The sequence below is a fragment of the Ctenopharyngodon idella genome, chromosome 2 (assembly GCF_019924925.1).
Source record: "Ctenopharyngodon idella isolate HZGC_01 chromosome 2, HZGC01, whole genome shotgun sequence".
NCBI lineage: Eukaryota > Metazoa > Chordata > Actinopteri > Cypriniformes > Xenocyprididae > Ctenopharyngodon > Ctenopharyngodon idella.
This window is the reverse complement of record NC_067221.1, coordinates 8,767,942-8,840,030: the sequence shown is the minus strand read 5'-3', so window position 1 is coordinate 8,840,030 and position 72,089 is coordinate 8,767,942. Positions and strand designations below refer to the sequence as shown.

Genomic DNA, 72,089 nt, shown 5'->3' with positions numbered 1-72,089 from the left:
ACTGTATGACTAATTCATACACACAATCGCTCTTTCATTAATGCATTCAAATAAATGTACTGGTACTGTGCTAATTTATCAGTATCTGATTTTTTTCTGATATGATATTTACAACGAGCAGAAATCTAGGAATCATGGATAAAATAACTGCTGAAAGTGAGCTGCACTGTAAAGAGTAATACACTATATCTACTTAATTATTAATTAAATTCAACAAATAGAATTGAGTTAGAGTTAATCAAATTAATTCCTTAAATGTCAACCATTTAAAACGAGTAAAATTTAAGTAAAATTTAAACAAAATATCTGAATAACAGACGGATGTCAAAGATGAATTAAGAACTCTTGCCAATGCCAACATTGAAGCCACCTGATGATAACAAGCAGAATCACTGAAGGAAAGAGAACCACAAGAATTAACAGAAGTTTAGATGTTGATGTTGATTTTATTGAAAATGTTTGGTCATCATTATGGTGATCGGTGTTTTATTTAGTTTGGCAGTTTGACTCTTTGCTTTTTTATGTCAGTTTGTGGTTTTTGTAATGGTATTTGCTAATTTTACACATTTTAAATGCTTGACTTTTAAGGAATTAATTTGATTAATTCTAACTCAATTCTTATATGTTGAATTTAATTAATAATATTGCTTGTAATCTGTTGCCACAATTTTAGTGAGTAGCTAGAGCGTATTACTTTTTACAGATATGTCAGAGCACACTTTCATTAGGAAAAAATATCCCACCTTTAATAGTCAAGCATATTTACAGTACAAACCTTATCAGTGAACTATGAGGGCAAAAAAAACAAACAAACAAAACAAAAAAAAAAATAATCATTCATTAATTGTAATCAAGGTAAAATGTTCAATTAATCGAGATTTTGATTTTAGGTCATATCGTCCAGCCCTAGTGACTCTTATATACACAGAAAGAGAAAAAGTATGAATTTACTGTCTTTACAAACACTTGAATGTGCAACTAATATGAAGTGTTTTTTGCTGAGCTAAGCTCAGGAAAACACAAAATTTGAAGCAGTGTTATTTTAGTATTATAATAGTATTATAATATTTATAAATAGTTTGAATTAACTTATTTTATTTAAGTTAGTTCCCAAGGTAACATTTTTTTTTTATCTATACGTTTTTTATCTAATATTTATATTTTGTTTCACCTTTATTTCAGTTAACAAAAACAGTGTTTAATAGTTTTACTTTTAGTTAACAAAAAACTGACATGATGAACATTCCCAAACAATTCCCAAAACCTCAAACCCTGTTTACATCAAAATCTACTGTGACTGTATACAATAGATAGCCGTGTAATCTAGCATGATATATTTTAAGCATTATTTACAGCTACTTCTTCATTTGCTGTTTTGATTATAGCTAGGTTACAGGAGTTTATGAATTTATTTAAAGTAAATTATCCAGTTGAAGTATTTGTAAATATATTATATATAGATGAAAACTGCCTTTATAAGGGCAAAATAAATAAATAAATAAATGGTCTCTTAATTATAAAATAATTTCTGGCACTTCTGGTACAGTAGTCGTAGTAGTACATGGACAGATACAGGACTTGTATTTTAAAAAGCCTATTTCCGGTCCTTGTCAGGAAACTCATCGGGAAAATAAAAAATAAAAGTGGATGGTGTCCCGTAAACCGAGCGGTTGTCTTGATATTATCTGGCTAAATCTCGACGACTTAAAATTCAATCTGGACCGATTTAATGGACAAATAAGGTGAGGGAACAACGTCTCTTTTGATACAGTCCATACAATGAGTACCGCCACCTTTGAAAACTGCTAAAACAGTACAAACCCAGCACTTAGATAAAGCTAAGCTAGAGCTAACTGACACTCAGCCAGTGTGTAAACACTGAGTCTCGCTCTCAGATATACTCAAAACTTTGACGTTATGTTTATTAAAGCTGTACAATTATTGTCTTAGTTCTGACTAAAGAGATTGCATTTGCTAGTGCGCAAGGTTTGCATTAGGAATACTCTGGGCCCTGTCATATTGGTCAACATTCACAAGAACAATATTCCATACTTTTAAAATGTCATTCCAACTTACATAAAATCGAGTTAGTTTGTGTATATATTTGCCTAATTTTGCTACATTGTCTTAATTCAGCGTTTCATTCTTCAGAGCAACTCATATGAGTAGAAGTTATATTATGATTAAAAGCACTGCAGTTAAATGTCAATAAATAATATGACTACATGTATTTTATTGTTAAAGAATGTTCATTCAGTCAGTGAATTCATTTGTGATGTTTACTATGGGCGTGTGCTGCTGTCAAAATTGCTAGCCATGCTGTTTTCAAACTTGTTTGCATAGAGTTCAAACTGCTTGATCTCTAGATAATAATTTTTAAGGTAACTCAACATTTTTGACTCAACATTCAGATGGCTCATGCATGCATAGAGGCACTTGCAATCATGTTGTTATGCTTTAAAAGTATTTTAAGTATGTCTTTTAATCTGTTAATGACTTATCTGTATTAGGGAAGTATTTAAAGTCACCATGAAATAAAAATTGACACTTCTTATTTTTTATGGAATATTGCAGTATTTATTATAAGTGATTTATCCACGCACAACTGTACATATTTTTAAAATTAATTTGCCCTCTTAAGCTTTTATCAAAACTTCCCCTCCCTCTTGCAATGACATTTCTTCTCTGATAATGTGTTTACTGGCGTGAGGACGGGACAAACTGTCACTCACATGAGATCACTGCAATAGCAAACCACAACTATCCAACAATCCAGTCAATTCCCGATGGACAAAATCAAGTCCTGCCTTACATTTTTTCTCTGGTTTGGGAAACATTTTCATTTGGATGTACATCACAATGGTTTGTTTTCATGTTGCAGATACTTCAGTTTAACTTCTTGACTTCTCACAGCCTGTCAGAATCAAACCGGCATAAACTAAAACACATTTTTTTCTGTTTGTTCCTCAGGGGTACCAGTGCACGCCCAGATACCACAGGAATGGATATCACAAGTCGTTGCACCCTGGGAGACCCCAACAAGCTCCCAGAGGGAGTGCCTCAGCCTGCCAGGATGCCCTACATCTCGGACAAGCACCCTCGGCAGACCCTGGAGGTCATCAACCTGCTCCGCAAGCATCGAGAGCTGTGTGATGTGGTTTTGGTGGTGGGAGCCAAGAAGATTTATGCACACCGTGTGATCCTGTCTGCCTGCAGCCCCTATTTCAGAGCCATGTTCACTGGGGAACTGGCCGAGAGCCGACAGACGGAAGTCGTCATCCGGGATATTGATGAACGAGCCATGGAGCTGCTAATCGATTTTGCCTATACCTCGCAGGTATGCATTTCTATTGCTGTGTGTCCAATATTAAAGCTGCATTAATTTATCAACTACTGTCATTTTTTATATAAAGCTCCAATGCTTTTATTGTAGTTTAATATTAAACTTTAAACCAGCTGACGTACGTTGTGTGGTGGCCTGCAGGTGACTGTGGAGGAGGGAAATGTGCAGACTTTGCTGCCCGCTGCCTGCTTGTTACAGCTGGCAGAGATTCAGGAAGCCTGCTGTGAATTCCTCAAGCGTCAACTAGACCCCTCCAACTGCCTGGGCATCAGGGCCTTCGCCGACACTCACTCCTGCAGAGAGCTGCTGCGTATTGCTGATAAGTTCACCCAGCATAACTTTCAGGAGGTAATGGCTGCCCTCCACACACCCTCAATTGTGTTGACACTGAATGTACCATGACTTTGAACTTGAACTGTTTTGTTTTCTTTTCTCATTTGTTTTTGCTGTCTTTGGTTGTGGCACACAGGTCTAAATGTCCTCTTTCTATTAATCATAAATGAAATTACAATGTACTAGGTAACACTTTACAGTAAAGTTCAATGAGTTAATTTTAGTTAATACATTAAGTATCTGAACAACAGTTTTATCATTTAATCAAGCATTTATTCATTTTGGTTAGTATTCATTTATAAATCTAATGTTTATTGCTAATTCTTTTTGTTCATAATATGCTAATGTTCATTTATACAATATAAAATATTACTGATCATTAAGATTTTTTAAAAGAAATGTATACTTTTATTCAGCAAAGATGCCTGATAAAAAGTGATGGTTAAAGACATTTATAATGTTACAAAAAATATATTTCAAATAAATGCTGGTCATTTGAACTTTCTATTCTACGGAGCCCCGGACATGACATGCAGGAAAAAAATAGTAGGCTAAATCTTGCGCACGATTTACTATTTCGTTCCCTCGATTTATAAATTGTGCGCACGATTTACTATTTCGTTCCCTCGATTTATAAATCATGCGCACGATTTAGTAAATCGAGGGAACGAATTAGTAAATCGTGCGCACGATTTAATTTTTTTCTTTCATGTCATGTGGGGGGCTCCGTACTATTTATCAAAGAATCATGAAAAAAAGAAAGAAAATGAATTTGAATTACGTTTTAACATATTAAAGGCACAATATGTAAGATTTTTGGATTCCAAAAACCACTAGAACAATGTTATATATTTTGTTTACTTGTGTACTTGCATTATCCAAAAAGTTTTTAAGAATGTTTAAATCCAGAGAAATAAGCAATTTTAACCAGGACACGGACTTTGTCCGTGCGTCGCCAATCAATGACATCATACCCTCGGTTTCCGGTTTTATTTTGTAAAAACCATGGAAACACCAACGACGCTTTAATATATTGTGTTTTATTAGACAGGTGAGCAACTGTTTGGATACATTCATCGACAGAAAACTAATCATGTTATATAGCTCAACACAGTAAGTCTTATTGTTTAAATCTCGTTTTCTTGATTTACCATGTTTTACCATGCCTAATACCGATCTAGCTTACTGCAGTGTGCAACAAGTGTCTCATAGCAGCCGCCAAGCGAACACAGAGTAGCATTATAACAACTTTCAACACACAAATGTATCTAATATGATAAAACAGTGCTGCTTTAGCCCACATACGCTTGAACTGAAGAAGTGGAAGCGGTGACTGTGGCATAATAAAAGCTGCTCTCGAGCCGTCACTGTCTCTCATTAGCAATCGCTCCAGCGGCCTCGTTTCAGCTCGCACAGCACTCGGCCCTGCTCTGCTTCATACTACTGTAACGTTAATAATCTCATCCATTAACATGATTTCTGCCCGAGTCCCATCCCGATTCTTTTCCACCGGCTGTAGTCGTGAAGACAGCTCCTCCCACGATTTCTGCGAAATAAAGGCGTCATCAAGCTACGCCTTTGTTTTGAATAAGCGGCCTCTAGTGGCGAAAATTTACATAGTGTGCCTTTAATATAGAAAACGGTTATTTTAAATTGAAAAAAATGTTCACAATATTGCTGTATTTTTGATAAAATGCAGCGTTGGTGAGCATTAGAGGCTTCTTTAAAAAACATTTTAAAAAATCTTACTAACCTCAAACATTTGAAGTTGGATATGTTGAGTATATTGACATTAACATTAACATTGATTAATGAGTGTTGTGTAAGTATGTTCCTTGTTCATGATACCTAGTGTTTGAACTGATGTTAAAGTAACATTGTACATTGATCTTGCGTGGTTTTGTTTAAAAAAGAAAGCTAGATTCGATTAGTAGTTCTGGACGTAATTATCATAAGCAGGATTGTCACATTCCTGGAAAACCTGTACATTTCAGACAATTTAAAAAAGTTGATTTTAAGGCTTGGATAAGGCATTGGAATGTCTATTGTCAATATAAAAGTTTCTAATAATGCTAATTGAAATATTTCTTCTGTTAGAAATTACACTGGTCAGAAAGTGTGGGAACCCTGTATGAGACTTTAGTGTGACTTCCCTGTTTCTAATTTTAGCCGTGGACTCAACTTTTCCATCAACTAGTTTAGGGTTTCCCTGATGGCCGTGTACCCCTGTTATTTTTTGAGTCATGGGAAGAACCCCCATTGCTGGTATCAAATGAACACCTCCTTGTTTCTTTATTTAGTTTAAAAGGGTCATATGTACTGCCAAAGTCATAGGTTAGATTCCCAGGGAATGTATAAACTATTTATGTGTGAATGTGTTTTTACAAATAATTGTGATCTGGTTTTTGACAGGAATTGATACCTGTCAAATGGCCCATTCATCTTTTTTATTTATTTATTTTTTATTATCATTTCTGCCTTTTAGGTGATGGAGAGTGAAGAGTTCATGCTGCTGCCAGCCAACCAGCTGATAGACATCATCTCCAGTGATGAGCTCAATGTTCGGAGTGAGGAGCAGGTGTTTAATGCTGTAATGGCCTGGGTTAAATACAGCATTCAGGAACGCAGGCCTCAGCTGCCGCAGGTCAGATATAAGCATATTAAATTACTATAGACATACTGCTTCTGGCAGATGCTCATAATTTGGAAGAAAAATAAAACTCAAGTAGTTTTGCATATGTAGTGTAAATCAACTTTTGTCCCTCTAGTGGTTAAAAAACAAAACTGCATGCATTTTTTTGGAAGAACATTGTTTTGGTTGTGCTTCGGCTCTGCATGTGCGGATGAATATGGTTCTTTCTCACAACAACAACAACAACAACAAAAATTCACTGCTAGGCTTAAGAGATATAACCAGTTTAGATGGAAAGGATTTCAAGCTGAATAGCTGAAGATGTTGCTATAGCTCATTATTCACTACTCATTAATAGACACGGTACTTCCTTGAGAATAAATTCCGGCACAGCGCTACAACAACCATAAGGAAATGACCCTTCATAATAGATAATGCTGTACAGTGAATTCTGTTAGAGAGCTCCATATGGCAATTTATCTGTTCAATAAAATACCTTTACTCACCTGTTGAGTAATAAAAATGTCATCTATGGCACTTTTACAACTTTTTGAATCCCTCAATCTTGCCATCTCTGAAAAGCCAAGCCAATGTTGTTTCATGTTTTATTACAAGCTCTTTTTGCCAGCAGAATCTCCTTTGTTCAGCGTTTTTTTTTTTTTTTTTTTTTTAAATAAAAAAAATTATTATATATATATTATTATTTAAATTTTGTTAATTTTGAACAAAAATGTTATTATTTAGACTTGCATAAAAGAGATGAATGAGGTGAGTAATTCATGAGACATGTCATCTGGTTTTGTCATGGCAACAGGTTCTCCAACATGTGCGTCTTCCCCTCTTGAGCCCGAAGTTTCTGGTTGGGACGGTGGGTTCAGATCCTCTGATCAAGAGTGATGAGGAGTGTAGGTATGTGTGAACAAAAGTGCTATAAATTACTTAAGTAATTATAATATTGTAGTATTAACAATATTTCACTTTTGCCAATAAGTGTCCAATATCCAATAAAAAGCCTATTTGAATGAACTGTGATGGTTTTAAAGGGTTAGTTCACCCCAAAATTAAAATTATCCCATAATTTGCGCACCCTCAAGTCATCTTAGGTGTATATGACTATCGTCTTTTGAAGTGAAGCAATGTGTTTTTGTAAGAAAAACATCCATATTTAAAACTTCAAATAACTAGCTTCCGGCGGACGACCGTATGCATACTGCACAAGTCGACTTACGCCAAATGAGTAACCCCTTTTACTTGTCTCTCGCCATGAATATAGCCATAATAGCTGGCATGGTGCTCAATTATAAACAAACAAACAAGCAATACTATATTTTGGGGAATTTGTACTTTAATCACATACTATTCAAACTGAATATTGAATTCAATAAATATTATATAAAACCTTTTCAGGCCCTTGCAAAGATCATATTTTATAGGTCATCTTGACGTAAATCGTTCCTATTAAAAAAAAAAAAAAAAATTGTGTCTGTCGTACTGAGCTAACAGCCATTTGCAATCAGTCTGAACCATTAAAATATATTTTTAAAAAATTATCTATTAAAATTTAAATGTAAAATTTCCATTCCAGGTTCTATATTGTGACAGCACAGATTAATCAACACTTTTTGTCCCTATAGGGACTTGGTCGATGAAGCCAAGAACTACCTCCTGCTACCCCAAGAGCGCCCCCTAATGCAGGGACCTAGAACCCGGCCTAGAAAGCCTATTCGTTGTGGAGAAGTACTGTTTGCTGGTGAGTGTTTTAGCAAACAGATCTTAGTTCTTATTCCACTGATTTTCCTCTGCCACATCTGATTTCAGCAGTCGTTGTTGTGAGTTTTGTTTGTGTGACTGTTGTCCTGTCTGTCAGTGGGAGGTTGGTGCAGTGGTGACGCCATCTCAAGCGTTGAGCGCTACGACCCCCAGACCAACGAGTGGAGGATGGTGGCATCCATGAGCAAACGGCGCTGTGGAGTTGGCGTCAGTGTTCTGGATGATCTGTTGTATGCTGTTGGCGGACATGACGGCTCGTCTTATCTCAATAGTGTGGAGAGGTGCTGCTTGAAAAATACAAATTAATCCGTATTTATCACACTTCTAGAGTCTAATGAATAAATCCTCACAGAATTATTATGGATAAAAAAAAAATGAAACTGTACATTTCCGCCCTCTGCTGGCTCTGTCAGGTATGACCCTAAGACTAACCAGTGGAGCAGTGACGTCGCCCCTACTAGCACCTGCAGGACCAGTGTGGGTGTTGCTGTATTAGGGGGGTACCTGTATGCTGTGGGAGGTCAGGATGGCGTTTCCTGTCTCAACATTGTAGAAAGGTTAGTAGTAAAATAATTAGATGATTATCATCGAAATATCTCCATTGGCATGATATGCGTTTTCCTTTGGGAGGGGGTATAATGAGATATGTACCGTTTTTTTTTTTTTTTTTTTTTTTTTCAGGTATGATCCGAAAGAGAATAAGTGGACTCGTGTTGCCTCAATGAGTACCAGGCGGTTAGGTGTGGCTGTAGCCGTGTTAGGAGGTTTTCTTTATGCAGTAGGTGGCTCAGATGGCACATCCCCACTAAATACAGGTAAATACAGGAAGATGGAGAGGCAAAACTCAGTAATATTGGAGTCAGACCAAAGTGATCAGATATTGCTTTGCTTGCAATATTAATATTTGATGTGTCTTCTGTACTTTTAAGAATAAATGCAGCTGAGGAGATTTTGACAGTTTCATGTTGGCAGTATTAGATGTAATCCAATAAAAGACAATTACTAAATTTGAACTTGTCAGTTCAGGTAAATGTTATTGTTCAAAGTTTCAGTAGTTGTCTAGATTGTACCAGTACCAAATTGATTAAAGGTTGCAATTTTTGTGAAATTTCTCATTATCACAGACAAATTAATAAGCTGTTGAATGCAGTCTCTTTTTAAGTTAAATATGAATATAAATATTTATTAAAATTAAAACAAAGGCATATATTCTTTACAAGAATTGCTCAATTAAGTAAACATTGCTTCAAGATTTTTCAAATAATTAAACTGTTATTAATAAAATAAGTAGCAAATTAATGAATTATGAGAGGTAAATAGTTTTCCCCTTTTGTCAATATTGCTCAATTAATATTAACATAGTAATGGACAGATTCATAACTGGCTGTAATTACATTTTAAAGTGATAGTTCACCCAAAAATGAAAATTCTGTCATCATTTACTCACCCTCAAGTTGTTCCAAACCTGTATTAATTTCGTTCTTCTGCTAAACACAAAAGAAAATATTTTGAAAAATATGAGTAATCTTCCTTTCAAAAGGCACAATATGTAAGATTTTTTGGATTAAAATATCCAAAAATTACTAGAACAGTGTTATATATTTTGTTGATCTCTGTACTTGCATTATCCCAGATGTTTCCAAGAATGTTTAAATCCAGAGAAATAAGCAATTTTAACTAGTGGCCCCCTTGTCATTGCGTCGCCTATCGGTGACGTCATACCCTCGACTTCCGGTTTTATTTTGTAGAAACCATGGAAACACCAAAGATATTTGAATATATTATGTGTTTTATTAGACAAGGGAATAACTGATTGGATACATTCATAGACAGATGACTAATCATTGTTATATAACTCAACACGTTTAGTCTTATTGTTCAAATCTTGTTTTCATGCCAATATTTTGCCAAGTAGCCAACATAGCATAATCAGATGCAGCTTTATTTTTAGTAACCGTAATACAGCATTTTCTCCATCATACAGTATGTTTTAAAATTAATTGCATTTATCAACACAAGCCATCCAGCATTTATTAATATGATATTCTAAAATCGATCTAGCTTACTGCAGTATGTAACAAGTGTCTCAGCAGCCGCTGAGCAAACACACAGAGTAACGTTATAACATAATTTTCAACACACTTAAATGTATCTAATATGATAAACAGTGCTGCGTTACACCACATACACTTGATCGGAAGAAGTAGAAGCGGTCGTCTGCGGCATAATAAAAGTTCCGCTGCTCTCGAGGTGTGTGCCGCGCTCGTCTCTCATTAGCAATCGCTCCAGCAGCCTCGTTTCTGCTCACACAGCGCTTGGCCCTGCTCTGCTTCATACTACAGTAATGTTAATAATCTAATCAATGAACATGATCCGAGTCCCGTCGGATTCTATTCCACTTCCTGTGAGGTGACTACAACTCCCATGATTCCACACTCAATCTCGGCATCATCAAGCTACGACTTGAATAGGTGACCTCTAGCGGCGAAAAATTACATATTGTGCCTTTAAAAAAATCTTACTCTCCCCAAACATTTGAACAGTAGTGCTGTTTACTGAACTTCAGGTATTTTAAAGGAAATTCAGGATGTTTATTAACAGCTATTTTGTTGACAGTGGAAAGGTATAACCCGCAAGAGAACCGATGGCATACGGTGGCACCAATGGGGACCCGTCGGAAACACCTAGGCTGTGCCGTGTACCAGGACATGATCTACTCTGTGGGTGGCAGAGACGATACCACAGAACTGAGCAGCGCTGAGCGATACAATCCCAGAACCAATCAGTGGTCCCCTGTGGTCGCCATGACATCCAGAAGGAGCGGGGTATGAGATTCTTAGATCTCGTGTCAGCCTCTTATAAAAGAATTGCCCAACAAACAAACTCTCTCTTTTGTTCTAGGTTGGTTTAGCAGTAGTAAATGGCCAGTTGATGGCAGTTGGAGGCTTTGACGGTACCACGTACCTGAAAACTATAGAAGTCTATGACCCCGATGCCAACACGTGGAGGTAAATATGCACACTGCCTTCTGTTCTTAATGTATTTTTGATGAAACATATGCAGCCTTGGTGAGCAGAAGAGACTTCTTTCAAAAACATTAAAAAGAACCCAAAATGTTTAAACCTGAATCACATTATATGTCATTTGCCAGTCACTAATTGTTTTTTTCCCACTCCCTCAAGGCTCTATGGTGGAATGAACTACAGGAGGTTGGGAGGTGGTGTTGGTGTAATAAAAATGACTCACTGTGAATCACATATATGGTAACACCTACAGCATCCATCTCACAGATGCCTCACCATAGCTCGTGCCTCATAGAGACATTGTGCATCATGCAAGTGGAAATCCTGGTTATAAACTGAGTATCGTCTCCAGTTACTGAGATGGCAAAGGTATACTATCTCTGGAAGCTGCTCAAAGGAGACTCACCTGTACGGCCATAGAGCATGACTCCATTTTGTTTTTACATTTGGTTTCTCTTTCATACTTGAGCATAGCCAAAGGCAGCGATTTGAAGAGAGAAACAGCAGCCGGAAAAGCATCAGCCAGAGCATTTGTTTTTCTGGAAGGAACTATCTGTTTGACTGCATTGAAGAATTACAGTAACCTGAAACACATCACTGGGGATTGGTGTGAATGACGCTCGTGTTTCCCTGATTGATGTTCTGGTCTGAATTGGATGCACTGTGATTTCTTTACCATTTCTTTAACTTGAGTTTTTTTTATGAGTTGTACACTAAGCATGATCTGTTCCTCTGCATTCTTACCAGATGTAAGCAGATTAGTTGAGTTTCTATCTTTGGTGTACTGAAAATGCAGTTCCTCCCTGAAACTTTTGCAATCTAACGAAGGCTGTTGCAGAAGAAAATAAGTTATTTTTGAAGCAGTCAAAAACAGGTTTGACGTATTATCAATTTGTTTACTTTTATACAACCGAATGCATCAATGAGTCAGTCCATGCACTTTAATCCACTAAGATTTTTTCTATTAAAGTCTGTATTTTTTTTTTTTTTATAAATATTGTTGGATGTATAGTTTTATGCAAGTTTAAGGTTTTTTTCTGAAATTTCAGAACAGGTTTGTAGTAGTAGCAGCCTGCACGTATGGTCGGAAATGTAATGTTAAGCTTGTTACTGAATATGAGATGAAACTGCCCTTTCATTTTTTTTTAATTTTTTTTTAATGAACACTCATTTTCCCACAGGACAGTAATGTGTCCTAATCTTGGTGTTGAAAAATGGTTACATACAGTATATCTTCCATGATCTTACCTTATTTAATTTTAAAGCTGTTCAACTGTCTATACATTTCAAAACTTTGAAAGTTGAAATAAAACAGAAAAAAATAATCCAAATGCTTTGTTAATTCTGAAATTGTATTGATAAGTGATCAACCTTTTAAATAAGGTTTAGTTCAGTGGTTCTCAACCTTATTGACCCCATTGTTCCAGACAATATTCGGAGACCCCCCCTACATATTTTCTCTGGTACTTTTGCTGTAATGATGTTTGTCATGTTTTAAAACATATTACCGAAACTAGGAGTGGTAATATGTTAAAATAATATAATAAAAAAGTCAATATGTATTGATCTCAGTTTACAAGTAAGACACTTAACATGATTTATAGTGATTTTTAGCATTTAACTTCTTAATTTAAGTCAACTTTTAGGTTGATAACCACTGGTTTAGATCCCTCAAATCTAGAAACATGTTCAGTTAAAGCGGCAACTTTTGGCGCTCTAGCGGTTTATAACCAGAACTGCATGCGTCTTGCGGAAGAACATTGTAGCCGGAACTACTTCTCTCTGTTTACGTCTATGACGAGTCACACAGGTACTGTGCTATTCCGCATCGCTGACCCGACCGGTCTAAAATAGTCCCAATATAAACCCTTATTAGGTGTACCGTAGTGATTCAGCATAAGACAAAACACGGTTTGGAAAATGAATTCATGATGTACTCGCTCATTATATAAATTTTGAACACAAAAGAAGTTACGGACTGCAGATTTAACCAAAAATGGCTGTTTCTCCTCATATGAATTGGGGATATAAATAAAAGAAATCAACTTAGATTTGTGCTTTATTGAGAGACAAAAGGTTGCTCAATTCAAAAACATTTTATCCACATCTTAGGTCCTTTACTTATCTAAATGTTTAAATGAAGTGTCTTGAGTGCGGATGAATCAAAGTAATATCAACACAAAAAGTCCACCAAAATCAATTTCAAAATAAGAAACCAATCTTTTAAAATCAAAAATAACTAACTATCCTTCCAACAAAACTATCTGCTTGCAAGTTCCACCTACATAGTAAAACATTATACATTTCGACTGTTAGATGCTGACATTGTTAACACTGCAAGCAAAACTTAATATGACAATTTCAGAGACCCTGAACACTGTCAAAACATAAACATCCAAAATCAAGCCAGCCGCCATTCATTACGCAAGGATGACAACTGTCCCTAAGTGATTTACATACTTTCAAGGGTACAAAATGTTTGTATAAAATATCAACATATGTTACAATATACTAATTACAGATATTAACACATATTTGTATGAACTATTTATAAGCACCTATACATATAGTAGTGATACATTTACATAGCTGACAAATTTATTTGTGATTATTAAGTATCACAATCATATAAGCCTTATGGACTGATGTTATTTGTCTTGATAAAACTCTGCTTAGTCTTAGAAAAGAAAACGGATCAAAAAGCAGAATAAAAACAAGCTCAATTTTAAAAGCTGGAAAACAGACATAGACATATTTTACAGCACAAAAAAATAAATACGAGACAATAAGCCTTAAAAGAATTAAAAGTTAAATGTCATAGAAAAAAACAACAACAAAAAATATATTTACAAATCTAAAATAGAAAGCAGATTTTAAGTTAGCATTTTCAGAAGGGCACATTCTGTCAGCATGGTAAGTAAGGTGGTGATGTAGTCACTGTTTCCGATCTGAAAAAGAGTAAAAAAAAAATCATAACATACTGTAAAGATGCAACACATTCTAAATATGCAATGAATAGATACGACCCTATAGCAATTACCTTGATTTTCCCATCAAGCTGTGCTGATCCCAGAGCGGTAGATACTTTTACGAGCATACCAGCAGACAGGTAGATCTTAAAGTGTCTGAAAAAATGAGTCTCCAGCCCGTTCATGAAAGACTGGACCTCTTTAATATCGATCCGGCCATCTGTACTCTCCTCTGGGTGAATACTGTTCCACAGCTCCCACGCATCCTGTGGGTTCACTGTGTACGAGACATCCAGTGGTGGCTGTGACGGAAGGCTCCAGGCTAGTTTCAGATACCTGATATTGCAGGTGGGATGGCAGCCAGTCCACAAAGCAGCCAGCCAATTGAGAGTGGTGGAGTTTAAAGCCAAAGAACCAAAGTTGCAATCAAAAGCCCTCTCGAACCAGGATTTAACAAGTGCCGTAAGAGACTCCGGTCCACTTGTGCAAAACAAAGGCAAGCTGACAAAATCAGGAGGCAGCGCCCTCAGGTACTCTGGATCACCGTTGACGCATGTGAGCCAACCGCGCCAGACAACTTTCGGTGCATCTGCTGCTGCGGCAAACACCGGTTTGGATTGGATCTGAGGGAATAAGAGAAGGAAAAAAAAACAGCATGAATGCGGTACATTTATACGATACTGTTCAAGAGTTTGTTGTTGGCTTTTGAAAGAGGTCTATTATATTAATCTAGGATACATTTCTTTGATCAAAAATACAGTAAACAGTAATATTGTGAAATATTATTACACTTTAAAATAATTGTTTCCTAAAATGTAATTTTTATTCCTGAGATGATAAGGCTGAATTTTTAGCAACCATTATAAGCCGATTTGTTGCTTAAGAAATTTTTTTTTATTATTATTATTAATGTTAAAAATATTTTTTGTGGAAATCAATGCATTTTTTCAGGATTCTTTAATGAATAGAAAGCTCAAAAGAATGGCATTTATTTGAAATGTAACTCTTCTATAACGGATAAAAATGTCTTTATTGTCAGTTTAAAGGGATAGTTCACCCAAAAAGGAAAATTCTGTCATCATTTACTCACCCTCATTTCGGTCCAAACCCGTAAGACTTTCATTTATCTTCAGAAAACAGATGAAGATATTTTATTGAAATCAGAGATTTCTGTCCCTCCATAGACAGCTATGCAACTAACACTTTGACACCTCAAAAAGTTTATAAAGAGATCTTAAAACTAATCCATATGAATTGAGCGGTTTAATCCACATTTTCTAAAGAGACTCGATTGCTTTATATGATGAACAGATTGAAATTAGGCTTTTATTCATTCAACATTCATCAACTCACACATCAGCTGTGGTAAAGGGAAGCTCAAGCATGTTTGCTTGACGTGTGAGAACCAATGAGGTTCATTCTTTTGTGTTACGCAGCATGTTTGGGCTTCTGTTTATGTTCACTGTTCAATGTCTATATGTGAATAAAATTCAATCTGTTCATCCTCAGAAAATTTGGACTAAACTGCTCAATTCATATGGATTAGTTTTACGATCTCTTTATGAACTTTTTGAAGTGTCAACGTGTCAGTTGTGTAGCTGTCTATGGAGGTACAGAAAGCTCTCAGATTTCATTAAAAAATATGATATCTTCATTTGTGTTACGAAGATGAACGAAAGTCTTACAGGTTTGGAACGACATGAGGGTGAGTAATTAATGACAGAATTTTCATTTTTGGGTGAACTAACCCTTTAAGTATTAATTTCTTTAAAAAAATCATAGGCTTACCTGAATGAAAACAGTCTCAGCATCCTCACTGGTCTCAGCTAGTCCAAGAACTGCAGTAAATGTGACCTTGAATCCTGCCTCTAAACCGACTTCAACTGCAACTCCTTGCTGTTTCTCTGCTATGATGAAGGCTGAGAGATGCTTGGAATATGATTTCAGCTCTGTATGTCTGAAGCGATACAAAGGAGTGACGTAGGACAGCTTCCACTCATTTTTCACCAGAAGAGCAATATGCTCAGGGTCAACCTTATTCTGTAGAAAGAAAAAAAGATATTTGTCACTCATAGCTACTCTATGTCAGAAACAGCATTTTGAGTCATTTCCATGGTCTCTTACAGTGATGATTTGTGATTTGGCAGCCTCTCTACTGGTTGGGATCTTCAAGACTGTTAAATGTCCTGGTGTTTGCCAGAAATATGAGGGTGCTTCCACACAGCTCCGGCCATAGCTTTTGCTTCTACGAGTTACAGGTCTGCTGGTGGCAGGAGTATTGACGGCACTGCATGGGTAAAAGAAGCAGAAGAGAAGTTCAATACATTCAGTGTTATTTAATAAAATGTTACATGTCGTAACTATGCGTTTAAAATATACTTCAACTGTTATTTTGAGGCTTAAAGCATTTAATCAAACACAACTTGATCAGAAAAAAAACAACAGTTCCGACAACCGCTATTAGCAGTTCGCTTAAAACATTGCATGATCCATTTTCATCGTACTTAGTAAAATGCTAATACGTGTTGTGTTTTAAATAATTAATTCTGCGTGGCAAAATTTATTTTTAAGAAAAGCTAAAAACACATATCAGTCGTACCTGCCTCTCCCCTCCATGATGAACAAAAACACACCGAGCCAAAAAAAAAAAATCAGGAAGAGGATTTGAAACATCCCGCTTTCCCATCATGCAACGGGGCGGAGCAGGCACAATAATCGATTGCGGCTACCAAGAGAGAATTGTATTATATATTTCTTCATTTAGTTGACTCTAGGTCATATTTACCAAAATGAATAAATGGCGGCGACCAATATACAATGATGGCACATAAATGTAATATAAGTAATTAATTACCATGTCACAATCGATTATATCTAGTTTGATTAGTCGTGTCAAAGTATTCCATGCGCCGGACTGTATGTAGCACTTCACAACTGTCACGATTCAGAATGTCATTGAAGATTTAACTGGATTAAGATTTATTTTGATTCACTTATTGTTATACGCCATATGTGCCTACTATTATATGTTTTTGTATTTTGTAGATTGACGTATGTACTCGATTAACGAAATAATAATGTTTCCGTCAGTGTTACAATGATGTAACTGGACTTATAGAAAGAACTGCGTACACAAAGAAGACATGTACAAAACACGTACACAGTGAAAAAAGTGTCTTTTCATTTGTTAAAGAGAACAAAGATTAAATGAAGCCAGAGACACCAAGACCTCGCATACCGGACAATGGCAGACAAATACAGATTATTTTTTCTCAGATCAGCCCAGCAGGTGTTGAGGTGTGTGTACAGCAGGAGATCAGTACCTTCTGTCAATCAAATTTACTCCACAAAACCCTCTCTACCTCCAAACTCGTTAGCATGGGCTTATAAGTTCTCCAGAACCTGCTCTACTTACACTTCAGGTAACTTAATGTGACCTTGAACAAGTTTTTTGTATTTGCAATTGTCTTTTTTAATCTCATTTTCTTTCTTTCTTGTAGGTCAAAGCAGCTTTTCACAGAGAAGCCACACATGTGGAGAACTGTGCTCCAGTCATGTAGACAAAGAAGTTACTTTATGTGGCTGGATTCAGTACTTGAGGTTTGTATGGAAGCTTGTTTCCACCACAGAATAAAAAACAAAGGTAATTGTGACTTTTTATCTCACAATTCTCACATTTTTTTTCTCACAATTGCGAGTTTAAAGCTCAATTTAGACATTTTGTCTCTCAGAATTTTTAGAAAAATGTTTAGATATAAACTCACAATTGTGACAAAAAAGTGAGAATTGTGAGATGTGAACTCAGAATTTGTAAACTCTCAATTGCAAATTTATAACTCGCAATTCTGAGGTAAAAAAGTCAAAATCGTGTGACAAACTCGCAATTGTGAGGAAAAAGTCAGAATTGTGAGATAAAAATTAAAAATTACCTTTTTATTTATTTATTTTTTTTTCTGTGGCAGAAATGTGCTTCCTTAGGTTTAAGACCCAATGTTTATTCTTTGCAAATATCACTGAGCCACATCACTATAACATATTCTCTGTTCTTGACACATTAGGCAAGATCTTTTTGTGATCTTGAGAGACTTCAGTGGATTGGTGCAAATTCTTATCCCACAGGATGAGGTAGAAACACAGCTCTCTTTCTTGTATTGTTTGATAAATTAAAATTTTGATTTTCACCAAAAATAACAATTTTCTTTGACACTTTAATCCGACACTTTAGTCCAAATCTGAATTGAAGAATGCCTTTTTTGGCCTCACGGTGGAGTCAGTCATCATGGTGAAAGGCCGGGTCAGGCATAGACCAGAGGGACAGGAGAATAAGGTTGTTGTGCCTGTTCATATATGCACATAAAGTGAAAAGTCTGGTACTGTACTGTTCAGTGTGAAATGTATGTAAAATTGTCATTTTTATTCAATATTAGAAAATGTCCACAGGAGAAATTGAGGTCTGTGCTGAGAGCATGAAAGTGCTGAATACCTGCCGAAAACTGCCGTTTGAGATTAAAGAATTTGTTAAAGTAAGTAAATATCATTTTTTTAAAGAAGTGTTGCATGCATTACTTTTTGAAATTAATTTTGAAGTATTTCTAATTTTGTCTGCAATAGTTCTAGGGTGAATCTCACAAAGAACATCTGAAGGAAAAAAAATATGTGCATCACTGTTCAAAACTTTTGCTTCTTTCAAAAACATTATTTTAATGATTTTGAAAGAAGTCTCTTATGCTCACCAATGCTGCATTTATTTGATCAAATATACAGAAAAAAACAAACAGTAATATTGTGCATTATTATTACAATTTAAAATAATGGTTTTCTATTTTAATATATTTTAAAATGTAATTTATTCCTGAGCTGAATGTTCAGCATCATTAATCTAGTCTTCAGTGTCACATGATCCTTCAGAAATCATTCTAATATGCTGATTTGCTGTCAAGAAACATTTCTTTTTTCTATTATCAATGCTGAAAAGAGTTATGCTGCTTTATATTTTTGTAGAAACCGTGATAGATTTTTGATGAATAGAAAGTTCAAAAGAACTGTTTATCTAAAATAGTTTTTATAGCAATATAAAATCATTTACTGTCACTTTTTTATGTCAATTTAATGCATCCTTGCTAAATAAAAGTATTAATTTCTTTTAGAAATCTTGCTGTCCCCACTTACCGACAGTGTTTTTATTTTTATTGCAATTATTATTATAATCAGCGTTAATTAAAGGCAGATTATTATATATATTTTGTAATTTATCATGAAAAATTGTCAGTGAGGACCAAATTAATTTTTGTTGAATTGAAAAAATGTAATTAAATATGACCCTGGAGTGTTTCTTGACACTGTTCACTTTCTCTCATTTGCTGTGGAATAGCCAATGAATTTCATTACAAATGTTATTTTAATTATTTAAATGAGGTTCACTGAGGATTGTGATTCAGACAAAAATGTTGTCCAAGTAGCATAAAAAATCCCTAATACGTTTCATCTTAATTCTTTTCATGTTTGCCTTGAAGAAATCAGAATCCCTCCGGATGCAGTATCGCTATCTTGATCTTCGGTCACCCGGGATGCAGTACAATTTAAGACTGAGATCACAAATGGTGATGAAAATGAGGGAGTACCTTTGCAATTTGCATGGTGAGGATTAACAGTGGAGTTTTCAAACTTGTGCATATATGTGCTTTGTTAATGTACCCCAATACTCACTAAGCATTACCTGCTTTTCCCCAAGGATTTGTGGATGTGGAAACACCGACTTTGTTTAAAAGAACACCTGGGGTAAGTATTTTTACTGTATAAATCATTCTTATAACCAAAACCAAAGGCTTTAGATATACAAAGACTGTGCATTTATATCACTTATATGAACAGGAGAAAGTGCAGTGTGCAATAAGATGGAATAAGTCCCAACCTCTAAATTAAGACACGTGCTACGGACTGCACATGCGCATTGGCTGGTCTAGTGTAAAAAAAAAAGAAAATAAGCTGTTTGAGCAACATTTATGTGACAGTTCATATCAGATTTTGTTTCTGAATTGAAATATGTTATCTAATTATGAGTTCAGGAAGCATTTTTTGAGATTTCAGGATTCCCCCAAGTAGATAAGACTTCTTCTTGGATGCTTCTTGAAATAGCTGCCCAGAGGAATATGGCTGCCAAGTGAACAGACTTTTCTTGAAAGGGACTTTGCCAAAACATAAGACCAGTAGCTCATTCAGATAAACACTGTTTTGTGTTTCATAGGAATTTAAAAAACGCCATGACCACCAGGAATCTATGGGTGTTTATTTATTTATTAACTTCCAACAATGTAAATTGCACTCATAATCAAATAAAAGAATACAAATATAAATCTTACTGAGCCAAATCCAAAAAATGAAAGGTAGAGTATAATGCAAAATGTAGCTCGACATACTAAGCAAAAAAACATTTTGTAATTGCAGGATTGTTGCATTCATGAGAACTTATTTTTCATTGCTTCTCTGGTGACTCATGCTTCTGTTTCTTGTTTCCTGCAAGACACCCCTGTAAGGCTTGCCCAAACAACAAACTACAGCTGGTGCGAAATATTGCCAGATCATTACCCGAAACTTTGTGAGCAATCACATCACTCTGACTTCCTCCCTCTGGCTTTGTTGTGCTAGGAACTTTTACATCTGTTTCAGAGTTTTATAACTTTTAAAGCTTTGACACGCATGATCGTCTGAATACCACCCACTTAATCTAGGTTACCCCGCTGTTACTGGGCACTTCAGGTTGCGGAATAAATGAATCACGGCTGAGTGAGAATAGTGAATTATTCAGTGGTATTTTTGCATTTTTTTTACATTCACGCATAATGTGTAACATGATCAACACACTTAAAAACGGTTGATTATTCCAACATTGAGATATGCATAACTACAGTGTTTTTTTCTATACTGTTGTCACTTTTATTTTGGTGCATCACAACAAACAGACTTCAGTTGAGGAAAAGTCTAATTTGCGACATGACACAAGGCCTGGTAGTTGCTGCAAGGTGGTCTGTAGGGGGCAGATGATCATCTACAATGTTACAATGTCTGCTAAATGAAATATGAATACAGTTTTAGGTGGTGAATAACCATCTATCTTACCTGTAGGAGGACTCTCTGTATACAGAACCATCTAAGTTTGAACAGACAGATAGATAGATAGATAGATAGATAGATAGATATATAGGTAGATCATTAAAAGTCAGTGAAGTTTTTTTTAATATTTTTCCTTGCTTTTTTTCCTCCCAGTGCTAAAGTATTTTTGCTTCTCTTTTTATATTTCATAATGTGACTTTCATTTATCAGATTGGCTTGAGATATGCTGGCTGATTCAGTTCTCAGTCAGAGTCAGGAATACACAGAGTTTATTCAAGTGTAACTGTGTTTTTCAGGGTGCCAAAGAATTTGTGGTGCCATCTGGAGACCCTGGGAAGTTCTATTCTCTTCCACAGAGCCCACAGCAGTTCAAACAGCTTCTTATGGTGGCTGGCATAGACCGGTAAAAAAAAAAAAAAATCATATTTCATATCATATTTTCTTCATATTCATAGATTGTTGTCAGATGCTTGGCACATTCACTAAACTCTGCTTTCACTGACAGCACCTTGAAAACAAAGCTACATCCTGTTGGCCAACATACTTTTGGAATCAGACAGGATTAATCTTAGCTTTTAAATTGGCAGAACTGCATTTGTTCCAATGCTGTGTGAAATGCCAAAACAGTGACATGTATGCGGCATTTACAGTGTGATATGCTTTAGAATGCTGCTTTGGTTTGTTGCTGTTTTTTGAAGATTTTTTTCTAATTTGGAATTAAAAGCCAAGAATTGTGAGGTGATATTAGCACATCAGTCACTGAGTGGGTTGCTGCTGACATGTTTAGCTTTGTTTTCAAGGGTTTTGTATTAAAGGGGTCTAGGTCCCATGCGAGTACTTGACAAGGACACATTCATTCAAATGATGAAGATGACTTTGCTTCGCAGTCCAGTCGGTGACACTCTAAATAAGATTTTGGAGCCCAATCAGTTTAATAAAAAATGTAAAATGTTTTAATGAGCATAAGAGGAATGTTTGAACATCTAAAAAATAGCATTTTTAAGGATGCAGAGATTATTAAAATGCTGTCTGATACTATAAGCGATAAGTAAACTTTTTCTAAATAAATTAAAAGATAAAACACTAAAAAATAAATGTATTGCTACAATGTATTTACTAGAGATATGTTAAAGAGTATTTATATATAAAGAAATTATTATAGTTTTTATATAAATTTGACACATTTTCAAAAAAAAAAATTTAAGTGGGTGTGAGATGATGGCAAATGCAAAATGAATGTAAATTTATGGGTTCACCTTTTATGATTTCCCCTTTTATTTATTATTTTTTCTATAAATATACACTACTATTCAAAAGTTTGAATTGATCACATGAGACAGTGAACAGTGTTACATAAAGTTACTTTTAAAAGTAATGCATTACAATATTGCGTTACTCCCTAAAAAAGTAACTAATTTCGTTACTTAGGCCCTGTTTGCACCTAGTATTAAGATGTGTTTTGGTCGATCGAAACAAGTGAACAATGCTAAATACAGGTGTAAACTGGGTGTAAAACATTTTGAGCTTGTCCACCTTCGACCACTTCCAGAGGTAGTCGAAAACGCATTCGACCGGATTGCTTTCATAGTGTAAACGCTCATGTGTGTTCGAACAACCACTAAAGATGTCTACTCTCCACCTACTGACCTGCGTAAACATTATGGGAAGCGTGCTAGCCAGATGGGATTTAAACTTTGTCAGTTGAAGACCCAAGTTTGGTTTGAAGACGAAAAAACTACCAAGCACAATGTTCTCTCAGCATTCCTGATTTTTAACATGCACTCACTGCGTTCGTCCAGTCTCGCGGCTATCCGAGCAGGAACGAAAGCTGACCTCTCCGTATGTTCTTCCGTCGTCTGCGCACGCGTTCATATGTAAATTGTGTGAGCTTATTTCATCCATTAGATTGAAAGATCTGAAAAAACCCATACATTTACCCGCCCATAGACCCTCCCCTTGAAGAAATCAGGACAAAAGTGGTTGAAAGTGGACAAAAGAGAAGGATTAAAATACTAGGTATAAACGGGTATGTGTCTCTCTTGTCTACTTGTGATCCGATCGACCAAAACGCATCTTAATACCAGGTGGAAACAGGACCTTAGTTACTTTTTATGTAAACTTTTTCTCATCTGGTCTGGGCTTGCTTGTTTATTTTTTAATTAAAAAAAAGAAGATTTTATTCATTCTATTTTTCGCAAATGTATCAGCCTAAAGGCCCCAATATGCTGTTCTTCGCTTTGGGGTAAAAAGAAGCTTGAAATACATGAGCAGCAGTATACTATTTAGTAAGTCCTGATGCCACCCACGCTGCTGAGAGCAACTTCTAGATGAATATGTTAATATGTGCTGCATGCTTTCCTTTCAACAAAATAAACACAACAAAAATAACAGTGGTGAGAAAACAGTAGTTAAGAAAGCATCAGATCATAGCGATGTTGATGTTTGCACAAGCTCTGCAAATCGGGACTCCAATAAAGTCACGTCACGTTTATTTATATACCACTTTAAATACAATAGATTCTTTAAAAGCATGCAGCTTTACAGTATTAAACATGAAAAAACAATGTCAGTATCTCTTTCAATTAGAATTAGATCTTAATTTTCTACTATAAAGCGGCCCTCAAGTGTGTTCATGTTTTTACTCACGGATGTATGACCTCGATGGACTGAACAGAAGAAATGAACCGGAGAAGATTTCCATGTCAAAGAAGGTGGAGCCTCAGAGCCACACCCACCTTTTACCTAATCGTTACGGACCAATGGTAGTTTAAAGGTGTTTACCAGCCACAAGGAACTTTTTTTTTGCAAAGTTCGCTTGGGAAAGCTGTTTCGAACTCCCGAAACAAACACAAAACGAACTTCGTTTTGGTCTGATTTTGTTTGAAATGACGTCACACCAGTTCGTTCTTCGATTTCGCTTGAAGTATGAACTTTGTTTTGGTCTGATTTTGTTCGAAATGACGTCACACCAGTTCGTTCTTCGATTCTGCTTGAAGTATGAACTTTGTTTTGGTCTGATTTTGTTCAAAATGACGTCACACCAGTTCGTTCTTCGATTCTGCTTGAAGTATGAACTTTGTTTTGGTCTGATTTTGTTCGAAATGACGTCACACCAGTTCGTTCTTCGATTCTGCTTGAAGTATGAACTTTGTTTTGGTCTGATTTTGTTCGAAATGACGTCACACCAGTTCGTTCTTCGATTCTGCTTGAAGTATGAACTTTGTTTTGATCTGATTTTGTTCGAAATGACGTCACACCAGTTCGTTCTTCGATTTCGCTTGAAGTATATATGCAAATTCATGCCTGTACAGTAGAGGGCGCATCTCAAACAAACTGGACCGCAGGAGAAGAAAGACAACACTCTTACTTTAGCAATACAAACAAAAAATTAATCAAAAATGGATTAAGGTTTACAAAAGTTTCTAACATTGATAATAATAAATGTCAAATCAGCATATTCAAATTATTTCTAAAGGATCATGTGACACTGAAAACCGGAGAAATGGCTGCTGAAAATTCATCTTTCCATCACAGGAATTAATTACATTTTGCAACAGAAAAACAGCTACAAATAGAAAACAGTTATTTTAAATTGTATTAATATTAACTGCTTTTACTGTATTTTTGATCAAATAAATTAGCCGTGGAGACTTCTTTCAAAATTCTCAGTGACCCCAAACATTTGAATGGTAGTGTATATTATTTATGTATTTACTATAAATATTATATTATTTTCCTTAGTGCACTTTTAAATACTTAAAAAGTTTTTTGTTAAGTAAAGTTGGGGTGAAACCAGGCGAACCAAAGTGTGAGAGAGGGTGGCAACCACCCAGAACACACTAGCATTGTGTTGACATTTTTACACAGGCAAGCACCTTTGTCATTGTCAATTCGGAAAATGCAAACGTCTAGTTTCTATTAGATTTTGAAAAATGATAATGACCACAATAGTCTCATTTTCATTTCAATTTTGGCAGCACGTCTCTTTGAATTAATAGTTGCGCTAAGCCAGGACTGCAGGCTAGTTCTATGAAAAGTCTGTCAAAGGAAAATGATATGCTATGCATGATTTAAAAATGTCAGTCAATATTGGCCCACAGTCACTTACGTGCTGGTTATCTCCTGCAATCTCAGGTACTTTCAGCTCGCTCGCTGCTACAGGGATGAGGGCTCCAAGCCTGACAGACAGCCTGAATTCACACAGGTAATGATGTGCTAAAGGTTGGGAGGAAACATGCAGCAGCACGTCTGGCATATCTGTGAAGCTGCGGCTCGCTTCTGATGCAGATGAATATTGAGTGTTTTAATGATGTGGCTTGCTCTAACTCCCATTCACAAGGTTGAGAGCTGCTAATAGGCTTTGCAGGATTCTCACCTCAGACTAAACACCATGTTGATCTGAATTGCAAAAAACACATATAAATATCTTAAACTGCATTCAAAAGCAAAATCAGGTTTTATACACTGTCCGAAAAACAAATCTGATTCATGTGCAGTGTGAACAAAGCATTTTGGCTCATTTCTCTCTTCTGTGTTGACATCTCCTAGGTGGATATTGAGATATCCTTTGTAGACCAGGCTGGAGTCATGAGTTTGATCGAAGGCTTGGTTCAGTACTCCTGGCCAGAGGATAAAGGACAGATTAATGTTCCCTTTCCCTCCATGACTTATGAGGAAGCCATGAGAGACTACGGAGTTGACAAACCAGACACTAGATTTGGGATGAAGGTGACCGCACGTTCTTTCTTTGTACACATTATCCTAGATTGGACGTAAGACATCAATGAGGTTGTTTGCATGCTGGCCGTCCTTGGCATCCCGCTGTGCTGGCATCCTGTTTCCCTGCACATCACAGATTTTCATGCGGTGCTCAACAATTAAAAATGAAACTCTCATGTTACGTTCCCTTGCACCATTGTGCGTCCTGAATGCATTCAGTTCTGCACGTATATTTAGAGACCTTTGCTGAATCTGTGATGTTTTAGCATTTCGAAAAATAGGAGAAATGCTAATGCCTGTGGTGAAAATCAAGTCTATGAGGTGTTTTTAATATGCTGTATGACAAACCATGTGCAAATTTATAAGTCAACTGTCTAAAGACAGTTTTAAAACGCGGTTTGAAATCGCTGGTGTTTGTGACGTCACAAACTACCTTGTAACCAATCACATCAACGTGCCGGCGGGCTTTAGTATATCATTAACTATGACTGCTCTGAAGCAGGGGAGTCAAGAAAAATCAGGTTATGCCAGTATATTTTTCTGTTGATATGAAAAATTGGGTAGATTTGGCAATATAGCAGGTGTATGATGTATATTACGATGTTATGATGAAGTATATGCCTTTCTACACTGACGTTCTGAGGTGTTCAGAGGGTTTCTAAGGATACTGATTGTTAGAAGACAGCTGTCTGACTTGTGAACGGGAACATGGTTTGTGTAACATTAGCAACACATTATTAGCTGTTTAATAATGTAGTCAAGCAAAAGGCTAATCATATTAATTACCGTTATGTGTCCGACGTTGTAAAGTACGATTCCATTGTGCAGCGTTTACCTCAGTAAGTTGACCGAGTGGATCTCTGAGCTCGTGCGAATGAGTGGAGGCGGGGCTAATTAGCATATTAATAGATCAGTGTACACTAAATGAGGCAAAGGTGTAGAGTTACTTTCAAACTATTTTAAGGCATGAAGAATTTTTTTTTTTTCACAGGAAAAATGTCATTTTGAGTTTTAAAGGGGGGGGGGGCTTTAAATACACTACTGTTCAAAAGTTTGGGGTCAGTAAGGTTTTTTTAATGAAAGAAATGGTACTTTTATTCAGCAAGGATGCATTATATTTATTATAATTGAGCGTTTATTTTTTTTATGTTACATAATTTTTTTTCAATTTAAAATCAATGCTGTTTTTTTTTTTACTTTCTTTTAATCAAAGAATCCTGAGATCAACATTAATAATTGTAAGAAATATTTTTGATCACCAAATCAGCATATTATAATGATTTTTAAAAGATCATGTGACACTGAAAACTGGAGTAATGGCTGCTGAAAATTCAGCTTTGCTATTACAGAAATAAATTGCATTTTAAAATATATTAAAATAGAAATTAGTTATTTTAAATAGTAAAAATATTATACAATATTACTGTTTTTAATGTATTTTTGGTCATATTAATGCAGCCTTGGTGAGATACTTCTTTTACCCTAAACTTTTGAATGGTAGTGTATGTATTTATTTGAATTACATTTTCTTTTACATTTTGCTTTTCTATTTGTTTAAGTTATATTATTTTAAATTTTTAAAATATATTTGTTTATTTCATAAGAAATAAGTAAATTTACACAAATTATCTGGTTAATAAGTTTACAGTCTCTTTGTGTATTGCCTTCTTTAGGCTGATGTAATAGTTAACTCAAGTTAATTCTGATGTGTTTTCTTGCATTCAGCTTGTGGATGTCACCACAGCATTCCAGGAAACGCAAATTGAGTTCATCAAAGATGCACTTCTTGAACCAAGTGGCTGCATTCAGGCTATCTGTGTCCCAGAAGGAATGGTAATCCGGAGATTCTGTTTCTGATGCCCCAACACCGAATCAACACCATTGAATCTACAGCACAGTGTAGACTGATTTCCAAACGAATGAATCTTATGAGTTGGTTCATTTTATTGATTCAAAACTGACTGCACAATTAGTGTAGTCTTGTTTATGAACAAAAAATTGAAAAATTCAATATGAAGTACATTTTATTTATACCTCAACTAAAAGAATCGTTAAAGGTATACTATGTATCTTTTGGTGCCCTAGCGGGTATTAAACAAAACTACATGCGTCTTGCGAAAGGACATTGTAGCCGGAGCTTCTTCTCTCTGTTTATGTATATGACGAGCCATGCAGGTACTGGGATACTCCACAGCGGTTGTCGTCCCGCTAGGTCTAAAATATTCTGAATATAAACACTTATTATTGGCATACCGAGGTCATTCAGGATAAGACAAAAGACGGTTTGGAAGATGTACAGTTTTGAACTAAATTTTAAAATTACATAGTGTACCTTCAACAAAATTAGAATTCCTTATAATTGTCATTCCCGTTCATCGGGAATGTGCCAAGAACCAGAAATTCATTCCTTTTAACTCAATAATCATTGTATTTAATCACTTTTAAGCTGACGTTCATTAAAAAGTTACCTAATTTCTGCCATTCTATGAGTGGTCAGTCTCTTTCTATGAGTGGTCCGTCTCTTTCACCTTATACTGTTTCTGGAGCAGTTGAAGCTAACTGTGTGTGGCATTTCTTCCACAGAAACACCTGAAGGGCAAAGACTTAGAGTTTCTGAAACAAGCAGCCAAGACACAGTATGGTCAGGTGAGTTGTGTGTCTTTCTCCCTCTGTTTGCTGATGGAACACCACCAGCATTCAGTCTATGCACATCATGGGAAGTCTCCTGAAATATTTATCTGAAAGTAATCAATAAGTCAGGATGATTTGGTGGTAAAACAGTCAAATGTAATACACAGCATACTTACCCCGAGGCAAGGATCCACCTCACTAGAGGGACACAGTTCTGTATGTCTGCTTTAGGCCATCCATGGAGTCTTATAAATGTTAAATGTATTTTTCCCCTTCTCCCCATACGTAGTACATTCATATTTTATAGCTTGTAATGATTTATATAATATAAAATTGTTTGATCAATTTTTCATGTTAATTAATGTGTTAGTGCTTTGTACTAAGATCAAAATTAATACTAATTTGCATTTTGTCTCAGTCTGCTCTTGTTAGGGATGCTTAAGGCAAGAATCTATATTACTATTGCTCATGATGATAATTATTTTCACCCAAAAATTAAAATTATTATGATTTTCTTTAGGCTACCGAACACAAAAGAAGGTGTTTTGACATTTTGTTTGTGTTTTTTTCCATACAAGGATAGTCAGTGTGGTTTAAAACAACATTGGACCCCACTTGACTTTCATTGTATAGATAAAAACAGTTTTTCAGAATACCTTCTTTTTTGTTTCACAGAATACCATAAGTCATAAAGGTTTAGAATGACATGAAGGTGAGAAAATTATGACAGAATTTTAATTTTTGGGTGATCTGTCCCTTGAAGTTTAGGAATTTCAACAAATCACACAACTGGTTCTATAAAAAATTGAATACTGGAACCAAATTATGTTGGGTGCAGTTATTGCACATGCATTCTTACAATAATGGAACTCTTTACTACATTACAAAACAATAAATTCCCAAAACAAATGGCTCTTATGAACCATTTCAAGCGCATAAAAAACATATCCCCACAACCAGTCTAACCAATTCCCAAATGATTGACTATTATCATTTGTTTCTTTTTGGTGAATCAAAGCCGTAAAACGTGATCATTGTAGTTTAAATGAAACCCAGACGAATGACTCTCATGAGCCTTTTTTTTTTTTTTTTTTGTAGTGGATAAAAACGTATAGCACAACCAGTGTAGTCCGACTACCAAATGACTGACTCTTATTAGTTGGATCTTTTTAGTGAATCAAAACCATAGAACAACCAGTGTCGTTGACTGATTCCTGGATGAATGACTCTTATGAGCTGATACTTTTTAGTAAATCAATGTAGTTTTGCCAGTAGTATTTTCTAAAATATGAATTGATAAAATATGTTACCATATTTTTTGTTTGTTTAGTATTATTTAACATAACCTAACCCCAACTGTAAAGTGTATAGTAATATAATATATTTAATTTAAAGGGATAGTTCACCCAAAAATGAAAAAATTGTCATAACTCACCTCATGTCGTTCCAAAACTGTAAGACTTTCGTTCATCTTCGAAACACAATTGAAGATATTTTAAATTAAATCTTAGAGATTTCTGTTCCTCCATTGACAGTCTATGCAACTACCACTTTGTCGCTTCAAAACGTTCATAAAGAGATTGTAGAACTAATCCATATGAATCGAGCGGTTCAGTCCAAATTTTCTGAAGAGACAGGATAGCTTTATATGATGAACAGATTGAATTTAGGTTTTTATTCGCATATAATCATTTATCAGTGAACATAAACAGAAGCTCAACTGTACTTGCTTGATGCGTGAGAACAAACCTCATTGGTTTTTGTGGAAGCTCAAATGTCCTGCATAACACGAGAATGAACCTCATTGTTTCTTGCGGAAGCCCAAATGTGCTGGGTAACATGAGAATGAACCCAATTGGTTCTTGAGGAAGCTCAAGCGTGCTGCATAACACACAAGAATGAACCTCATTGGTTCTCGCACGTCAAGCAAACATGCTTGAGCTTCTGTTTACCATAACTGATGTGTGAGTTGATGAATGTTTATATGTGAATAAAAGCCTAAATTCAATCTGTTCATCATATAAAGCAATCGAGTCTCTTCAGAAAATTTGGACTAAACCGCTCGATTCATATGGGTTAGTTTTACGATCTCTTTATGAACTTTTTGAAGCGTCAAAGTGGTAGTTGCGTAGCTGTCTATGGAGGGACAGAAATCTCTCAGATTTCATTAAAAAATATCTTCATTTGTATTCTGAAGGTGAACAAAACTCTTACAGGTGTGGAACGACATGAGGGTGAGTAATTGATAATTGATTTTTGGGTGAACTAACCCTTTAATATCCTTCCTAAAAAGTACATCTTGATCATATTTTTACTGAAAAAGTTCAAATCTAATTCCTGTCAAAAGGGGAACGTTGTGTTAATAATAGTCGGTTATAAATGTCAAGAGTAATGATGAGGGACATAACTTGTTAATGTTCTTAAATACTTCTGTCAGGCAATATCCAATGTGGGCACCGCTTCGGGTGACTCAAGTTTGATTTCTGGCTCGTTTTATTTTACGATGCCGTACTTCTCTCTCTCCCACTTTGCTTCCTGTCAAGTCTCTACTATCCAATAAAATAAAGGCAACTTACCAAAAATAAATACAGTAAATAAAAACAAGAAAAATGTTCTTTAATTCTTATGATAGCTGACTGTTCTGCTTAGTTTTCCCACTGCAAACACCCTATATATTCTTCTGTCTGTATGTATAAATGGAAAGTGAACTTTGAGCAAGTGTTCTTGGCTTGAACTAAATGGCATCGTCAAAAGTGATTCTCCATTGCTATCCGTTTTAGTCCAGGTCTTGGCTTCATTTGTGTCTGGGAAACCAGCCCGCAGTGTTCTCGAGACTGATGATTGCTCAAGAGTTTGTGTCCTATGCTGTCAATGGAAATTGAATATGGGCCGGTGGAGGAAATGGATGATCATTGCTGTACTTGCGCCGTGTGTCATACAGGAGGTGAGCGTGGCTCCAGTAAGGGCAGATGGTTCTCTGAAATCCCCTCTCAGCCGACTGCTCTCGGACACGGCCAAACAGCAGCTGCTCCAGATGGCCCAGGCCAATGCTGGAGACCTGATCTTCATCACGGCCGGACCCCGGGAGAACGTGGTGCGTATCCGCCTCCAATTTGTTCCCTGTTCTCACAGATTCATATAACCATGCTGATTCAGTTTCATAAACGCATCATGAGAGCGAATATTCAAGTAAAACTAGAGTTGGACCACAAGTACATCAAGCCATTTTGTGTTGGAGTAAATAATAAAATGACCAGCATCCCTATTTATGGTCCTCAAGTACCATTCCATCAATATGTGTGCCCTAAAGTGATTGATGACTAAGGGTTTTCAGAAAATATGGCTTCAGAGGAATGCTGACATGATCTAATCACTTTTAAAAGAATATTCATCTTTTCCATGCCTCAGCTCTCGCTCGGGGCTGGTGCAGATGGTGAGCTTGGCACAAAGTGAGACGGCTGTTTAGTCACAAAGCAGAGATGTGGGAGATGGCTAGGGATAACTGGCGAGCTTTGTGTGCTGAGGTTGTGGGATGAATGGTGATGCTAGTGCAGAAAGCAAGAGAAATGAGAGCTGAGGGAGATCTTTCTCCTCAAATATAGTTTTAGAGATCTTGGCATCCATTAATATGTACCTGCCCCCAAATGAATGAATTGTAAAATCCTCTTGTAGTTTCATTTTTAGCTGTTTCATGAATGATCGAAAAACGTTTTTAATTTTTAAAATGACAAGCCCATGGTTAGAACTCACTCTCATATTATCTGTAACACCTCAGTTTGTGTCCTTTCTAAGGCTATCCTGAAGTTTCTGTTTCTTACCCTGAAACATTCATGATCTTTTATGTATGTTTAAGGGATAGATCAAACAAAAAAAAAATTATTTCATTATTTCCTCAACATCATGTTGCTCTAAACCTGTATGACTTTCTTCTGTAAAACACAAAAGAGGATAGTATGAAGAATGTTTCTCTGTTTTTGTCCGTACAATGAAGGTCAGTGGGGTCCAAAATGACAATGAACCCCTTTGACTTTCATTGTATGGACAAAAAAAACAAAACAGTGTTGTTATAAACTAAAACTTACAAATTTCAGTTTTCATAATGCTGAAATAAAATATAAGTATTATATGAAAAACCTAAACTTAGAAAACTTAAATGAAAATTAGACATGTTCTCAAAATCTGAAATAAATATATTTAAGTTGAAGCACTAAAATTACTAAATGACTAAAATTAAGCTATAAAGAAATAAATAAAAATAAATAAAAATGACAAGCATATAAAATTACTAAAACTTAAATTTAAAGGTGCAATGTGTAAAATTTGGGAGGATCTATTGACAGAAATGCAATATACATAACTATGTTTTCAGTGGTACGTAAAGACCTTACATAATGAACCGTTATGTTTTTGTTACCTTAGAATGAGCCATTTCTATCTACATACACCGCGGGTCCCCCCTCCATGTCAAGTCGCAATTATGCGGCGGCACGTTTCTACAGCAGCCCTAAATGGACAAACACTCTACAGAGCTTGTTTCGTCACTATGTTGGTCTTCTTCTAAATCGTTCGTATTTTTAGAGGCTTGCGTTGTCACTACGTTGAATACGCACAAAGTAGTAGTAGTAATAGTTGTCGTCTGGTCTATTAGAAGCAGAGACCGCTCTTTGTTAGAAGTAAGAAGAAACCTCATTGCTTCACACAGGCTACTCTCTGCTCTCTCAGACGATGACATGCCGGCCAGACGGCCACCGTAGCTTCTCCGAAAGGGAGGGGTGCATTGCAGTTCGCAACCTCACCTCTAGATGCCGCTAAAATTTACACACTGCACCTTTAAAATTAAAAATAAAATTGAAAATATTAAAACAAAAGCCAATTCATGTGGGTGATGCAGGTTTCGAGTCCAGCCTGCAACATGTCCCGAACCTATTACCTCTTTCCGATAATTTCTTGTCACTGTTGATATCTGTTTACTATTTATCTGTAAGTAAAAAAAAGACATTTCTTTTGTCATGTTTAGCGCCCTCTGCTGGGGAAGCTGAGACTGCAGTGTGCTGAGCTGCTTGAGCGTTACGGCGTGCCTGTTCGTGACCCCTCTGTCTTTCACTTCTTGTGGGTGCTGGACTTTCCGCTTTTCTTACCCAAAGAGGATGATCCAGAGATGCTTGAGTCTGCCCACCATCCCTTTACGGCTCCAGTCCCTGAGGACGCCCATCTGCTGTACACCCAACCCAACAAGGTATGTACCGTCCCATCACAGATTGTCTTTTTAATCTTACAGAATTAAAGCTTTGCATTTTTATGGAAACGGGACAGGAAACTTTGACAGTCATGAAGATAAAAATAATGAATATACACTACTGTATATGGTGTATGTGGGAATGCACTATTTTTCTATCTCTCTATTTTGTTTTTCTGTATCTTACTAAAGGGCTAGGATCCCTTTTCAGATAATGCAATTTGCAAGACCTGTTTTCTGTTTTGCTCTCAGAGGTGTAGACACTCCCCAGTAACTGGGAACAAGAACTGTCTGCTTGCATAACACCCACATACTATATAAATATCGAGAGACTTAGACTTTCTTGTCTTCTTCTTCCTCTCTGCTGATTGACAATAAAGAGCATTGATATTCTCCACCTCAGGCATATTTTGATATGTAGAGAGATACACTACGCATACATATGCTACATATTCAATATATATACCCATATACAGTATAAACTATTGTATATGTCAATGTACACAGTGTATATAACTGTTTTCTATTTTAATATATTTTAAAATGTAATTTTATTTTTCTGAAAGCAAAGCTGAATTTTCAGCATCATTACTCCAGTCTTCAGTGTCACATGATCCTTCAGAAATCATTCTAATATGCAGTTTTTTGGTGCTCAAGAAACATTTCTTAATAATATCATCACTCTTGAAAACAGCTGATATATATTTTTGTGGAAACAGTCATACATTTTTCTCAGGATTCTTTGATGAATAGAAATTTCAAGAAGAGCAACATTTATTTTAAAGTCCCCATGAAATCAAAATTGAAGCCGTTTGGCTTTTAGTATGAATATGTTGTTAGCCTTATTGTTATCTATAAGCTAGTGTGCTCCAAAACAATGACAAAATTCATATTTAGAAGATATAAGCATTCAAAACTTACAGTCTCTCACTTCCGAAAATGTGGATCAATGATTTTGATGACGTCACTCTGCACTTCAGCTTCTCATCAGATTTTCTGTCCAATCAAATGCTCTCTAGAATCTGAAGCGTCCCGCCCCCTACATTATAAATAGACGCTGAAGCTGCAGCTGAAATCGGTTACTTGTTCACACATTTACAGTTTTCTACATGGTGAATGGCACATAGTGCACTATATAGGGGAAAGGGAACGATTCAGACAGTGTAAATATGCTTTCCATTGGGGCGAATTAAGTCTGGTTTCACGTAGTGATGTGCAACAGCGATCGAGTACTCGACCATGACAGCGACGATCGATCAGGTAAACGATGATCTAAATGTTTTTTGTTTTTTTTTCTTCTTCTCCTGATTGGTTATAGCAGCACTTTATGTGGCGCCCTGAGCTCTGATTGTTTAGCTTGCCACAGCATGCGTCAAAAGACGTGAGAGAGAATGTCTGGATTCACTTTGACAAGATAGATGAAAATACAGTTCAATGCAAGCTGTGCAGCGCCAAGCTTTTATCTTGTGCTGAAAATATTCTTTAAATTATATTCATAATTAATTTAACAATAATCATCAGCATAGGCGCCGATCCCCCGAGCACCCACGGAAAAACACAAGATATTCTCATTTCATTTCAATCCATAAAAATCGATTGAAGCCTTCAGACACAGCTTTCTTTTCATTTTTATAGTCCATTTGAGGCAGTTTCTATTTCGTTCATGTCGAGAGTGCATTTGTAACGCGCTCGAGAGCGCATCCATGTAATTCTCTCTTCTCGGACGAGGAATTCTTTTTGGATGCGCTCAAACTCTGTCCTGTCACGAATCTCAACGTGCTTTTTCTCATGGAGAGAGGGCAACCACCGGCAGAAACATAAATCATCAGTGATTTTCATACTGTAAAATAACATTGTGGTTGATCAGAAAGTGCAAATTGAATTCAAAATATTGGTGAAATATTAGAATGAATAAAAAATTACAATAGTGACACTAATGTAGCCTAATAGAATGTGAATTTGTTGTGCTTTCGTTTCGTTGGCTTTCGTTGGCTGCATCATAATCATAATCTAACAGTGTTCTAATCACGTGTTCATGTTTTCATAGACAGTTTTTCATGTCATATTTTTATTTTTAACATTCATTTTCATAAGTCTTCAGATATTTTCATTATCTCCATGACGGCCATGCCCCGCCCCCCGTACACGCCCCGCCCCCCGAGTACTTGATTAATCGTTTTTGAAACCTATCGATGATCGAAATGAAAAATTGCCAAAAATGCCCATACCTAGTTTCACGTTAGTGTCCCGCGAACCGCAGCAGCTTCGGTCCAGAGACACGAGAGCACAAAGCGGATCGTATTCGCAAGTTGGCGCAGAGCAGAAAACGTATCGGACCCATTTGAATTCTGCACAGAATGCTATATTTTAAAGCAATATGGAAGAGATTAGAAACCGTTAGAGATTAGGGGGAAACTGCAGCTTTGCTTAGCCCAATGACTCTGGCCGAGCTGTGATATAAACAAAACGCTATTTTAAAAAAGGGGAGGAGCTGATCGATATGTCCCACCCTGTCTTCCTGTTTCAGTGGAAATTATGTCAACTCATTAAATAATGCTGTGGGTTTCAAGGCACTTTAGTGGGCCTTTAAATAACATTATAAATGTATACTGTTACTTTTGATTAATTGAATGCACCCTTGCTGAATAAAAGTATTCTTTCTTTTAAAAAACACTTTTGAAAGGAAGTGTACATTTTTCTAGTTTTGTTGTTCTCTAATATTTGCTGATTTATGAGTAAATCATTCTTTGGAGTCATTTTATTTCAATGAATTAGTCAAATTGGTTCACAAATCGGTCTAAATTACTCATTAGCGAGTTGGTCTGAATCAAAACAATTTTTTTTAAATTCCTATCTAGTAATCACAATCGACTGTCACAAAAAAGTTTATTTGTTTTGTAACTAACCAATCAAATGAACCGACCTCTGACATCAAATGATCTAAGTCAAGGACAAAAGTGAAGTTTCATGATATCATCATGGTTCATCACAATGTATTGAATCATGAAAGACATCATTAAATTTTTTTTTTTTTTTTTTTTTTTTTTAGACCTGAAAATACATGTAGCGTTAGATAACATAACATAGGATTTGTAATGAAAAATTGTGTATTAAAAAAAAAAAAAACACAATAGAAGCATTTTCTCTGGTGGCCTCAGACATTTACACCCCACTATGTATATAGATGTGCATCGTACCGTGAGGTAGCTGGTGACACCCAGCACTACTCTGTGGTTTTATCACTTTGTAAGTCTACAGTCATGAGCCAAGTTTATCATAAAGGAAATGTATGATCTCGTTCTGAATTCCACACGCTTCCCCTACTTGTTTATCTGCTTTCTCAGGTGCGTGGCCAGCATTACGACTTGGTGCTGAATGGCTGTGAGATTGGAGGAGGTTCAATTCGAATCCACAATGCCTCTCAGCAGCTGTATATCCTGGACAAGATTCTCAAGGTAATGGAACAAGAGTGAAAAATTACATAGCAAGCGAAGTGCATCATTTAATGTTACTCTGACAGCGAGTTAAAGCACTTGTAATAGACGTGTCCAGATACCTGACTGCACCATTTTCTTATTTGTGACTCTTACTTAACACCCACGCACCACCAACTACCCGTTCGGTCGCTGTGGCAACCCATTAAGCTATATTTAACTGTCTTTAAACAACACAAGTGCTTTGGATCTTAAGAGCCAGGGAGAAGAAACATCACATTATGGTGTTTTTACCCAAGTTGAGTGTGCTATCTTAAGATTTGTGTCTACAAAAGAAATATTTTTGAAGGTCTATTTACTCTCTTGACACTAAAGTAGTTGTATGAATCTGTACGATTTATACATGGCGAGACTATGAACAATTCCCTTTCAAGCTGAAAAGGCTGTGAATTACAAGCTCCACTGTGTTTTTTATCAATGTTGTCTGTGTTATAGGAAGACCCATCGCTTCTTTCTCATCTGTTGGAGGCTTTGGACTCTGGGGCCCCTCCTCACGGTGGAATCGCATTAGGTGAGTGGGCATTCAGCACATGCTACCTTGGACTTTCGCAAGGTTGTTGGGTACCACTGTGACGAAAGGCCTTGTTGATTACATTCTCCTGTTGGTTAAAGTGGAACGGTCATGCTCGAAAACTGAAATTGCTTGCCCAGCCAAGAATTTTTGGCAGCTTTGTTTCAGTTTGAGACTCTAAACTGAAGCATGAAGTGCCCTTGATCATTCGAGAACTTCTGTTTGGGTTTATTTCTGTGTATGGCAGAACTAGAGTTGTTTTTACAGCTTGCAAAACCTGTGATAAACTAATTTAACATGTTCTTGTTTACATTATAAAGATTAAAGAGTATAAAATATGTCTTTAACATCTGAGAGAATGTGTAATTACTAGGGATACACTGATTTTAAAATTCGAATTATTTTTATGTAATAGCCAATAACAGATCAATAGCTGTAAAAGTGATAAAATTATACTATTTTGTCTAAAAAAAATTAAATACTAAAATCAGTTGTTTTTAAAGGGGTGGTTCACTGTTTTTTTTTTTCTAGGCTTGATTGTGTTTATGGGGCACAGTTTATGTTTTAAAAAAAAAAACGCTGTATTTTTCATATATTTTACCTTTATTCTACACCGCTACACTGTAACTTTGCAGATACTGTTTATGCTCAAGCAGCATCATTACACACTAACTGAAGTTAAAAAAGTAAAATCGCAATGAACCATCCCTTTAATGCTTCAAGTGAATTTAGGCATCACAACATTATAATGTACAGTATGAAAAATGGATATTCATTTTGAGATTTGCTAAAAATTACATTTACAGTGTTATTAAATTGTATTTATTTATATAATTCATTATTATAATTTTTATATAATTATAACTGTGTTTTTGAAGACTTAAAGTGAGCATGTGATGACAGCAAAGTTCATTTAAATGTAAAAATGGGGGAAATGAGCATGCATGATTAAATTCATTGAATATATATTAATAAATATTTTAATATAAAAACACTAGCATTCAAAGTTTTGTGGTCCATATGATTATTTTTTAAAGAAATTAATATTTTTATAAAATAGATTCATTGATGAATTAAACTGAATAAAAGTGACAATAAAAATATTTATGTTACAAAAGAATCTATTTAAATACATGCTGATCTTACAAACTTTCTATTCATAGTATCCTGAAAAATGTATCACGTTTTCCATAAAAATATATTAAACAGCACAACTGTTTTCAGCATTGATAATCAGAAATGTTTCTTGAGCAGCAAATCAGCATATTAGAATGATTTCTGAAGGATCATGTGACACTGAAGACTGGAGTAATGATGCTGAAAATTCAGCTATTATTTCACAATATTACTGTTTTTACTGTATTTTTGATCAAATAAATGCAGCCTTGGAGAGCAGAAGAGACTTCTTTCAAAAAATATTAAATTTTTTTGCCAACCCCAAACTTTTGTCCATTAGTGTATATTAATTATATTAATAAATTACAGATAAAAAATCATTATGCATAATCAATATGTAACCAATATGTTGTGCATTCCTAATAATTCTAAAATTGCTGTTTTTCTTCTGAACAGGGCTGGATCGACTGGTGTCCATCATTGTAGGAGCTCCCAGTATCAGAGATGTCATAGCTTTTCCAAAATCCTTCAGAGGTCACGACCTCATGAGTCACGCTCCAGACTTTGTCTCTGAAGAAGACCTGAAGCCGTATCATATTTCTGTGGTCTGGCCTAGTGCAGATACAGAAGGTCAACAGAACTCAATGTAAGCACTAAAATGGTTAATATGTGTATGTGTCGCCATCTGTGCCCACGCTGGTGATGGACTTAAGAGCAGGATCACTCCCTGTTCTGTGAGAATTGAGCTCCATCTTCAGAGTGAAGGTGATGTCTGTGTACTTTACATCAGGAAATTCTTCTCATCTGCTGCTTGAATAGATCATTCATGTGCTTTCTCATCATATACATACTCTGTAATTAGTGCTTTCAACTGTACATTTTTTTAATTAAATTTGTTTCAGTGAAATCCAGAGAGAACATGGCTGAATATTTCAGTAGGGGGCAGTGTTGTTCCATTCCGTCATTTTACATTGCTTTCCCTCCCTCTCCACATGCCCTGTGGTGAAGTCAGCATGCATCATATCCTACATTTTTCTTCCCACCACCAGACATACCAAATAAAGCTACATTTCAGTTTTTCTCAGCGATGCCTTATCTGCAAAAGCAGATGCTCATTTTTCATGCCCAGGTACAGCTACTCATTACAGCCAGTGTTGTTTTAAAACAGACCTGTGCGCTGGCCGCCAAGCTGTGAACAAAGTTCTTTGTGTATGACATGCTGTTTTTGCTGCTCTTCCAATGACTTTTTCTTAAGTACCCACTCATCACCTATTTACATGACCATGTTTACTTGGAAGTACCTGCCCATGTTCGGTACATTTCTATTAGTGCTTTAGAGACAATTTCAGTACCGAAGCTTGGCTGTTTAAAGGCACAATATGTAAGATTTTCAGATTATAATATCCAAAAACCACTAGAACAATGTTATATATTTTGTTGACTTGTGTACTTATATTATCCCAAATGTTACTAAGAATGTTTAAATCAAGAGCAATTTTAACCAGGACACGGACCGTGTCCGTGCGTCGCCTATCAATGACACTCGATTTCTGTTTTTTTTTTTTAGTAAAAACCATGGAAACACCAAAGACGCTTTAATATATTATGTGTTTTATTAGACAGGTGAGCAACTGTTTGGATACATTCATCGACAGAAAACTAATCATGTTATATAGCTCAACACAGTAAGTCTTATTGTTTAAATCTTGTTTTCTTGATTTACCACGAGTACCATATTTTACCATGCCTAATATCGATCTAGCTTACTGCAGTGTGCAACAAGTGTCTCATAGTAGCCGCCTAGCGAATGCACTATAACAACTTTCAACACACAAATGTATCTAATATGATAAACAGCGCTGCTTTAGCCCACATACGCATGACTCAAGGAAGCGGAAGTGGTCGTCTGCAGCATAATAAAAGCTCCACTGCTCTCGATCCATGTGTCCAGCGGCCTCGTTCCGCTCCAGCGGTTTTCAGCCATGCCCTTCTTCATACAGTAATGTAATAAATCTTTAATACATTAGCTCATCCATGAATATGATTTCTGCCCAAGTCCTGTCAGATTATTTTCCGCTAGCTGTAGACGTGAAGTCTACACCACCCATGATTCCGCAAAATCAAGCTACGTCTTTGTTTTGAATAAGCGACCTCTAGTGGAGAAAATTACATAGAGCTCTTCTTCTAGGACCAGGATCTGAACTACTGAACAATTGTCAGCGTTAAGAGTTTAAAAATGTGCGACACTCAAATAAATTTTAACATTCTGGTTTGCCCTTTTATCCTGTAGTCGTCTTAAAAAGGGATAGTTCACACAAAAAATTGTTATTTACTCACATTTTGTCTTTCCAAACCTGTTTGATTTTCTTATGTGGAACACAGATGTTCAAAAACATACAATGTTTTTCGTTTTCAAAATAATCTTTTGTGTTCCCTAGAAAAAAAAAAGAAATGTATACAGTTAGTGATGCACTGAAATTTCAGCAACCAAAAATACTCTCCTGAAACAGCACAAAAATTAATTGTCAGTTTCAGTCAAAAAAGATTTGGAGGGCTGAAATCAGCGCTTCTCCTGATGACATGTTGTGACTGTCTATTTCATAAGCTACAACAGGTGAACATGTTAGCGGTGTGTACCCACTTCATTGTGCCTAAAAATAACGCTAGAGTTGCAATATGTGAAATTTGTTTGGCTAAATAATAGAATAGCAGATTTTTTCTATGACTGGTTTTATTTATTATCTGAGAACACAACACCCTAAACAGTACAAGAGTTCAGTTACCCAAATTTAATCACTGAATCATTGGATAACTGTAAAACTTTTGGTGTTTTGGTATAAACACTAGTTGGATTACTAGTACAGGTTTGGAGCAACATGATGATTTTGCATTTTTGGGCATTTTTGGGTGTTCCCTTTAAAGGGTTAGTTCACCCAAAAATGAAAATTCTGTCATTAATTACTCACCCTCATGTCGTTCCACACCAGTAAGACCTTCGTTCATCTTCAGAACACAAATTAAGATATTTTTCATAAAATCCGATGGCTCAGTGAGGCCTGCATTGACAGCAAGATAATTAACACTTTCAGATGGCCAGAAAGCTACTAAAGACATTCATGTGACTACAGTGGTTCAACCTTAATGTTATGAAGTGACGAGAATACTTTTGGTGTGCCACAAATAACAAAATAATGACTTTATTCAACAATATCTAGTGATGGGCGATTTCAAAACACTGCTTAATGAAGCTTCGGAGCTTTATGAATCTTTTGTTTCGAATCAGTGGTTCGGAGTGTGTATCAAACTGCCAAAGTCACGTGAACTATTGAAATTTCAAAACGTTTCGCATTTTGCAGTTCGACTTTGGCAGTTTGATACACGCTCCGAACCACTGATTCAAAACAAAAGATTTGTAAAGCTTCGAAGCTTCATGAAGCAGTGTTTTGAAATCGCCCATCACTAGATATTGTTGAATAAAGTTATTTACTTTGTGTGTGCCAAAAAATAAATAATTCTCGTCGCTTCATCACAGTAAGGTTGAACCACTGTAGTCACATGAACTGTTTTAAATACGTCTTCAGTAGCTTTCTGGGCATTTGAAAGTGTTAATTATCTTGCTGTCAATGGACGCCTCACTGAGCCATCGGATTTCATAAAAAATATCTTAATTTGTGTTCTGAAGATGAATGAAGGTCTTACAGGGGTGGAAAGACATGAGGGTGAGTAATAAATGACAGAATTTTCATTTTTGGGTGAACTAACCCTTTAAGGTTTGCTAAACGTAACATTAATATTGCACAAATAAAACAAGTATGTATATATCCTGCTGTAGCCTTTTTTTGGTTATGCTAAGTTTGGTTACATGTGTGACAAAACTGCAGCGCTTACATTATAATCAACGGGCCTGTCTACACTTCAGTTGACTGATGGCCTATTTCTATTTTTAAACACACTGCAGCTACTCTAGCCATTTTATTTTGTCGTCCACATTAAAATGATTTACAGTATATAATGTGTGAATTGATTGTTGTGTATTTGAATCTTTATTTATGTATAATAACCTCTGACCGTTACATCAAAGCAAGCGTGATGTTTCTGATCTCTTAATGGAGCTGCTACCTGCCTGATCTGCAAGAAGAAAATGGCAGTTTTCAAGGAATGCGATATCAAGCATCATTACTCCACTCAGCATGCAGTGCAGTCTGTTATGTATGAGGCTGAGATGAGCTGCTCAACTCCAAAAAGGTCTAACCATGCATCATTAACTGTATAAAGTTAAAGTCCATAGTTTTAAAACCCTATATTTGTTGTAAATTTTCATCTGTCCACTGATAGAGAACACCACCTGATTAGTGGCCACTAGGTATTTTTGAGTCTAGGAAGATAGTGCTGTTTCTACTATTGTCCAACATTGCCATCAGCATCCTCTTGCGTTCCAGCGGACCTTTACCTCTGCTCTACTGTTTTGGAGGCCGGCTTGAGCAATGCTGCAGGGAATTTAATGTCTAAGAAACCTGCCTGATCACTATCAAGAGAATTGACTGGCTGTCTCCGGTCAACTCCATTCTCATCTTTCTTTCTGGTGTGCAACGCATCTACTTGTCTGGCTTGTCTCTAATTGGCCTACATAACCAAAAATGGCCCATGGTTTGTGGATGGTATACACAGCAAACATAAGTCAAATAAAGGACGATGAAAATTTCCTCTGGATAAACCTTATTTTGCAGTACATGACTTTAAAATGACGGAAAGGTAATTATAATGTATTCCACCATGAGACACTTTTATGTCTCCCTAATTTGTTTCTTTGTAATTCTTCCTGTTTTATAATCTCGAGGGAACACGCTCTGTGGAGAATAAACCAAGCGATTTGACGGGAAGACCCTTTAGGTAACTCGCTCACACGGTGGGGGATAATGAGCTCACTGGCTTTATACCTTTTGTTTCAAATTACTTTTTTTAAAGCACTCTGACTAAGGAAATAATTGGCTTGTTCTTGTTCTGTTCATCAATAAAGAAATATAGGTTGCCTGGCCAGTGAGATTCAGATAATTTCTTTCCGCGAATGTGTGACTCACAGATCTCGTTGGTGTTTTTTGTTGTTGTTGTTTTTTACCAACAAACAAGCGATTGTTCATGTTTTAGTCTGCAGTATAAATGCAGTTGCATATAGGCTACTCAACATATAAAACTAGTCTATAATTGGCTCGTGCATGTGAGAGTCGGCATGTTACCGTGTCAACCTGTGGGCGCTCGCACTAGGTAGCTCCGCCCACATCTGAATCTGATCGGTCCGACTCCGAAGCTGAGCCGTTGAAGTATCGTTCATGGAAGATGATATACCAATTGTGTGGAAGTTTAGAATAGTATTGCTATTATATCATAATTCCCTCATGGTTTAAAAGGATACCCATAAAATAGCATGCCATTTGGAGAAGCATCATGGATGTCATAAAAATGCAAGGTATGTGGGCATAGTTTTTCACTTTTTCCCTGCTGCGCGTTTGCCAGAGACCTGGGGCACGTTCAAGCTCAAGTCTGTGCGCAACGTTTTGCTACGGTTTCCGGGTTGAACAACATGTTTGCTGGAAACGGTTTTAGATACGTTTTCTCTTGTTTGGTGGGTGTGTCAAAAATGTCAGCCCAATCAGCAGCAACGTGTATATAAACCACGTGGTATTAAAGAGACAGCTCGCACAACGGGGCCAAGGAAAGTTTACAAATGTGTCCGCTGCAGCTCGGTATATGCAACAATTGAAGATATTAGAAGACATGTTTGTCGTAAGAGTTTTATAGTAAAAATATAGCATATCAACATGTTTATATTTTTAGCTTCATTGCAAGGCAAGTTTATTTATATACCAAATTTTATACACAATTAAGTGCTTTACATAAAAATGAGAAAGAAAATACAAGGTTTTAAAAAAGGTATTATACAGATTTGATCAGGCTCCGAAAATTCTTCAAAAAGAACACAAAGAATGGCCTTCTCAGCTGCCATAGTTGCAACAATTGCGTCACCAGAACAGGGTGTTCAACGCACCACCGTTTCCGTTTAAAAAACGTTTTGTCGGGGCTGAACGCAGCCCAGCAAACAAAGGGAAGTGTTCTGATTGGATGTGTTTGATTGTGTTGTGTTGTGTTTTTCAATCAGCTCTCTTGATTGGTAGTCTGTGAAATGACTAGACCAGTGTTGCCAAGTCCGCGGTTTTCCCGTGGAATTGGGCTACTTTAACACTGTTGCCACGGGTTGTTTATCATGTCCGCGGGTTGAAGTGACCCCAAATAACATGATATTTAGACCTTGGAATGCGAATTTTACCAAAAACCCCACCAAAAATTTACCCCCGCAATTTTTAGGGCTGTGTTTATGCCTTGGCTTCACGTGCTAACGGAATTATCGTAAATACGACTTTCCTAGTGAAAAGTTGGACATGAACGCCCTTTCAAGTAGTAGCCTATTTACAGCTGGGAAACTCTGGGATAATTTTGATACCCAAGTTCCTGAGTTGGGCAGGCCATAAACTGTAAACATTGCTGCTGTGCTAGGCTATAGTTTTTTCCACAACAGCTATATCGCCTTGTCGTTAAAGTAGTGCATATTTACTTATATGAATGATTATTTGAAGTGTATTGCAAGTTTTATACTCAGCAAAAATAGCCTGTATTTTACTGAAATTCCAGAATCGCCAGTAGCAAGCTGCACATCTAGATTGTGCAGTTAATGTTCATATGATTGTCAATTAATACACTAAACATCATTTTGGCTTTAATAAGATTTTCCCAATAAATAGGAAATAATTTGAGGGCAGTTGTTTAGAGAGTCAGACTTACCTGAAGGTCATGGGTTCTAGTCTCAGTACCAGCAGGAAATGGTGGAGGGAGTGAATGAACAGTGCTTTCTTCAACTCTCATTACCCACAACTGAGGTTCTCTTGAGCAAGTCACCTAACCCCCAATCGCTCCCCAGGCACCGCAGCAAAAACCCCCCAAAAACCAGCTGCCCACTTCTCCATGTGTGTTCACTACTGTGAAGGATCCATTCACAGGAAATAGCTTACTTAAGTTTTGGAAATAAGGTGGATACCAGAAGGATATCAGTGACTTATTATAGGTTGATGCCCTTGACTAATAGCCCTAACAGACAATCATGACGCAGGAAATTGAGTCTTCGGTATTTCAAACTTGTTTTTGTGTTGTTTTTACTGATTTACTACGTAAACTAGGGAGCGTAATGAAACATATTTTTAGCTAGACGTGATCTTGATGCAATCTCACTAATCAACTACTGTTGAAAGACTTGTCGACTGTTGTGACTCCACCTTCAAAGCAGAATCCCTATGGATTTTTATACGGAGCGAGATAGAGCTAAGGAGATGAGATAAATGTATATTTCTTAGACTTAGGCTCCAAAGATTGATTCAGGGGTTTTACAGTATAGTGACTTGTAGCTGAAATCACTTTAGTGCTCAGAGCAGAAGAAGTGTACTACTGATATATCAGGCTGCAATCAAGTTCCTGACAATCACAAAAAAAAAAAAAAGAAAAGAAAAAGAAAATCACAGAATTTTAATCTCTAAAAGCTTAAAAAGCTTTCTAGTCCTATGCTGCGTTATAGAAATACAGGGAAGGTTGAGCGATGAACAGTATGCTTCATGATGCTACAGTGTTATAAAAGATCTTGTATCATGCATATCCTTTGGGACAGAATCAGGAAGGTTCAAACAGGCAATGGGAGAGAATTATTTAAAGGTACAGCACAGTGTTGAGCCAACCATAAAATTCATTAAGCAAGGCTTGCTGGTAAATTCCTTAAGGCTTGAAGAAGATTGCTTTAATGATGTCTCAGAATGCTAACTGTTGCCTTGTAGTCTGTTCAATCTCATACAACCAAATTAGCTTTAGTCGACTCCACTGGGATTTGAGGTAGTTCTTAGAAGGTGAACCATACAATTGGTTGAGTAAGATGCAAATATTGAAATATACCCCTTGGAATACATGCATGTTGTCTGTAGTCATATTATTGCGTTTCCCAAGCGATACTTGACACTGTAACAAGTGTAGCGGCTCTGCTGTTGACATGGAGTCAGTGATGTCAGCTGTGTTTCTTTCTAGCAAAAGAGATTGAGTATTTGTCCTCTGTCCTTAAATCCATCAAATTGCAATGTGACTTGAATAATAGATTGTCTGTCAGGCCTCCTGATGTCATTTTTTTTTTTTGTCAATATTGAAGCAGCTTGTGTGTTGTGGTACGCTATGGGAGTTGCTGCTCAGTATATGCCTGTTGAATTATTCTGAGCACAAAGATAAACACATCCAAAATGTCTAATTTGGAGACATGCTGACTGGTTTGGTAAAGAAGCATGAATGTTGATCAATGGGAGCTTTGTTGCTAAAATAGAAAGAGGATCAATAATGCAACCAATGTTTGCTTACAGAAGCCGCCGTTTTGCGGTACAGTTTGAGTATGTCAAAAAGAGACGAATGGAGGGTTTCTTCCATTTCTTGATGATTTTCGTTTGACTGATGTGCATTGTGAAGGTCACAAGACCTTGAATGCTTGTAAACAACACGTACTCTAGCTGGAGAGTGCTTGTTCTCTTGCCAGACCAGGAACCAGCCACTTTCCATTTGTAAATGTACAACAAAATGAGACAGAGCTCTGAAAACCTAACCTCACAGGCAACATCCATTTCAAGTGCATGTTAAATGTATTCCCTCCTGCTATGTGAAATTTTGCTTGTAAATTTAAACTGATAACACCTACAGCCGTTTTGCCGTATTTCTCAGTCTCAGTCCCACATGTTTAGTGCTCTGAAACTAGCGAGGAAGAACACTTTTAGAACTCTGTCATGTACAGTTCTGCTCATAAGCTTACATATTCCCTTGTAGAATCTTCAAGATGTTTATTAGTCACATATGGCTAAAATAGAAAATATTAAAGTGCCCCTGTAATGGATTTTTGTAAATTACCTTTCATGTAGTGTGTAACATAGCTTTAAGTGAATGAAAACATCCTGCAAAGTTTTAAATCTGAAAGTGCACCGTATATAAAGTTATTGTCTCTCAAAAGTAAGAGTCGACTCTGAGTCAATTAAATGAGTCGTTTGTTAAACAAATCCCAAGACCTTTCATTGTGAAGTCACAACGAAACATTAGCATATTGCCCGCCCACTTATCGTGCATGGAGACGCCAGGAAAAATTCGTTTTTTCAACAATACCACAGCAGTACAATCTTTTGTTGTGTTCCCGTCATTTTACTGACGACTGCTTCTCAAACCTCAGGAAGTTTAACGCAGGATTCACAAAACGCTTGGTCTTAAAATATGGATCAATGCCCAGTTTATTTGGACCAGCTTGCTCCTCTGAATCTCAACCTGTAAGTATGATTAATAATTGATGTTTATATTTTCTAGCGATCGTTCAAAATTCATAATTTTGTATGTTATGTTGTGTAGTCTGTATGTCTCCTGCTAACCGGCTAACTCACGTTTCTGTAGTTCTGCTATTCAGATGTGGGTCCAAAATTGTCTAAAAATGTGTCGATTAATGCAGCTTGTCTGTCTTATTACTTGGAGTAATGATCAAGGATGGAGCACGACTTTTGTTTACAAAGTGTAATGCATTATCAGCTATTCACGTTTGTGCTCGGCTAACATGGGAGTTTACAACATAGCTGTGGGCCCGGTTCACTTACATAACTTTAAAACAAACCGTTTTTTCCTCTGCGTTATTATTATTATTACAGTAGTATGGAGCTCTATCTGTATTGTAATAGGATGTTAAGATGCTAGTCCGTGCTAAAGTCCACTTGAGCCCATAGTGTGCTACAAGTGGTAACTAAATACATTTTTTAAATACAGAGATAGTATTTTAAAGGGATAGTTCACCCAAAAATGAAAATTTGATGTCTATCTGCTTACCCCCAGGGCATCCAAGATGTAGGTGAGTTTGTTTCTTCAGTAGAACACAAATGATGATTTTTAACTCCAACTCTTGCAGTCTGTCAGTCGTATAATGCATGTCAATGGGAACTCCATCTATAAGAGTCAAAAAAACATGCACAGACAAATCCAAATTAAACCCTGCGGCTCGTGCCGACACATTGATGTCCTAAGACACGAAACGATCGGTTTGTGCGAGAAACCAAACAGAATTTATTTTTTTTAACAAATTTTCATTTTTGGGTGAACTATCCCTTTAAAAGCATATTTTAGTTCATATTTATGGTGTCTCAAAATAGCACAGTTGAGTTCTTAAGATTATCTTAGGAATTTTTAGTATATTAAGTACAAAATTAGTGTGCAAAAATAGAGCACTTTAAGTACATTATGATAGTGTACTTTTTTTCACCTGGGGTTAATAAGGGCCTTCTGAAGCGAAGCCATGTCTTTGTGTAAGAAAAATATCCATATTTAACAAGTTATAAAGTAAAATATCTAGCTTTCACCAGGCTGCCTTCTGTATTCAACTTAGAAAGAAAGTGTAACACCTCTCGCAGTTCAAAACGCTTATGCTATGTCCTACGCCTTCCCTATTCAACTTACGAAAAAAGCTTAACTGATGCGACGACGTCTGTGGGGCATGTCATTTCATAAGTTCAACTGTATAATAATGAAATGCTAAAGGTTGTTGGAATTTATGTCTGCTATTATGGGCTGAATATAACTTGGATAGAAAGGAACTAAGTTCCAATCAGAAAACAAGTGAAATATGAAACTGAGTAAAGCCAGGCTATATACCGAACTGTGAAAAATGAGAGTGCAGAACATTTAATTGTCCTCCGGTGTGTCATTCATTTCAGTGCAAGACCTGGTGACAAAAGATATTTGAGGTATTTGTTAAAAGCTTTAGGGATTGCAGTGTCCCCACCCAGCCGCAATAGTTCCCAGTCATCAGAGAACAAGCTTGCTGGTATCACTTACTCCATTCACAGCTTCACAGCTGGTGGTCTTGACATGCTACGTTTAATTTTAGAAAGAGCATTTTTTTTTTTTTTTTTGATCAATCCAGCTTTCAAAGACATTCATCTTAAAGCAAAGTCAAACTTTGGTATGAGATGGAGCTATAACTATAGATGTTTGAGGAACTGCTGCTGTTGTTATTTTTAAGCTATATACAAGCTCAAGTTTTGATGGTGTCCTTAAAGTCGAAGTGTATGATTTTTGTGATATTAAAATGCTTTTTCCTCTCCTGTCCTAGCTTGATTTACCCCAAACTGTGCAAATACTGTGGTGCTGTCACCATCCAGACACAGCAGGTGAACGTGATTTCACCAAGTACAACATGTTCCTGGATCAACATCTTTGCTGATCTTGGAATAACATTCCGATCAACTAGGGGTGTAACAATATATTGTGTCACAATTCAAAAAAAATTCAACAATATCGTATCATGGATAGTGACAATATGTGTTAAGCATAGTTCACCCAAAATGAAAATGACTATGAGAGAAAAAATCCAAGTCTACGGAGTTTTAGTGTCAGTACTACATTATATATATCTAGTCAGTGACAGAGTGCAAACATATTCATCTAAAATAATTCAGTTTCAGCCTTAGAATCATGAATATTTTTATTCTGGTGTCACCATTGTCCTGCATTGGGTTACCAACACCAAGTCCAAGCCTATTCATTTCCACCCCCAATATAATTTTTTTTTTAGCATTTTAAACAACAGTACATTTTTTGTTATCCTTTTACCATATGTCTTGGCCTATTGCAATAATATCATATCGTGAGTTCAGTATCGTGATATGTATTGAATCGTGACATGAGGTTATTCCCCTACAATCAACCAATCAGATTTGAAGGACAAGTTTACAGTTTATGTCAAGTTAAGACTTACAACCAGGGTTAGGTGCTTCTACATTAGTGTTATTCACTTATCATTTCCCTCTGATAGGGATAAGTTATGGGTAGGGTTAGGTTTAGGGGTGGGGATATAGGGTTAGGACCACATTTTCAGACAAGAATGTTGCCTGGAAGTTTCTAGTATGCCTAATTAGACCTTGATTAGCTGGTTCAGGCGTATTTAATTGGGGTTGGAGCTAAACTCTGCAGGATGGTGGCCCTCCAGGACTGAGTTTGGAGACCCCTGATCTAGAGCACAGATGGAAAAGACCATTTACAGCCAATACAGGCAATTTACTATATGGTATTATTTACAATTAATATTTAAATATATGGTTTTTAAAGCTTTTTAACATGTATAGCACCACCAATGGTCTGATTTCAACAGCGTTCTGAGTTGTTTAAAGCATTTATAAGGATACTTTTAGAAGGCAGCTGTCTGACTCTGAGATGGCGAACGGGAACATGGTTTGTGTAACATTAGCAACACATTATTAGCTGTTTGATAACGTAATCAAGCAAAAAGCTAACCATATTAATTACAGTTATGTGTCCGACATTGTAAAATACGATACCATTGTACAGTGTTTACCTTAGTAAGTTGACCGAGTGGATCTCTGAGCTGGTGCGAGTGAGTGGAGGCGGGGCTAATTTGCATATTCATTGATTCGCGTATACTAAATGAGTCAAGGGTGTAGTTACATTCAAGCTATTTTAAGGCATGAAGAATTTTTTTCACAGGAAAAAACATTTAAATATGCCATTTTTGGTATTCAAAGATGAGTTTTAAGGGATAAAATTACTGACTACAGTAGTATCTTTAAATGTAATTGAATAAAAGTACTCAGTATTCAGTTTGAATAGTACTCAAGCACAAATACTCTCAATATATACCACTGCTAAGTTAAAATGACCCTTTCAAAATGTGTGGCTCTTATAGTGCTGAAATGAATCCATGATCCCTTTATGTCACCATAACTGACATATCAAACACATCTTCAGTCACTTTAGTCATTTACTAGCTCTTTATGAACCCTGAGAGAATCAGGCGCCATCAATCACACTTCATACCACTTCAACATACATGTCTTATAATAATGCAGGCAGCACATGACAATCAAAAGCTCAAATGCTGCAGAAAATTCAGGTCAGTTGGGTTATCCAGCATTTGATATGTGAAAGTGTTTCCGGACTAAGTTAACACAAGCTTATCATGGACATCTACTGGATATTTGATTAGGGACTAAGCTCTGGATGGTATGGTTTTGCATGCACAATTATGCCTAGAGGAAAACTGCTGTAATTTGTGCCAAGAGTCTGACCAGGTGACTAAATCACGAAGGGTGACTTTGTTCTGAAAGTCATGTAGCATCAGATTAATGTAGTTAATGAAGTACCAACCCAGTGTTTACAAAGCGAACGTGCAAAGTCAAACTGCCTTTACAAAAAAAGGTAAAACAAAGATGTTGGACGATTTTGAAGTTGGAGGAGAAAATGAGATGAGTTTTTCGCCCTACCACGGTACTTCCGGCTACATCATGCGCGACCTTTCCAACATGATTACGTAATGCGTGGCGTATCGCAGAGCAGTGGAAGATGAGCATTTGTGGTTAAAAAGTATATACATTTTAATTTTTTTTAGAAAATGGCCGATCGTTTCGCTAGTTAAGACCTTTATTCCTCGGCTGGGATCGTGTAGAGCCCTTTGAAGCTGCACTGAAACTGCAATTTGGACCTTCAACCCGTTGTACCCAAGAGAATATTTTCCTCAAAAACCTTAATTTCTTTTTGACTGAAGAAAGAAAGACATGAACATGTTGAATGACTTGGGGGTGAGTACATTATCAGGAAATTTAATTCTGAAGTAAACTACTCCTTTAACAATGAAACCATTGTAAAGTGTCACCGAATTACCATATGTAGTGCATTGAAGATCAATCTGCGAAGGTCAGAAGCAGTGTCAGTTTGAGAAAAAAAAGTTTTTCCCACCCTTGATAGTTCCATGTTTGCGTATATGCACTCACAAATCCATTATAAATAAGATGGACTTCATCGAGGTAACAATAAAGCAGTTTGAGGTAATTTAATTAGCCCTTTGCCTGGTTGCTCGCTCACAAACAGAATGAACAAGTAAAGCGCTCCAGGGACAAGACGGAGATTGCGAAGGGTGCCTGCACTGAAGTGGGCCCCGCTTCAGAATCCCGATGACTATTCATCGATAGCAGTCCCTGAGCAGTGAAGGGTAAGAGCAGTGCACTCTGGGAAGGAAAACCATCCACACCAGAATTGGAATATTATTCCGCTGCATGCCTCCAATAGACTGCAGTTTCCTTTCTGAAGTGCGTTAAGCCTCACAGCCTCTCTGAATTCAATCAGTCATCAGGGCTGGTGGCAGGTTAGTGCTTCTCTCTATTGATTTCAACCTAGGGAAGTCAGCAGCTGACAACATGCATTTTCAATCTCAACGGCTCTTGTGCTACTGTGAGAAGTTGCATAAATAATACATCCAATGAATTTTCATCAGCCGCTGTATTTCTGTGCGCGCAACGCATGCCGTGACGAGGCCAAAAGATGTGCATCTAGAATCGCTGAATAGAGCTTCACTGCTCTGCCACCATCAAGATCATGTCCTGCAGCGATGTTTTTGTTTTAAGATACATCGATACTTCATTTCTGAGGTGTGAAGAGAGGTAATGAATAGTTAATATTTCTGCCATTCACTGACAATGATTAACTAGAATTATTACTAGAGTCCTTTACCACCACACGCAACACTCTCCATCTGCGGATGATAGATGACGGATTCATCCGGAGACTTAAACACCCCAGACATCCGTTCAATGAGATTCCATCTGCCAAAGGCATCCCCTTCTATTTCTCCATAATAAGTGGACATTTTTCATTTTGGTCTGATTTGTCTGTGGAAGACGCAATCATTCATTGAGATTTACAATGGAATGACAATCTGTAAAAAAAAAAATACAAACGTTAGGAGCAGTGGCCCCGGGGACAAGCTAGATTTCTATTCACACTATAAATCTGGTGGTAGGAACAGCGTGGCAGACAATATTAAAACACTGCTGAAGCCATCACACCTTATCTGGGTTAACCTTGAGCTTGTGTCATCTTCTTCGCCATTCTGGTTGCTGTTAATGAAAACTGTTCAACAGCAAGCTAAATTGTGAACGTACGTTTGTCACATTCTCTCTGTTTCTAATTTACATGTGCTTCTTTATCACTTCTTTAATGGTGTGTGTATATGTGAGAGAATATGTATATGTATGTTATATAACACATAAATGTATTATGGGTCATTGACGAATAAGGTTTTTAAAAAATGTAAAAAAAATAAATAAAAAAAAAAAACTAATGGAGATATAATTAATTTTGAAGTTTTATTAAATGTTAACAATGAGATTATGTGGTTTTTATAATCAATTAACACTGCTTTTGTCATTTTTTACAAGATGGACAAAATTAGTCACCAAAAAAGTCATTCGGTTTAACCAAAATTTCGGTTTTACCGAATGACACTTATTACCGAATGATGATATTTTCAAAAAATGCTAACAGGCTGATATCTAGCTAGCTAGCTAGCAAAAGGAGAATCAAACATTTTATATTTAGTACAAGTTTTTAAAATATTACAACATTTTCCATGTTTTATAGCGGTTGTACCGAATGACCTGATGTTTCGGGACATGCAAGCAAGTGAAAACATGAATTTTTCAAATAGTTAAAAGAGAGTTAGTTACTTTGCTTCATGACCATGTGGTCCTTTGCAGGTGTCTGAATGATATCCCATCCTGTCACATGATATTGACCACATGACTTGATCCAAAATGGTCCCTTTATATTGGTTACTCCGAATGACATCAATGAAATTAATTTTTCTGGACATTCTTTCTGATAACAAAGCAACGACTACACATAATTTTAATACCATTTTGCACTATGTTGATATATGATGTTATAAAATCATGCCAGAATAAAAAAATATATACATTTATTACATTTTTAGATATTTTAATCACAAATGAAATGGCTGTATTGGCCTATGGACGGTTAAACCGAATGACCATTTGACACTTGATCTTTAAAATACCTTTATATGTAGCAAAATATAATTAAAATCTTTTGGATTCAATAAAAGAGATCTAGTTGTACTACCTTACATACTTTGGATGTCATATCTTTGTTTTTTATTATTATTAAGGCATTTGGACAAAAAAATGACCCGTCACGTCATTGACCCTTAGACAGTTTAAAATGTAGCCTATTAGTATATACTGCTGTTCGAAGGTTTTGGGTCTGTAATATTTTTTAAAATGCATTTAAAAAGAAGTCTCCTATGCTCACTAAAGCTGTATTTATTTGATCAAAAATACAGTAAAAACAGTAATAATGTGCAATATTATTACAATTTAAAATAACTCCTTTATATTTTAATATATTTTAAAATGTAATTTATTCCTGTGATGACAAATCTGAATTTTCAGCATCATTACTCCAGTCTTCAGTGTCACATGATCCTCCAGAAATCATTATAACATGCTGATTTTTTTTTATTATTATCACTATTAAAAACAGTTGTGCTGCTTAATATATTTGTGATAACTGTGATAGTTTTTTTTTTAGAATTCGTGGATGAATAGGAAGTTTAAAAGAACAGCATTTATTTGATTATTATTATTATTATTTTTGTAACAGTGTAACAAGTACTGTCACATTTGATCAATTTATAAACTGTTTTACTGTAGTGTACATTTTGTCTCAGATATATTTTTGGATAATTTTCTTTTTTAACAAGTGCTTCTTTATCACTTTTTTAACTCTACAGGAAATGGTCACATGTTCAAATTCCCTCTGTTCTCTATATAGGTAGCTTAATTATTCCTTTTTTTCTTAGAGTTTTAAATTGCCATCTCAAATTACTATAGAACAATTTGCACAAAATCACGCTGCCCACAGTTGCACCTCATATATTGATTAACAGGGATTTTGCATATATATTTTTTCTTCCATGAGCTGCAATTACTAGACAACCTAATCCCCATATCTAATCCTCCTGCCATTTTCTCTGGTAGGGTTGACCTCTATCACAGATAAAGAGACCACCTGCTTTTCTATTCCTCATTAATAGTCCTGAGCCCAGCCTGATAAACTCTCTCTTTTAACTGCGCTTTGTCAGACAGTGAACCTTGACCTGTGGAACACAGTATTCAAGTGTTCACATTTACCACATGAACCAGAGATGGAGGTCTCAAGGGAGCGATGCATTATCTATAGAGGGCAGTATTGACCTGGTGACAGCCATTGAAAGAGGGATTCTAAGTGGCTCAATGAGTAATGCAATTTTTACTCTGCATTGTCACTAATGACAGGACTGAATGTACTGTGATGGTGCCATAGAAAAGTAATGGTTTTAGATCCTAATTGTCGCAGGAGTGCTGCCATATTTAATGATGTTCATTTGGTAGTATGGTCTTAGACTAAGTCTTACCAGGCTCAACGCACTAGGTTTTCAGCTACAAGTATTTTGTCCACACATAGTTCTTTTTTGCTTATACTGTTTCAGCCATTCACTGCAGGTTCCTTAGTGGCTATTACCTTAAAGGGTTAGTTCACCCTAAAATGAAAATGCTGTCATCATTTACTCACCCTCATGTCGTTCCAATCCCGTAAGACTTTTGTTCATCTTCAGAACACAAATGAAGATATTTTTAATAAAATCTGAGAGATTTCTATACCTCCATTGATGGTCCACGCAACTACACAGCAAAATCCCCAGAGTTAAATCAACTCTGCTCAGATTACATATGGTCCCTCTCTACATAGTGTTAAAGTAACACTGAAGCAGAGTTAAAGTTAATGAGATAATTAAGTTATGATTGAACATTAGTGATGAACACCTGCTGTTAACAAGCAGAATCTCTGAAGAGAAACACAATAACTACAAATGACTTCCAGCCACAGCCTTAGGTGAAATCAACTGAAGATAAAAGACATTAAATCTCTCAAGATCTGATTAAACAACTCCACAAACAGCATATTTTCTCATTAACTTTAACTCTGCATCAGTGTTATTTTAACTGTTATGTAGAGAGGGACCATATGTTCTCTGAGCAGAGTTGATTTAACTCTGAGGATTTTGCTGTGTACCACTTTGATGCTTCAAAAAGTTCATAAAGAGATCGTAAAACTAATCCATATGAATTGAGCAGTTTAGTCCAAATTTTCTGAAGAGACTTGATCACTTTATATGATGAACAGATTTACTTTTATTCACATATAAACATTCATCAATGCACACATCAGGTATGGTAAAGAGAAGCTCAGGCATGTTTGCTTGACGTGCAAGAACCAATGAGGTTCATTCTCGTGTGTTACGCAGCACGTTTGAGCTTCTGCAAGAACCAATGACATTTGTTTTTTCGTGTCAAGCAGGTTCGGTTGAGCTTCTGTTGGCTGATGAATGTTTATATGTGAATAAAAGCCTAAATTCAGTCTGTTCATCATATAAAGTGATCGAGTCTCTTCAGAAAATTTGAACTAAACCGCTCAATTCATATGGATTAGTTTTACGATATCTCTTAATGAACTTTTTGAAGCATCAAAATGGTAGTTGCGTAGACTGACAATGTAGGGACAGAAATCACTCAGATTTCAATAAAAATATTTTAATTTGTGTTCTGAAGACGAAGTCTTACAAGTTTGGAATGACATGAGGGCGAATAATTAATGACTTTTTAATGAATTTTTTAATGAATTTTCAGTTTTGGGTGAACTAACCCTTTAAGCTTTAAGATCTTAAGGGAGAATCTCCTACTTAATGGGCTTTCCATAATGCATAGGCTTGCATCATAAAGCAGAACCACCACAACTCCCAGTGACAATGTCCGAAGTGCTAATTAAGCTAATAAATCACTGACACATTGCGCAGTAGTTGAGACAGTGAGACAGCTTTTGTCATTAAGCATGCAGTCTGTTGGTGTTATCCGGTAAGGTCACATGAAATGATTTGTCACAAGCTGTTGTACATTCAAACCAAAAATTATTCAGACATTTTTGATATTTTTGATATATATTTACTAGTGGAGGACACTATAGTTCATTTATGTAAGTGAGGATAGCGAAATAAAGTAAACTGTAACATATACCCAAAAATTCTTCATACAGTGGACTACCAGTAAAATTTGGGACCAAAAATTATTCAGACACTTTGACCTGACCATGTTTTGTTTAAGTGTTATCTGACATAATTAAGCTAATTTTTTTCTGACACAGTTTAACTCTGAGATCTTGTCATATTTTTTTTTTTTACCATTTTTTGGTGTCTGAATAAATTTTGGTTTGACTGTATATCTCTCTACATGATTTGATGTTAGCTTGAAGAATGGAAGGTGCAGAAAGTGCTAATAAAGTAATTATTAGTTCAGTTGTATTGTAACTGTACTAAAATGTAATGTTAAAGATGCTAAGTCTAACAACATGCATTCAGGTTAAGACTTAAAAAAAAAAAAAAATCCTGAAAATAAAGTTAATTCAATTTACACTAGCCCTCAGTAAGATTTTAAAAGCAATTAATACTTTTATTTAGCAAGGACACATTAGATTAAGATTAATTTGAAGACATTCATAATTTCACATCAAAGAAAAATGTATCACGGCTTCCACAAAAATATTAAGCAGCACAACTGTTTTCAACATTCTGTTTTCAATATATTCTCTTAAAAGTGTCTTCTTTTACACAATTTTTGCTTCTCAAAAGTTTCTTTTCTAAGGATATTTATATTCTTTATCCAAAAAACGATACAAAAATACTGATTAAGATGTGTATTTTTTCCAGTGCAACAATACTGTGGATAACAATGCAGAGGAGAGCTTTTCTTGTTTGTGATGACAGGTGCTTGGACTGCTAATAGAGAGCTTGGGTACTGTCAGACGCATTTCAAGGCCACGTGGTCCACTGATGGGTATCTTGGGAGCTTTCAATGACTTCCGACAAAGCCTTCCCTACACCATCTAAAGCACCACACATCCACATCCTGTTAGCGGTCATTGGCAGCTAAAAACCACTGGTTTGCTGTTGTAAACAACACATTGATTCTAGCTTAGTGAGCAGTGTATTATTTTTTTTTTTAGGGTTTTTTTTTTTTTTTTTATATATTATTATTATTCCAGTCATTTTTATGTCAATATTTATGTGGCTTTCTCACCAAAACAACTTGAATAAGTGACAAATCCAGGACAGGCAGTCAGATAAGAATACAAGTCATATACTAAGCTTAAGGCTAAAAAAAGGAGAAAACAAATGAAATGACACAGGCATTTGCATATACATTGAAATAATGTTTTTCACAGACTTAGATTTATAAATTATTTTAAATTAGCATTATTTGTATTTTTCTGAACTTTTGTTATTATCACTTTCATTTGCAGAAAGTGAGTTTCATAATAATAATAATTAAAAAAAAACAAAAAAACATTAGGACCTTACTGGCCATGAGAGAAGTGAATGGAAGAGACAGAATGACAATGAGATGTATTTTCGGCGTGGCTCTAATTGTAATGTTAAAGGGATAGTTCATGCAAAAATGAAAAATATCCCATAATTTACTCAACCTCAAGCCATCCTAGGTGTATATGACTATCTTCTTTCAGATGAACACAATCAGAGTTATATTAATAAATATCCTGACTCTCCCAAGCTTTATAATGGGAATGAATGGTACCCTAGATTTTGAAGCCCAAAAATTTGCATCCATCCATCATAAAAATAATCCATATGGCTCAAGGGGCTTAATAAAGGCCTTCTGAAGCAAAGCGAAGTGTTTTTGTAAGAAAAATATCCATATTTCTAACTTTATAAACTATAATAACTGGCTTCCGGTAATGGCCGTACGCAAGTCTAGTTCCGGTCGAAGAGTGACGTATTGACGAACGAGGAAGAGCAGAGGATAGAGCAAAACAAAACACAGTGTTCTACTTGTTTTCACGAATTAGAAGTCTAAAATGAGAATTTTTAAAGAGAAATGTCGGAGAAGCTTGAGTTTGTTGCCCAGCCCTATTTGTTTGAACCGCGAGAGGCGTCTACTCTCACCAAAGCTTACGCTACTCCTACATCGTACGCCATACGCCGAAACTCGACTTTCTTGTGAACGCGCGGATGGCCATTACCGGAAGCTAGTGATTAAGGTTTATGAAGTTGTAATTATGGATATTTTTCTTACAAAAATGCATCGCTTCGCTTCAGAAGGCCTTTATAAACCGTATAGACTACTTTTATGATGGATGGATGTGCTTTTTTGGGCTTCAAAATCTTGGGTACCATTCACTCCCATTAAAAAGCTTGGAAGAGCCAGGATATTTTTTAATATGACTCCGATTATGTTTGGCTGAAAGAAGAAAGACATATACACCTAGGATGGCTTGAGGGTGAGTAAATTATGGATCATTTTCATTTTTGAGTGAACTATCCCTTTAAGTTTTCAGATAAGATGCAAACATTTTGTTTTCCCATATTCTGCCATTCCAAGATAATAAAAAGTGGATTTATTGTTGTGCACTAAAGGGAGACCAATAGGGGAATAAAGTCCAGAGAGTAAAAGGGCAAGCGGTGAGAGTGGAGAGAGTAATGAGGTCCAAAGTTCCTATACATTCTCATGACTAAGATAATTATCTGGCTGCATGGACAAATCTCTCATTTAGGGATTGCTAATAGGTTAATTCTGCTTACATTAAAATTATATCAACGCTCTAAATAATTCCCTGACATGACTGCATTAATTGGATGCTGTAAAGGTGAGGTTACTCATTTTAAATTAGCTGCGGCTTAAAGAAAGCATTCATTAGAGGTTTGGTTCGAAAAAAACGTGTAATACAAAAATCTATATAATGTAATAGACTTTGCAATCGTTTTCTGAGCACATAAAGAACACATTAAAATTACAAAAGCAGACTAATTTTGATATTTGTCCAAATGCAATAGCTATAATTGTGCATTAGTTTTGTAGCCATTTAAACCTTATTTCCGTCCTTTTCTACAATCACTCAAGCATTGCTAAGCCAATCAAACACATTTCATGACAACTGTTTCACTATTTAGATGTGTAGTGATAAGCTTAATCAACCCTCCCCACTGCAAATGCTTTACATCTAACATCTTACAAACAATGTCCCTCTCTTCTCTTGACAGTTTTTCAGAAAGGCTGTTTATTGGAGGGCTTATAATGAACTCGTTATCATTATCTTTTATTATCGCAAATATTTATTCTGCTTTGTTGAGTCTCATTCCTCTATGTAAGCTGTTATTTACGCAGGAGTCTGTTGCGGAGCGACTGCAGTCCCCACTGGCATCTGTTAGGGAGGCTTTTAAAAGTAGAAAAATGCAGTACAAAGTGAGCTTTAAACTCATTAGGCATTTGCTTCAGAGCTCGCTTCCCCTCCCATCTACTTCACATCCCCTCAGTCCAGCCCAAGACAGACAGGTATGAACGAGGGGGAGTAGAAGCCTTCCAAGACCGAATATCAAAGACGACGTCTGCTTTTTCATCGATTGCTTAGGGATCAGATTGGAGAGAAGTATTTAGAGATCTCAATGGGCCTTGATTCCCGAGAGAGGGCGGGGATTGGTTAGCCGTGAAGGCTTTTGCTATTGTTGACAAACTTGTTTTTAGAAGGATTTTTTTTTCTTTTCTTCTTTTTGCCCTCCGTCTCAACATGAGATGCAGGCATCTATCATGCCTGTTCTCTCATATTGAGATCCGGCTCGTGTTTGATAGAGCAAAAAGATGTAGTCTGTTTGTGAAAATTGGTCACGTAGTATTTTCATAGAACCTGAGGTGTGCTAACTCTTTTTTTCTGCCATCATTTCTCTTTCCATCAGAGTTCGGGCATTTTAATTGGCTCTGTGGGGTATATGTAGAGTCAGAGTACAGCTCATTTAAAGCAGATTGCATTCTATAGGTTTAGTAAAGTGTAAAATGGCAGTGACAGATCTTAGAAGAATGAACACACATTGTGTTGCTTTCAATGTTGATAGAACTGCAGCTGGCTATTTACACCGTTCATATTTAGATTCGACAAGGACATTTTGGTTGCATTTACACTGCAGGTCTTGATGCCCAATTCCGATTTGTTGACTATATATTTTTTTTTTTGTTAACCAGCTTGCATCATCTTTTAAAAGTGACCCATACCAATATCTGCATTTACACACGTGGCGAAACAACCCAAGGTAGATATTGACCTGGAAACATTTAAGCTGAAAAGGAAGTAAAAATGGCATGGTTTGCAATGGGCGCAGATGAAATGATAATACATTCTTTTGCTTTCCGCACCATCATTAAAGGTCAGAAAAACATTGGTCTCTTAAGTCGGTTGAGCCTTCATCCTCCATTGCGCCATTGAAAAGAGTCATGTGATCGCGGCTGGTGTCCACGTCCACGTGGTGGAGTTGACGTCTTTCACCACCGTCGCATTTTCAGTGACGTATGACTTGCATTGACAGGAATATCCGATCTGTCTGCTTGCATGGAAGATGCAAATGGATTCATATTTTTTTCCATATATGAATGAATGAGGCCTCAAACTGATCTGAGAATATTGGAATCCGTGTGCTTTTTTACATGTTCATGGGTCATATCCGATGTGTGCCACATGGAAGGAAATTGGATCACTTGAACCATGTAATGTAAGGCTACGTACACACTGCGATCCTTAATGCTCAATTCTGATTTTTGATCAGATCTGATTTTTTTTTTTTGTATAGCTGTTTACATTGTTGTTTTGAATGTGGCCAATATCAGATTTCCAGTGTGAACAGATCATGGTTCTGAACTGACCTGTAAGCGGAAAAGAACGATACAAACAGGGTTGCCAGGTTTTTGCCACAAAATCCACTCAGTTGCTTCTCAAAACTAGTCCAAAACTAGGCCAATTGCGGCTATCCCAGTTAAAAATCATGTTCCGGAGGTTAAATATCGTGTTACGCTGCGTTCACACAGGGCGTCTGCGTTAACGTTCTCATTTACTTTGAATGGGTGACGTTATGTGAATTGTGGGTTCTGTCGCGTCACTTCACTCGCATTGCTCGCGGCAGAAGTTGAAGAATCCTTAACTTTTCAAATGCCAACAAAGGCGTCAGCCAATCAGATCACAGATGCTAGCCAATTGCGTTCATGCAACACCGGAAAGTAATGTGATTGGCTGTTGTCACTATGACAGTCGCGTCAGTGCAAGCTTCAGACACGCCCTCCGTCAAGCGTTGATGCCGACACCCCGTGTGAATGCAGCGTTACTGCAGTTGCTTCAACCCACGGAGTTGCACAACAACTCGCGGCAACAGTGAAAAAGTAACCCAGTTCTCTGGGAAAATCGCAGACCCAACACACACAGCATGCTGTCATATGGAAGTAAACACTGAGGGCATTAAAGTTAGCATTTAAAGTTTATTTATAGTGTGATCTGCTGCAGAAGGCAGCGAAATTATGCGCAGGCAATATAAAAAATAAAGACAAAGATGTGACAAAAGAGAGCAGAGTTTTGAAACTTTTATGATAGAGGCCTCATGTTTTGCTTGTATGCTTGTAACTGTCTTGATAACATTGGGTATGTAAAATCTTTAAATAGACTCCCATGAGCACAGAATTGTGATGAATGTTGATCTTGAGTGACGTAAAAATCGCATGAATTCCGATATGACTGTTCACACTGCGGTTGCATTACAAATCATCTCACCTGTATCGGATTTAATACCATATATGGAAGTGGCACAAATCGGAATTGAAAAGAGCAGATTCCATATTGTATTGTTCACACTATCATGGAGAAAACAGATATGACTTACATGTGGGCAAAAAAATTTTGGGCCACATTTACCTGCAGTGTGAACGTAGCCTAAATGCGGCCTTTGTCAGTTAGTTTCTAGATAGGCTGCTTTCCACTGATCTACAGATATAGAGAACTATATAAATCAGCGGTACCCTCGCCTAGGGCTGTGCGATAAATTAAAATGTATCCATAATATTTATTTTAAAAAATTCATTCATGATATTGATAATAACATTTTAGATGTTTTAGACATCTACACAATCAGGTGTGTCGCAAAAAAGTTGTTTTTGTTATTATTTTAAGGAATATCATACAACCATGATATTTTTCATCCTTATTTTAATTTATACAGTATACAAGTTGTGCAGCACCTTATTTGAAAAAATATTTATTTGTTGTAAATTAATTGTTATATTTTAATTTGATTACATTTTTAAAAGAATGATTTAAAAAGTTTTATGAATTCATTTCATTAGCCACCATTTTTGATGATACATTTGTAAAAACATAGTGATGATAAATTAAAAAAAAATTGCAAAAATATTACAAAAAAAAAAAAAAAATGTGATAATATTTTGGCCATATCGCCCATCCCTCACCCACTGTGAAATCTCATATTCTTGCTCATTAAACATCAAATATCTTCTGATTCGTTCTACTTTATGTCAGGCTGCACAGCACATTGGAGTTCACCCATATGACCTGTTTTCGTTACACTGAATTTAGTGTTCATGAAGATTTGGACGGATAACTGAAAAAAAGTTGCTTGAGTGAGACTTGCAGCTTTTCTTTTGACTGCAATCCATTATCCAGCCACCATTACTTTGGAGATACGTCTATTCCACTACCATCAAATGCTGCATAATTTACTTAAATTTAGATTCTGGGTGCCAGGATCCTGCACTTTTCTATACCGGAGAGCTGATAGGATGCAATTTCTAGATAAACAGCTCTGAAGCAAACTGTCCCCTGACTTTGAGACTATTCATTCAGAGGACTCTGCTCTCATCTCACATGGTGTTTGAACAGTACGAACATCTTCCCATGGCATTTTATACCAATCACTTGCTGACTGGGAGACCATTTTAAACTGACTCTCAGCATATTTCACCCTGTTACAATCTCAGCTGGATAATTTGGACTGGTGTGGTGAATTATTATAGATATTAAGGCTTGATTTAAACCTTATTTAGCTGGTGCTATCGATTTTCACTTAGTGCCCCCAGAAGCGCGCCGCCACAGAGAGTTGCGAGCGGAAAATGGCAAGTCAAATTCAATCCGCATACAGCAGGTAAAAATGACCTTTATTAGAGGCTGTAAGTAAGCCAGGGGAGATCCATCCATGTTGTGTTAAACAGTGGGCCACTGCGGAGCCAAGGCAGAATAAATTAGAAAGGAGGGATATCATTTATTGTACACTGCTGCACCAGGGCTAAACTGACATCATTAATAACCCTGCTGGTTGCATTCGGTTCCATTTCTCTGAATTTAAATAGAGGTCCTGCTATTGAAATGCTGGACATTAGACTGTGGGTTCTTAGCTAGACCCTTGCAAATATGCCATAGCACTTTCATTATTATCTGTGTTATACGCATCCATCGGATTGACTAGTATTGAAGCTTCACTAATAGACTGACTGGGCTAATCTGTGCTCAATTTCTCAATTTCAATGTATAAGGAATGTGCGAATGATGCTAATGAGCAAATATCTTGATGAGCAAACATCTGCAGTAATCCTTCCTTGAAAATAAATCTTGTATAATAAACAGCATGTTTATTGGATGGAGGGCTTGTGATGACTGAATATAATTTTGTGGATGTTTCATGAATGTTGACAGTTTTCCATGAGCTAGTATTGTATAATGTTTGTTTATTTATTTATTTATTTATTTATCAATTAATGTAATGAACTGGATAATATAGTCTAATATTGGCTACAGTCAGTTGGTCATTACATTGACATTTATTTATTTATTTAATGACACATTGTCATATGGAGAACCCGGTAAAGATACTAATCAGAAATCAAGAAGAAAGACTTCTGGTACACTTTAACACTTTTGGTAAAGGAAAAATCCATTTTTCATGCTTATCTACACATCAGAAGCCATTTTAAACAGAAACCATGCTGCAAAATGTGGCATCACTCACTATATATTTGTAAATGTAACATCTACAATCAATTCATGCCTTATGGTCATACATTCTCAAGCCTGTTGGTAGATTTACCTCAATACTTGTGGAAAATAATAATAAAATCAATAGAACTTAGACTTTAACTTAGACTCAATAGAACTTACATCACAGAGACTTTAACTTTATAGTACTACAGTCAAGAAATACTAAAATGTTTTCTTCACCATGACTGAGCTTTATGAGAATAGCCTCCAGCAATTCTGATTTTCGTGCTAAGGAAAATAATGAGGGCATATTCATAGCTGAATTTTTGTCATTTCAGAGAAAAAGGAAAACAGATTGACTATAGACCTTATGTAGCCCCACCCCTTTTCAGTGCTGCGCTCATTGTGTTCTGTCTTCCGGTTTGTATTTCCACAGCATGAAGGTAAGATCTTACGGATTGATGAATGAACCGCTCGTTTTAAAATCTTCCCAGTCTACTGGCATTTGAAATCCGCTTTAAACATTACAGTGATCATGATAACTTTTGTTAACCCTTCAAGTAAATCCATTTCACCAGCAAACTTCGACAGCGATGCCATAGAAATTTACAGAGCTACCGCAAAAACAGGAGTTCAAAGACAAAATTCTAAAGATGGCTGTGCGCTTGTTTCTCTGGTGCATAAGGTCAATAGGCCTTGTTTATATTCTCTAAAGGATTAGTTAACTTTCAAATAAAATTTTCCTGATAATTTACTCACCCCCATGTCATCCAAGATGTTCATGACTTTCTTTCTTTCTTCAGTCGAAAAGAAATTAAGGTTTTTGATGAAAACATTCCAGGATTATTCTCCTTATGGTGGACTTCAATGGTCTCCAAACGGTTGAAGGTCAAAATTATAGTTTCAGTGCAGCTTCAAAGGGCTTTAAATGATACCAGACGAGGAATAAGGGTCTTATCTAGCAAAACGATCGGTCATTTTCGAAAAAAATGTAAATGTATGCATTTTATATAAACAAAAGATTGCCTTCCAAGTGCTTCTGCCAAAACCGTACTTTCGTATTCTTCAAAAAGCTTACGCTGTATGTCCTACGCCTTCCCTATTCTACTTACGGAAAAAACGGAACTGGCACTGCGTTCATTCCATAAGTTGAATAGGGAAGGCGTAGGACATACAGCGTAAGTTTTTTGAACCCACCAAAATGACCCACCAAAATAAAGTTCATGAATTACCTGTGAAATTTTGAATTATTTAGAGAAAATTTGTCTGTATGACAGATAACTGAAAGAGTTGCTTGACTGACACTTGCAGCTTTAATTTTGACTGATACATTTTCCAGCAACCATGATAGATATGTCGATTCCACTACCATGAAATGTTGCATAACGTACTTACACAGATTCTGTGTGCGACTGATGAGGGCAGAAATATTCTTTGATGATTTCAAAGAAAACAGAAATACAGACTGACTGTAGGCTTTGTTCATAATCTTTAATGCACATAAAATACCTCAAATTATGTATTTTCCTTTTCCTGTAATACAAAAAATTCAGTTCATTTCTGCGCACAGAACAGGAAAATTAAACAACTGTCATACTGGGTTACAAAATGAAGATCTAACTGCAGCAGTTTAAGATTTTATTTACAATGAACTCAGAAACTAGAAACACAAACATAACCAGGTAAAATGCGATGAGAACTGACAATGAACTGAAAGAAACATGGCTTAAATAGATCAAACAAACCAATCAGTGAAAAGAATCCACAGATGTATAATATAATCAATGAAAAACCAAGGTAACTAACTGAGATTCGAAAAACGAACTGTTTTCAAATAAAAACAGAAAACTTGTTTATGCGTTTTGGACATTCGTTTATGCGACAATGGCATTTTGGGGGTCTGAAAACTTTTAAAAACAAGTTTCAAAGTGCAAGTTTTTGAAAATGATACCGTTATTGTCTCAGTCTAAACTACAAAACTACACTTCGTGTTTCTTTACGAAGTGACATCGCCAACTACTGGCCTGGCATGAATAAAACAGCGTTTTTAATCGTTTTTGTGGATCTGTGTGAATGGGGAACGTTTTGACAATGTCGTCGTAAAAATGCAAAGGAAAAACTTTTCAGTTTTAGTGCATTGTTGTCATGTAAACATACCCTGAAACACAGGAAACTGAACTGAACTGTGATATTATTTAATTATTGCAGATTGCTGTATCATGAATGTTGAGTATTTTGACATCCTACTCATCTGACATGCTGCTTTTTGCATATTGTGAAGGGAAGAACACATGTTCTGACACAGGATTGTTACGCAAGTGCTATGTATAATAAACCTTTTAGGTTAAAATGAAATCCAAATATATTTGTCTCAGGCAATGCAGGCTATCATCAGGATCACTAAGGGTGTAATTGTTTTTTAACCTTATAAAACCCTTGAGTGTTCACATAAACATTGCTTTGACTTATCCACTCTGTGTGGTGCGCTTTCTCATTCTACCTCAAATAATGTGCATCAGATCGCTTTTATTTCCTTAATTCAACTGCATTCCAATCAAGCAACCGTGGTACTTGTTGGATGATTTGAGTGATCAATTTCTGTTTTATGTACTGATTTGAAGGAAAATATAACAGCAATCTTGAAAACTTCAGAGTGGTTTTATCCGGTGTAATCCATCTTTACTATGCTTTGTGGATACAATATTATCGCAGTGAGGAAGTTTATTGCTGTGTTTGCAAATGATTTCTCTAGAAGGCTAAAACCGTTTTAGAGACATGTAATTCCTTCGAGCTCACACTATTAATTTTGAACTGAAAAGCCAAGGAACATTGGGACCAACAACAAAAGCTGAAGATAAATTTCATAATATGAACAGTACCTTCGGATAGATAGATTAAGTTTTGATGAACATCACCGAGTAAACATAAATGACACAATCGGTGTCAGTGAAAGGATGACAAAGCTAAATTGTATTGAGGGGAGAAATGAAGCTGAATGCACCCCGCTTTTGTTATATTGTACAGTTATTATTAGGGGTATCCATGATGATAAAGAAGAGGCATTAAAATTCAGGAACATTCTCTCACTTGAAACGACCCAGGTACTTTTAATTGCTTTTCATATCTGATGAGATTCCCTCCATTGATTGACTGTGCCTTCTCATTTATTGTAGCTGATAGAATTTATTTGAAGCTGATAGAAATAGTTCCCGTGACACTATTACAGTGACATGTTCATGTTTGGTTGGAACCAAGGATACCTGCAGTCTTTGTAGTTTACTACATAACTGGAATATTAAGAAATTATACTATTATCTTTACTATTTAACAATGTGATTATTATAATAGCATTGCTAGTGTTAAAATGTTAAAGGTTGGTTTGTTAGGGAAGAGTTTGTCTATGACAGAGGTGCCCAAACTTTTTACAACAAAGGACCAAAAATCAAACTTGATTGAGGTCCGCAGGCCAAAAATAAAGTTGCATTATATCAAACTGTTATATTAAATTTAAAGTAGAAAACTTAGGCTAACCCACTGTTTATTCACCACACCAGAACCATACAGACTCTATGTGGTTCTGGTGTGGTCAATAAACAGTGGGGTCCAAAAACCTGAGATAAAATAAACCAACAAGCGCTCCCGTGGGTATCTGTGTAAGTGCTCTGTGAAGAGCATCAAAGGTTTCTATTTACAATGTGTTTTTGAAGTGTTGATCATTGTAGCCAATCACAGACATAGACGTATCTGTTGAGTGTGTGAACGCAATGGCCAATCAGAGGTGTTTAAGTTAGTCAGAATCTGCTCACCACTGCTCAAAACAAATAATATACCTGCCACTTGTTCTGTGAAATGTGTATGTATTTCTTTGTCCTTCATTTTATTAGTAATGTTTCACTTGATCTTTTAATAAACAGTATTTGGGTCAATGACATGACGGGTCATTTTTTTGTCCAAAGGCCTTAATAATAATAAAAAACAAAGATAAGACATCCAAAGTATGTAAGGTAGTACAACTACATCTCTTTTATTGAATCCAAAAGGTTTTAATTATATTTTGCTACATATAAAGATATTTTAAAGATTTTGAAGTGTCCAAAGGTCATTCGGTTTAACCGTCCAAAGTCCAATACAGCCATTTCATTTGTGATTAAAATATTTTAAAATGTAATAAATGTATATATTTTTTATTCTGGTCATATTATATATTATCAATCATATATCAACATAGTGCAAAATGGTATTAAAATTATGTGTAGAAGTCGTTGCTTTGTCATGAGAAAGAATGTCCGGAAAAATGAATTTCATTGATGTCATTCGGAGTAACCAATATAAAGGGACCATTTTGGATCAAGTCATGTGGTCACTATCATGTGACAGGATGGGATATCATTCAGACACCTGCAAAGGACCACATGGTCATGAAGCAAAGTAACTAACTCTCTTTTAACTATTTGAAAAATTCATGTTTCCACTTGCTTGCATGTCCCGAAACATCAGGTCATTCGGTACAACCGCTATAAAACATGGAAAATGTTGTAATATTTTAAAAACTTGTACTAAATATAAAATGTTTAATTGTCCTTTGCTTGCTAACTAGCTAGCTAGCTAGATATCAGTCCGTTAGCATTGTTCGAAAATATCATCATTCAGTATAACCAAAATTGTCATTTGGTAAAACCGAAATTTTGGTTAAACCGAATGACTTTTTTGGTGACAAATTTTGTCCATCTTGTAAAAAATGACAAAAGCAGTGTTAATTGATTATAAAAACCACATAATCTCATTGTTTACACTTGATAAAAATTCTAAATTAATTATATCTCTATTACGTTTTTTTACACTTTTAAAAACCTTATTCTTCAATGACCCATTTACTTATAAACTTTTGAAGGCTACATGCTGTTCAAATGTGTTTACTTATAATTATTATCATCATAAATAATAAACTCATTTAATTTAATGAATATTTTTATTTTATTATTACAATAATTTAATAAAGTAGTTCCAACAGTTTTTGCTATGGTACCAAAAATTGACTACTGAAATTATGGTACCGTGATAACCCTAGATTCTATTCGGTTGTTAAGTCTGACGTCATGCTGCAGCGCTTCCGGGTCCAAACGCTCATCTCATACCACAAGAAAACAACAAATGGTGCTAATAATACACATTATGTGGTGTAATACTTCCAAAAAATGATAATCATAACCTTTATCTCCATACCAAAATCCCAGATGGCCAGACAGTGATTCATCTTTTATAAATCGTTAAAATATTAATGTCTGTGACACTGTGAGCACGGAGACTGTTGTGTAGACTGTATTTTAAATTTTAAGTTAAAAACTTTAAAATGTTTAATATGAATAAATAGTGTTTATAAACAGCCGTGGAGATGCCATTCTCAAGTGAAACTAGTCGAGGCTCGGACCCAGAAACGGCGTTCCTTACGTCACGACTTAACAAGCGGATAGTATTTCTAGGTGTATGTCCAGTGTAAGCAATGAGGCATTGTATTAAATTAACAAAAAATAACAAAAAAAAAAATTGGTCTTTTTGAACCCCATTGTATATTAACCTTATCAGCAACATTACTTACATGAGGTTAACAAGCTACCTTTTATTTTATTGCTGTACTAGAGTACATATGCAACATATATACATATAATATTATGAAAATCATGAAAGCAAGCATTATCCAGATGGTTGACGTGACATAACCATCTGCCTTGAATTGCATTTGGTGTCTAACTTATTTGAATGGTAAGCTTTCTAACTCTCCAAATACTGGCTATATTTGATCTACAAAATAGAGATATTTGAGATGGACTGTGGCTTAGACAGAAGTAATGAAGCAAGGACAGATGGACCAATGGCTGGAAGATAAGTGCCTTAACCATTTTGAAACTGAGCTGAGTTGCAGACGGCCAACATGAATTAAAGTTACTGCTTTAAACCCCTGCGAAGGGTGAAGAGGGAGTTCTTACTAAGGCAAGAAAGATCCATGAGCAGCTTACTCTGTCTTGTGTCTTTTTAGATTCAGTTCTAGCTGAATTAATTGAATTTGTTTTAACAAAATGCACATACTTGATTCCGTTGACTTGATCTGAGATTGTTTCAGATGTAAGCTAGGGAAATACCTCTATCTCATGTAAGTATTTGATATCGGAGACAGAATATCACTCTATATCAGTTTAGCCTTTTAAAACTCATTCTTTGTGCATTTCATCTGTGCCTATACCAGTGGATACTATACCTTATACTATACCTATAGAAAATGTTTATTTAATGCTATCACTCAGTAAGGGGACCAACTAGTTCAGGAACAAATATTGGTTATTTGTTTGTTGTTTTCCTGAAAAAAAAAAAAAAAAAAAAAAAAGGTTTATATGAATTT

At 36.1% G+C, this 72,089-nt stretch overlaps 3 protein-coding genes across 3 annotated transcripts; 2 read left to right on the top strand and 1 right to left on the bottom strand.

Annotated features, from left to right (window-relative positions):
* Window positions 1-1,579: 1,579 nt before the first annotated feature.
* Window positions 1,580-12,426, top strand: klhl20 (kelch-like family member 20). Its single transcript, XM_051870713.1, has 12 exons — window positions 1,580-1,742; window positions 2,971-3,337; window positions 3,485-3,691; window positions 6,162-6,320; window positions 7,123-7,217; window positions 7,943-8,058; window positions 8,176-8,359; window positions 8,492-8,635; window positions 8,760-8,893; window positions 10,695-10,903; window positions 10,980-11,086; window positions 11,261-12,426. Exons 1-12 carry the CDS (start codon window positions 1,648-1,650, stop codon window positions 11,343-11,345), a joined length of 1,902 nt encoding a protein of 633 aa, XP_051726673.1. The 5' UTR covers window positions 1,580-1,647; the 3' UTR covers window positions 11,346-12,426.
* Window positions 12,427-13,142: 716 nt separating this feature from the next.
* cenpl (centromere protein L) lies at window positions 13,143-16,796 on the bottom strand. Its single transcript, XM_051869269.1, has 5 exons — window positions 16,670-16,796; window positions 16,195-16,357; window positions 15,859-16,110; window positions 14,142-14,693; window positions 13,143-14,049 (listed from the first exon to the last, which is right to left on the bottom strand). The coding sequence occupies exons 1-5, from the start codon at window positions 16,741-16,743 to the stop codon at window positions 13,975-13,977; spliced, it is 1,116 nt and encodes a 371-aa protein (XP_051725229.1). The 5' UTR covers window positions 16,744-16,796; the 3' UTR covers window positions 13,143-13,974.
* Window positions 16,797-16,943: 147 nt separating this feature from the next.
* Window positions 16,944-39,794, top strand: dars2 (aspartyl-tRNA synthetase 2, mitochondrial). The gene is made up of 17 exons (XM_051869259.1): window positions 16,944-17,492; window positions 17,571-17,670; window positions 18,129-18,195; window positions 18,296-18,397; window positions 18,498-18,593; window positions 19,584-19,707; window positions 19,802-19,848; window positions 21,477-21,583; window positions 25,315-25,384; window positions 25,729-25,908; window positions 27,625-27,732; window positions 28,483-28,545; window positions 31,472-31,624; window positions 33,548-33,766; window positions 37,111-37,221; window positions 37,696-37,771; window positions 39,344-39,794. Exons 1-17 carry the CDS (start codon window positions 17,315-17,317, stop codon window positions 39,535-39,537), a joined length of 1,995 nt encoding a protein of 664 aa, XP_051725219.1. The 5' UTR covers window positions 16,944-17,314; the 3' UTR covers window positions 39,538-39,794.
* The last annotated feature ends 32,295 nt before the right edge of the window (window positions 39,795-72,089 follow it).

Coding starts and splice junctions, on each gene's coding strand:
- klhl20 (XM_051870713.1), top strand. CDS start 1,648: ATGGTGTCCCGTAAACCGAGCGGTTGTCTTGATATTATCTGGCTAAAT. Junction 3,338..3,484: donor ATTTTGCCTATACCTCGCAG/GTATGCATTTCT, acceptor GGTGGCCTGCAG/GTGACTGTGGAGGAGGGAAA. Junction 8,059..8,175: donor TGGAGAAGTACTGTTTGCTG/GTGAGTGTTTTA, acceptor CCTGTCTGTCAG/TGGGAGGTTGGTGCAGTGGT.
- cenpl (XM_051869269.1), bottom strand. CDS start 16,743: ATGTTTCAAATCCTCTTCCTGATTTTTTTTTTTTGGCTCGGTGTGTTT. Junction 16,111..16,194: donor CCAAATCACAAATCATCACT/GTAAGAGACCAT, acceptor TTCTTTCTACAG/AATAAGGTTGACCCTGAGCA. Junction 14,694..15,858: donor CTGAGACTGTTTTCATTCAG/GTAAGCCTATGA, acceptor TTATTCCCTCAG/ATCCAATCCAAACCGGTGTT.
- dars2 (XM_051869259.1), top strand. CDS start 17,315: ATGGCAGACAAATACAGATTATTTTTTCTCAGATCAGCCCAGCAGGTG. Junction 18,398..18,497: donor CAGAGGGACAGGAGAATAAG/GTTGTTGTGCCT, acceptor ATTCAATATTAG/AAAATGTCCACAGGAGAAAT. Junction 37,222..37,695: donor TCCTGGACAAGATTCTCAAG/GTAATGGAACAA, acceptor TCTGTGTTATAG/GAAGACCCATCGCTTCTTTC.